The sequence below is a fragment of the Schistocerca nitens genome, chromosome 1 (genome assembly GCF_023898315.1).
Source record: "Schistocerca nitens isolate TAMUIC-IGC-003100 chromosome 1, iqSchNite1.1, whole genome shotgun sequence".
Taxonomy (NCBI): domain Eukaryota; kingdom Metazoa; phylum Arthropoda; class Insecta; order Orthoptera; family Acrididae; genus Schistocerca; species Schistocerca nitens.
The window spans coordinates 1,190,340,201-1,190,412,289 of NC_064614.1; the positions used below are offsets into that span (position 1 = coordinate 1,190,340,201).

The following is a 72,089-nucleotide window of genomic DNA, read 5'->3' on the forward strand; positions in this document are numbered from 1 at the left end:
ATATCACGGTCCATTCAACTAAAACTCGCTGAATGCGGTCCTTGACGTGGTCGTGCACTCTCGCGACCACATCCTTCCGTCGGACAGTGCATGTGTGTCGCCAGCAATCGGGCGAGTACTGGCTGTCCGGACCTCACTGCTGATCCGTCTCAACTCAACTCCCTGGACACACGACGACCCTTAAATACTAGAGGCCGTTCCAAAGATGGTACAACAGCACGCGCTATCGATAAGCGCTGGTGCTGCTACTCACGGACAGGCAAGGCGAGCAAACTTAGCGGCGCCAGTGAACACACTAAGTAAACGAGACGCCACTATCGCTATTAAAAGATGCCAAGCTATGAACGGCATCAATGCGAGCCGCACACGGCTCATAAACCTTACAGTATTGTAGCTGATTTGGCTGCTTTTACACCTTTACCTACATAATGCTGATAATGGTAGCAAGATAATCCTACCTAACGCAGTGACACTTTATTTAGTGGTACCAGACAAATTCTTTGCCCTAAAGCAAGGTATGCGTTCTACACTGATTTCCAGTCGTCCTCAAGAAATGGCAGGAATGTCTTCACACAGTAAAGACATTCCGAGTGGGAACGGTCGCTGGGTGCAGCAGAGGTAGTTCATTGCTGAGCTGATATTCTAAAGTAAGTTTATTAAGTTAAGTTGTTCAAGCAGTTACTCAGACACTTTTATGCAAATGGATTAACTAGGGAACAAACCTATAATCTTGGTCATCAGAGAAGGATTTACATGCGATATTATTCAAATAAACGCTTAGGAAAACGATAACTTTGTGTCCATTTCAGGCACAATGGCTTCAGTTCCAAGCACCTGAAGAAGGAAAGCGGTGCAGGAAATTAGGGTTTTCTGGTCGTGTCACTCTTCGTAATGTCTCAATGGCACTGTCGTAAAGCGGATCAACTGACACTAAACTTTTAAAAAATTGGTTAATGAATTTTTTGGACGTCTTGGTACATCAAAACCATTCAGTCTGATCATAAATACCCACTTGAGTCACGTGACACCAGACACTTTAGAAACAGCAACCAAGAACGAAATTGTCATTGCCACAATACCAGCAGGTACCAGCTATATTCTGTTACCACTGGGTATTTCAGTTCCTGAAACAGGCATAGCAAGAAAACGTGAAGTATTTTCAAGAAGGTAGCCCTTTCTAAAGACCTGGAGTATATGATTTTAATGCGCTACTCAACACTGATTTTCTAAAGACGGTTTCGAGGAGGAACATCATATATGCATTTAATAAAACCGGATTGATTTCTGAATACTGAAGAAGTTCCCGATGACTCACTCACCACAACTCCAAAGAGTTATAGCTCCTCCGTGAAAGACGCATTAGCTCTATGGATGATTAGAATGAATTGTTCATTTCAGAAACAAAGCTTACTCACACCAACTGTTGATAGTCTTTGATAGATGCCAATCTTACATTCACCTGAGAAGATAACGCCATCAGCTGGTGGCAAACAAAAAGAGAAAAATGGAAATAAAAGACGTGTGACATCGGAACCACCTTAACGACTGCCACAGCTGTTGAAAGACTAAAAGTACTTGGTTTCTGTGTTATTTCTGTCTGCGATGGTTCCATGAAAGTTGTCAGGTTTAGATTCACTTGATGCTACTGAATTTAAGTGGAATATTTGTGCATAAGTTAGCTACAATGGCAATGATGCAGAAAATGAGTGAAAAATATGTTAAGTGAACTTTAAAAATGGAAACGGAATTTCTTACGGAATTAAGCACGTTATCACGAAGCTAATTATTTAGTGTTACACAAATTGAGTATGATATAACGAAATTAGGTAGCATGCACAATTCGTTCCCTGTATCTTATAAATTCGACAGTTCCGCGTTTCTTGAATGATCTAGACTCATGCTCGTAAATTAAGGATAATTGCAGAATGTGGTACCACAAAGCATGGCGCTACACAAAACTGGCGCTAATAGCACAGGCACATAGGGAACACACATGACACAAATCTTTAAGTCCACAGTATTGGTGATAAGTTGAGAAAACCGTCCCGAAACACATGTGCTACAAAACGCCCCTGTTTCCTGCGCATGTACCCTGACATCAATACGGGATATGATCACAATGCACACGTACACAGGCCGCACAACGGGTTGGCATACTCTGGATCAGGTGGTCGAGCAGCCGCTGGGCTATAGCCTCCCATTCTTGCACCAGTGCCTGTCGGATCTCCTGAAGTGTCCTAGGGGTCTGAAGACGTGCAGCGGTACCTCGACCGAGAGCATCCCAGACGTGCTCGATGGGATTTAGGTCTGGAGAAGATGCAGGCCACTCCATTCGCCTGATATCTTCTGTTTCAAGGTACTCCTCCACGATGGCAGCTCGGTGGGGCCGTGCGTTATCATCCATCAGGAGGAAGCTGGGACCCACTGCACCCCTGAAAAGGCGGACATACTGTTCCAGTTCATCTGTCAAAGACGTGCAGGGGTGTACGTGCACCAATCATAATCCCACCTCACACCATCACACCACGACCTCCATACAGGACGTTAAGGGGTTGGTATCTAGTTCCTGGTTCACACCAGATGAAATCCCAGCGAGAATCACTGTTCAGACTATACCTGGACTCGACCGTGAACATAACCTGGGATCACTGTTCCAATGAACATGTACTGTGTTCTTGACACCTGGCTTTACGGGATCTCCTGTGACCACGGGTCAGTGGAATATACCTTGCAGGTCTCCGGGAGAATAAACCATGGCGTTTCAGTCGTCTGCAGACTGTTCCAGTGGCTGCGGTAAGGTCCCGAGCAAGGCTACCTGCAGTACTCCGTGGCCGTCTGCGGGCACTGGTGGTGAGATATCGTTCTCATTGTCGTGTTGTACACTCTGGACGTCCCATGCTGTAGCGCCTGGACACGTTTCCTTTCTGCTGGAATCGTTGCCATAATCTTGAGATCACACTTTGTGCCACACGGAGGGCCCGTGCTACGACCTGCTGTGTTTGACCAGCCTCCAATCATCCTTGTATTCTACGCCTCATTACGTCATCAATATGTGTTCTTGGAGCCATTTTCAACACACAGTCACCATTAGCACATCAGAAAACGTCTGCACACTTTCCGCTGCACTCTGACATGCATGTATACACCTCTGCATATGTGGACTGCTGCCAGCGCCACCGTGCGACGACCGCAGGTAAATGCACCGCATGGTCATACCCCAAAGTGATTTATACCCGCAAACCGCCCGCCAGAGCATTGTTTCACCATGTAGCAGCATTATCCTTAAATTATGAGTATGAGTGTACATCATGTGTTACTAGAATAATGTATTGGGCTCTTATGCGCAAAAAATGTACTTTTTAGATCAAGTAATTGGTTTTATTTCTCATTTACAATACTTAATATCACGAAGTTAGATAGGCTCCCCTATAGATTGTTGTGTTCCACAACAGTCTCCCACCAGACAATGTAACAATCACATGAGTCTAGCGTAGATATATTACATAATTTCACACGTTACTTATAGCACCGTACTCTGCTCCAGAGAACCGCAACTCTATGTTAGACCCATGGTGCATCATCTGTTTGTATCATTAGACGTGAAATCAGTTTATGAAATGGAACAACAATTCCTCCAGTATCTCCTGAATTATCCTCAAAACTCGAAACTAATAAGTGCACACCTCCGATAAAAGAAAACCTAATGCATGTGCCGTCGATAGAGACAGGCTCACCCACGGCACAGACGATAGACGTCACAGCTTTAGCACCTGTTTCACAGGTGGCTGCCACTACGTCACGTGATTCCAGAGTCGGCCGCTGAGCAGCTAAAAGGGGCAGTCAAATGAAAACGATACAGATGGAAAAAATTAAGTAAATTGTTCAGTATTTCAAAAGTAACCGCGGTAATTGCTAATACATATATCCTACTGCGAGACAAGACGGTCAGTGTCTTCACGGAAAAATGTTTGCTGTTGCTTGCGCATCCTCGATTGTACCCTGACGCGCGCTTCTTCGTCCGAAGCAAATCGATAGTCACGAATGTCTTTCTTCGAGGCTCCACAAATATGTAAATTGCATTGTGAGAGATCGGGACTCTGTGGGGGATGTGTTACGGCTTCCCACCGAAGCGTAGTCGAAACAGCCTTGACAAAGTATGGGCCGGCTCATGATGGATAGGCAACATTCAAACAAGGCTGAACACCCATGTGCCCATTTTAACCATACAGTGATGTTTGGCGCGAGAAGGCTCTCAGAATATTCGCCTTCAGCGTTTTGGTGTTCCACAGCCTGTGACTGGTCGTTTTGTACAAGACGAACCTTACCTAAATTAATTTTGTTTCCAGACTTCGTCGACTTCTGCAGCGTTAGGGCTCAAGTAGCGTCTAACATTATTTGAAAAATTCGATTTGTTTTATGTTGTGCTACCGACCTCGGTGTCGAATTTGATTACAGGAAAAGATGTGGATGGGGCCTAACCAGTTACCGTTGGTTGCACAGTAAACACATACACTTTATTTAAGGAAATATTTTTTTAAAAACAATCATTTTTTTAAAAAACATGTCTGTAACACAAGCTACACTGACGGCTGAAGGCCTTATTAAGAGAGGATTCAATCTTATTTGTCGGCTGAAGGCCACAAGCAATAGTTGAGAACAATTAACGGCTGAGGGACTGAATCTCGAATGAGGAAGAGAATTACACGTTAAAAATACCAAAATAAATTTTTAACAATCATTTATAAAAAAAATGACTGCAACACAAGCTACACTGACGGCTGTAGGCCTTATTAAGAAGAATTCAAATAATTTGTCGGCTGAAGGCCACAAGCAATATGAATAATTTAAACAAAATATTATTTTTAAACAATTGACACTATCAGACCTAATAAAAAAAGGGAGATATCCACAGACAGTGATCCAAGGATCGACCTGAGGAAAGTCCTACAGCTGCGTAAGCGGTGAGACAGCAGCCAAGAGTTATGCTCACCTAACAGGATGGCAACTCAAACTAGGGACAGTTTAAACGCCGATAAATCCTCTTACCAAATCCACCTAACGTGTGATAACCAGTACAACGATGGAATAATTCAAGCGAGGACGAAGTGACAGACAGCACTGCGTCTTCAGAATCCGGTGTTTAAAACATCGAAAGGCAGAAGGAACCACTAGAACCAAGGTAGACAAAAGAAACCACAATCCACACCGCAGTCAAGGAGGCTGTCGAACTACACGTCATGCCGGACAGCATCGGCAAGACGAGGAAAAGTAGACTGCCGCAAAAATACGCTAACCTCCAGGGCAGGTAACTGGGGCATTAGCGGCCACTAGGCAGTAAAATACCGCTGGTTGCACTTCACCAAATAATAACACAAAATTCAAAAACTAATAATAGGCCGTAGAAGACGGCTAATAGATTCTGCCAACTCGACACGCTCCACTTGCTGCTGTTTGTCTCACGGCGACCCTCGAGCTGCAACGCATGAACAAATGGCCTGATCACAGAATAGTGGAGGTTTCACTACTGGATTAAAGTTCACTCAACTCAACGTGCTGGGTCCGGTGGACAATGTGGTTGTGGCCCTCGCAACTACAGCCCCTCGATCCGGCAATGCCTGCCTGCTGCCAGTGCTCCCAGCATGTCCTCACGTTGCCGGACCCCTCTGCTGCTCCGTCAAAACCAAACTCCCAACACACCCGACCCACGAAACACTTCACGTCCTTCCAAAGATAGTACAAGTACTAGATATCGATAAACGCTCCTGCTGCCCCTCGCGAACAGACAACACTAGCAAACAGAGTGGCGCCAGTAAACAGAAGAAGAAAACGGGACGCCACCATCCCTATTTCACAATGCCAACCTACCAACGGCACCAACGGGAGCCGCACACGGCTCAGAGTGGACAACGCACTGGTTTGTCATGCTGGGGGGTGCCCTGATTCGATTCCCTTCTGGGTTGGAGATTTTCTCCTCACAAGGGCTGGGTGTTTGTGTCATCTTCATCGTCATGTTATCTTCATTGACGCGCAAGTCGCCGAAGTGGCGTCACCTCAAAAGACTTGCACCAGGCGATCAGGTCTACCCGCCAGGATGCCCTAGCCACGCGACATATCATTTCAATAGTTCATGTATTTAATATTATCACATTTTTTACCAAAATATATATTCAGAGCTCTGAAGTAATTCGGTTTTAAAAGTTCAGCAACATGCGGGCCGGCCCACATGTTGCGAAAGTCGTTTCGAGTTCACAGCAGAGGTTTTGCTGGGAAGCCCTTGCATTTCCTCCATACAGACCCGACATTTCCCCATCCGACTTCCACACTTCTTAACCCTGAAGAAAGATATTTGTGGTCGTCTGTTTGTTTTGGGTGAAGAGGTGCACGCTTGGGTATAGTCATGGTTCCACGAACATTTTTCCATCAAGGCATTGACCATCTTGTACCCTTGTGAGGCCAATTGAGGAGCTACTTGACCGGTAAGTAGCGGTACCGGTCACGAAAACCGACAACGGCCGGGAGAGCGGTGTGCTGACCACGTGCCCTTTGTATCCGCTTCCGGTGTCACCCAGAACAAGTCCCGCCCACTCACCCCCGGTTTTCCCGGTCTTTGTTCGGCGCCTGGGCATCGTTTCAGTTGACCCACGTCGTTTACCGCGTTCGGCTGTACTTGGAGTGAATGTTAAATTAATATCTTGCTATGTCTGAAATTTTGCCAGACAGTTTAAAGAAATTTACAAAAAACGTGCACAATTGGCCTCAGCTGCGCCAGGTACTTCCACAGCAAACATAAGAGAAAACAATTTAGCACTGAATTCTTTAAATACGACAACTCAGTATTCAGATGAATAGCCTATGAAGAAACATACTTCTATGTGGAAAAAGCACCCAAAGCTACAACAGGAAAAACCTACCCTCAAAGAATAATTTGCTTGGAGAAAGAGGAACCACAGTATACTTGACACTTAAGTTTCAGAACTCAGACAGTATATGTGAAACAAGCACCAATGTTCACTATACTTCCAGCTGGCATCAAAATTACTTTGTTCTTGCTAGATCGATCCAAGCTGCTTTTGGGTGTTATTCACTGAATAGTTTTGCTGAAAAGTTTTAGGGGTGGTAGAAGAACTAGCACAGCATGAAGGACATTTTACAGCCGTGAAACACTGAAGCATTTATTTCCTCCATAACTGCTCTGGGACAAACATACACATCATCATTATTATTTTTAAAAAATGATTTGAATGACATTTACGAAATTAATAAATCTTTTTGTTATAAACAGACAGGACAAAGAATAACGACAGGTTTTTTTCCTGAGACGTTTGCAACAGCATATAGGACATTAATCACACAGAAACAGCCACAACTCTTTATAACCTCGTTTATAATGCGCAGGCATGGCGTAAGAAGAATTTACAAGTTAAAATTCATCCATTACCCATGCAAATACCAACGAAATATGGCATATAAGCAAATGTCTTACTGCTTTCATTAAGCATTTCTACTTTATGACATTCTTATATTCTTCAATTTTCGTGTGCTACTATGAGGGCCTACATAAACAAAACGACTTCCACTTATTTCTATATAACGTTGATTTTAGACAGCAGAGTTAGTCCGCTGCAGCCATTGCTTTACTGCCGACATGACAGATTCAAGACCATTGTCTTCGCACTGTATGCTTGCTCTGCTGTTTCCCTCAAATAAACGTATTATAAAAAGTGAATTAGTTAATGAAAATTTGTCCTTATTGCCCTTAAATAAGATCACGTTATTTTTTGTTTTCTATTATTGGCGATGCTTTCAATTCTCTATAAATACTTTTATTTCTGTAATAATGTACATGCATATTATATTACTATCCAGAAAAAATTTCTTATCATTACTGAATCTCATCACAGTGTAACGTGTTGGACTGTGACGATAACAACTTTGATGTAGCTTCCAGTTTGTGGAACCGGCGGCTGTTTAGGGGAGATCCTTACACTATAGATAGGCGTGGAGGGGCGTTAACCGGCGGGACTTGTTCCGGGTGAAATCCTAGTGCTAAGGACCCATCACCTTAGGGCTGAGGATGACACAGCAGTCGGTCAGTACTGTTGAGCCTAGAAGGCCTGTTCGAACTGTGATCTTTTTTATTTATTTTCTTATTGACCCTCATGTCCCACAGTGGGATAAATGTATGGCGATTGCTTTTGAAATAATAAGCAGTTTACTTACCTGTTCCATCTGTATCTTTTTCACTTGACTGTCCTTACAAAAAAGTCATATAACAGCCCACATGGCAGACGGTAGTTTCTCTTCATACAGCCACATCAAGCAGATGATCAGGAGCTATACTAAGCCACCGTCATCCCATCACCACTGCCGCTGGACTCTGAGTAGGTCACTGTTCAGCTCCGTTGCACTCGGGACTTGATTAGCAGTGCCCGACAACAGATGATAGGATCGGTAACATTTCCTTTGGATATTTGAGCTAATGCAGCCTCCATTCTGTCTAGCGGTTATAGTGTTCTGTTACGGCCATGGTAGTTCCAGGTTCGATCCTGGGTAGGAGCAGGGATCTTTCCTCATTCCAGTGTATCCAGGAAAGGCATAGGTTCACACAGTATGCTATGAAATGAGTACCGGTGTAATCTTGGGTAAAAGGCGGTTGGGGTGAGGGACTGGATACCCTCCCTCCCCCCTCCCCTTCTAGTGGCGTGGTGATGGAAGGCTGCACTCTACAATCTACCTGGAATCAGGCTAGTGGGCTAGTCTTGGACTGTGCGCCGGCCGCGGTGGTCTAGCGGTTCTAGGCGCGCAGTCCGGAACCGAGCGACTGCTACGGTCGCAGGTTCGAATCCTGCCTCGGGCATGGATGTGTGTGATGTCCTTAGGTTAGTGAGGTTTAAGTAGTTCTAAGTTCTAGGGGACTGATGACCACAGATGTTAAGTCCCATAGTACTCAGAGCCATTTGAACCATTTTTTGGACTGTGCGCTACAGTCTTTGCCTTCTTTCTCTGTGTTTTATGTGTTACCGTGGTTTATGGAGTGTAAGACACATTGATTGCATGCTATGACTAACTCTGGACTTCTGGAACTTTAAGTGTCCGTTTCTTCTACTTTGCTTACTTTCTCGTGAACTTTAATATTTCCCAGATACAAGAATCTGGCAATTGAACTGGCATTAATGTTTGATAACCAGTAAATAATGAAATTGTTAAAGGCCACATCACAACTAAAATAAGGGATTCTGAAGTTCCTCGCAATCAGTGGCTACTGTAATGGTGTAAGGAGTGGAAGAGGAAGATGGAAATCAACAAGACACGTTTTAAAAATGCTATAATTTATTTTACAATAAATTACAAATAAATATAGTGCTCTGAATCATCACATCATGACACATCGGAATGCCAGGAGGTGAGGTCAGATTACCAGGCGTAGGCGAGACCCAGACCGTTACTGTAGGTCATGTGGGCGACGGCGGGGGCGGCGGAGTAGGCGACTCCCAGCAGACCGACGGCGGGGGCGGCGGCCTTGACGACGGCGGGGGCGGCGTAGGCGGCGGGGGCGGCGTAGGCCACGGGGGCGGCAGCCCTGACGACGGCGGGGGCGGCGTAGGCGACGGGGGCGGCCACGTGGGCGACAGCGTCGTTGCTGACGCGCACGTCAGACTTGCTGACGCTGGAGTAGGGCGTGTCGATGGTCTTGGAGTAGGTGGACACCTGTCCCAGGTTGCCGAAGCTCCTCAGGATGTTGGAGTGCTGGGAGGTGATGGCCGCGGGGGCGACGGCGTGGGCGCCGTAGGCGGCGTAGGCGGGGGCGGCGTAGGCGGGGGCGGCGTAGGAGACGGCGGCGGGGGCGGCCAGGTAGCCAGCGCGGGCCACGGCCAGCACGGCGGCGAAGACGGCGAGCTGTATGGGACGGGAGTCACCGTTTGTCCAGGTACACAATAAAGTCAGCAAAATTGTTATTTGGTCAGCACCGCAGACTGGTGCTTTGAATTTATCTAAATGTATGCATATTGAGGTGGCTCTTGTTTAACTTGGTTTGGTGCCATTCCACGTCACAAGAAGCTGTGTGAATTTCGGATCAATGCAATAAAGAAATACAGCTTCCTCTTGACACAAGAAAATACAAGTAAATGGATAACCATTAATTTCGCAAAATTTTACTTCTGCATGACAAATTGATTCATTGCGTAATGTAGGCAAGCTGATTACCTTATGCATTTTATATGAATGAACTAACGGAATGGTTGTTTTATGTGACATGTCGGTGATCCTGAGACAGGCAGAGGGAGTGGAAAGCAAGCCGAGCCGTACCCCCTTACGATCTAAATCGCACCAACCCAGACGTTTACTTTTGACTGAACATGATAGTCCTATTAAGTACAATACTTTTATTAATAGTTTCCTTTCACAGTTTTTGAGTGTTTGAATTAACTATGTGGCAAGGTGTCACACTAGCTATTTTGGTCTTCTCAAAGCACCACTTAATGCAGTTCTGCGCTTCATCAGGTAAGATGGATGGCCAAAGGTATTTATTCTGATGTGGTTGTTCCGATATAGACAGGACAGGTTGCTGACGCAACTACGCAAATCTGAAGATGACCGAGAGAGAGATCGAAACTAGACATATTGATAAAAAGTGCAACTGAGACTGGAGAATAAACATATATAAAATTTCATAACATTTTAATTGCTTTAATATGTTTATATCCTGTAATGAATCCATTATCACCGCAATAACGGTTGAATTCGTATTTTTCATCATCCTTTTCTGTAAATGCTGGAGCCGAAGCGCGCCTCTTTCCCTTTTCCTATTGGGCCCAAATTACGCACAACCCACATCTTCGCAGAATATCACCAAAGTGGAAGATAGGTAAAGAAAAAATAAAATCTGAGAAATAACAGCCATACTAATGGATACACACGCGCAGTAAGATGTGGACATAGGAATAAGTATTAGTGTTTATAATGGTATTGTGGATTGTCAACAAAATCGCTATGTCTTATGTATGCAGCTACGTACATGTGACGATAGTCTTGTTGAAAGAGCGCAGTAATTACCGTATAAACTCTGTGACTGAGACTGTGGAAGCTAATGGATAATTTTAATACCACTCAGTAGTCGCGAATCTCTTCCCGATAAGTATGTTGTAAACGGAGAGAAACCGACACCGTGCACAGATAAATACGCTGCCAGCCATGTGACTCGCATATACAATACCCAACCCCAACACACAAAATGAAATTTATGAAATGTATCGACAGTCATTGTTAAAACATAGACCAGGGCAATCATACTGGATTGAAAGTATTCCAGATTTTAATTAGAATGTCTCATCGAATGATTTCTGTAAATTTATGCAGGAAGAGACGAAAAGACCTGTCCTCCATTTGCCTTCATAATTTCCATTTATCAGTGTGTACACCCACTTTTGCGACCGATATCCAGGAAGTGTCTTGGACTGCGGCTGTGATTTTATGAAATGTGGAAGCACAAATATGGCTTTGTCTTCATAAGAGAATGATGATAATGGTATTCTTGTAATGGAAACTGCAGTAATTGAGTGTAGAAGTCCACTCCGCAGTCCTGTAAGATGGGGGTGGGTATAACGTAATCTGAAGTACCTTATTCCCTTTGATGTTTACGGGACGAATCAGATGATGGCGAAGCAAGTATCGAAACGAATTTAGCGGTGGAAGAAATGAGGTTCCATTATAAGTAATACAAACACGAACGTCAGGGAGCCGTTGACAAGGAAATCACTAGAGACAGAACATGAACTGAGATAGAGATCAATGGGAAAACGATTGGATATGTCCGTATGCCGGGAAGCGTTTCAGAATGTGTCTCAGCTGACTTTGAAAAACAATGAAAGCACCTAATTCTCCAGAAAATAGATGTAAGCCATAGGATAGATGGGTAACATACAATATGCGTTTCAGAATGTGTCTCAGCTGACTTTGAAAAACAATGAAAGCACCTAATTCTCCAGAAAATAGATGTAAGCCATAGGATAGATGGGTAACATACAATATGTGTAAGAACCAAGTAGGAATGGAAGAGCAAGAAGAGAATGTTCGAATGAGACAGGGATGCATTCTTTCTCCTTTTCTGTTCAATTTGTACATCGAAAATAGAATAACAAAAATAAAAGATAGAAAAGAGAGGAATTAAAATTCAGGTCGAAAGGATATCAACGATGAGCAATGAAAGCGAGGAAGAATTACGGGATGTAAAGGCTACAATTCCTTTAAATTTACTAATTGTTGCACGGGATACGAATGCAACATACAAAGTTTATCGCTGACGCCAACACTGCCTTTCGGAAAGCACAACAAACAAAGACGTCAAACGTGCCACTTCTGTTTGGGGCCACTCTGTGAGTAGGACGTAATTTTAGGGTCTTTCTACTTCATTAATTTCAAGGTGGAACTGTAGCACACAGTAATAGTCAGGACTTATTTTAGTAGTGTGATAAAATTTGATTCTTCATTAATAAACAGTCTATGAGTTAAAATTGTGGTTCACCGACTGGGCCTAGTCAATTTCCCGTCCCAAAGTAGATCAACAAACGGAAGTACTGTATTCAGCAAACAGCTGTAGTCAGAGCACGGAATATGGAGTGAGAGTAAACAGAAAAATGAAGAAAGTAATGTGGAGTAGCAGAAATGAGATCAGCGATAAACTTACGATCAGAATTGGGGACCACGAAACTGATGTAGGGGTCCTGCCATCTTCGAAGTAAAAACACGAACATACGAGGGACGAAATGAGGACATAAAAAGCTGACTAGCACAGACAATGAGGGCATTTATAGCGAAAAGAAGACTACTAGTATGAAACAACGATTTAATTTGGGGAAGACTTTTCTGAGAATGTACATCTGGAGCACAGGACTGTATGAAAGTGACTGTGACAAAACCAGAAAAGCAGATTATAGAAGCTTTTGACATGTGTAGAAGGATGATGAAAATTAGGTTGACCGACAGATAAATGAGGAGGAAAGAAATGTATGGAAAACACTGACAAGAAGAAGAGACAGGATGATATGGCATGTGCTAAGAGCTTAGGACAGATTTCCGTGGTAGTCGAGGGAGCTGGAGAGTCAAAACTGTAGGGGAAGACAGATACTGAAATACCAGTCACTGAGGCCGATTAATTTCTACTCTGGGATGAGGAGGATAGTACAGGATGGTAAGTGAATTTTTGACAAAAATAAATGATAGAAACACGCTGGGTGGTTTCACGAGGTGTCTCTTCAGTCGATATCTAGCGTGAGATGTTCCGTGCAGGGATAAATCTTCATAGTAAGTGCCCGACAGCAACTCCCATAATCTTTAGTGAGAAAACAGCCAGATTGTTCGCGGAGTGGTCCACTTCGGTGGCGTACGTGACACTGCAGTCATGTATTTCACTCATGCGTCGACTGAATGACTTCAGTAGGATGACGAGGCCCTATTGTAAATGCACTGGTCCAAAGTCATCAGGTGGGATGCTTCGAAAAGAGTGCAAAGCGCAAGTATCAGCTGCTCGATACACCAGACACAACGAGCAGCGCAGCTTCCCCAAACAAAGTTGCCGCAAGCAGCAGAGGTGCGGCGCGAGCCCACTGGTGGTGCTATGGCGCTCTTTCTTACCTTGTACATGGTGTGAGTGGTGGTCAGAGCGAATCTGGAGAGGAGCGCGCCCGCCATGCGTTTATATACGTCTGGCCGCGCCTGGCTGTTTCGTCACCTGCCGTGCGCAAGGTCCGGCCGCGGCTCACCTCGTGGGCACGCACGTGGCTCCGCCGCGCCCCACCTCCCAGCACCGCCCCGAGCACTTGCTGCCCCTAAACTAGACCCAATACACGCCAAGACACTGATACCTCGCAAACTATGGGCGTGATCCGTAGTCTTTCCCGTTCTCGGCTTTCTGGCGTACTGTCAATGTACATATGCTACCTTCCAGTCATTATCAACATTTAAATTGAATTCCGAGTGTGGTGTCACCGCCAGACACCACACTTGCTAGGTGGTAGCTTTAAATCGGTCGCGGTCCATTAGTACATGTCGGACCCGCGTGTCGCCACTGTCAGTGATCGCAGACCGAGCGCCACCACACGGCAGGTCTCGAGAGACTTACGAGCACTCGACCCAGTTGTACGGACGACGTAGCTAGCGATGCACACGGACGAAGCCTCGCTCATTTGCAGAGCAGATAGTTAGAATAGCCTTCAGCTAAGTCAATGGCTACGACCTAGCAAGGCGCCATTAGCCTTACATAGCTTGTATCTAAAGAGTCTCACTTGTCTCGTCAAGAGCGATGTACAACAAGGATGGATTAAAGTTAAGTATTCCAGAAGCTACGTACTTTTCTTTATAGCATTCATTACGTATCCTGTTTCAGACCTCTCTCTAGCCTGCGTGAGTTTAGCACGTGCCTTTCGGCTACTTCCGAGTGGCGTGGGTGTCTTGTTACGCCACAACACCCAGAGTACCAGTCTGTCCTAGAATTTACGGTGTTCCAAAGATACATAAGGAAAGTTATCCTTTGAGGCCAATTGTGAATGGGATCAATTCGCCTACTTACAATTTGGCAAAGTATCTAGCCTGCATATTAAGACGTATAGTTCGTAAGACGGACTCTTATGTGAAGAACTCGACGCACTTTATAGGACGCCAAAAGGGAGAAACAATTTTACCTACCGACATCATGGTCAGCTGTGACGTGAAGTCACTATTTACGAACGTGCTAGTAGATGAAATTATCCGCATCCTTTAGGAACAATTCCCGCCAGACTTATGCGACTTGGTTGAGTTTTGCCTGACTTAAACGTAATTCAAATGGCAAGGAAAGTACTACGAGCAGACAGCGAAACAATGCGCGTCTCCCCTATCTCCGCTGGAAGCCGACATATTCATGGAAGCCTTTGAAGCAACGGCCCTCAGTTCAGCTCCTTTACGTCCACGTTGCTGGTTCAGATACGTGGACGACACGTTCGCGATATGACCTCATGGTGAAACGGAGCTGCAAAAGTTTCACGAGTATTTGAACAATGTGCACGGGAAAATACAGTTCAGGCTCGAAGTAGAAAAAAATGGTGCAATTCCATTTCTGTACGTCGAAGTATACAGGAGAACGGAGAGCACACTGGGGCACAGAGTATATAGCAAGCCTACACATACAGACAGGTATCTGCACGCCCAATCCTACCACCACCCAGCGCAGGAGAACTCTGCCATCCGTTCTTTGGCAATCCGTGCGCAGCGCCTGAGCGATGCTCAAAGCATAACACCTGAGCTTAAAAGGCTACGCACAACGTTTCTAGCCAATGGCTACAGCCATAAATCGATCCACACAGCCTTGTCGACGAACACAAGCAAGAAAGATGAGCAAGAAGTAGACAAACTGCAGCCAACAGTGCGCTTACCTTATTTGAAAAACGTCACTGACCGAATAGGCAAGCACTTTGGCCGCGGTGGGGTGCAGCCTGTCTTCTACTGTGGTCGTAGGATCCAGGACGTGCTCGGCTCCACTAGGGACAAGGGTGATGCATTACACACTGCAGACGTTTACAAGGTGGAATGCGAATGTGGAGAAGGCATACGTCGGCGAGACTGGTAGGCCAATAGCAACGCGCATTTGGGAACACGAGCGCTATATTCGTCTAGGGCAACACAACAAATCCGCAGTGGCAGAACATCACCAAGACTGCGGAAAAGAAATAAAATTCAGCGAAGCCTGTGTGTTAGCCAAGCAGCGAGCTATGATGAAACGCAAAATCAGAGAGGCCATCGAAATACTTAAACACCCTAACAACATGAACAGGGAGGATGGCTTCCACCATCTTGGCTGCCAGCAATCAGAGCCCAACAGACCGCACTGTCAACACGAGGCAAGAGCACCACCGGCGAGTAACTGCCGCCGCGCGGCCGACGTCCAGCTGTTGGTAAACAGCAGCCAACTTCTCATTCGACGGTGACCACCAATCATGCCGCAAAACACAAGAACCAATAGACAACAGACGTTACGTTCTCCCTCCACCGCAATAACCTATTAAAATAAAGTTCCCTCTCCTTCTCCCTTAACTGACCAATGAAACTAACTACTATTTTAAAATTATGATGTAATGGCATGAGCAGTGAATAGTAACAACAAAATCTAAAGGACACTGCATAGCTAGAACGCTCCATTATACCCAGAAAAAGGCCGCTGCAACCGTGGCCGAAACGTTGGTTTATCTCCAGCAGCAGTAGGTTTTACATTATGACGCGGTACCATACCCAGAAAACTTTTATGTCGATTTAAATAGAAGTGCAGAGTCTAGTAATTTCCGACGTACGTCTCCACTGCACACTGACCAACGTTCATTTTTTTAATAGTCACCTACGATCATACACGAGGGGCATTCAATAACTAATGCAACACAGTTTCATGTGAAAAAATCGTGGAATTTCTTGTGGGACATCGTGGAATATTCCCTCTTCATCCCCTATAGTTTCGAGGCGGCGCTATAGTAGACTTCAAAATTACGTCCTTAACGGAGGTGGGTTCCAAGAAGAGAACTGTCATTGCGATTCTTTTGGTGCAAAACTAGAGCAACGCAGATATTCATAGGCATGCACAGAATGTCTATGGAGGTCTGGAAGTGAAGAAAAGAACGGTGAGTCGTTGGGCAAGGCGTCTGCCATAATCGCAAGAAGATGGCGGAAACCTGTCCGACCTCCGGTGTGCCGTCCGACCTCACACAGCCGTGACTCCTCGAATGTGGGAGCGTGTGGACACTCTCAGTCGAGGTGATCGACGGATCACAAACACCTCGCTGCACAACTGGACGTCTCTGTTGGTAGTGCCGAGACACTCGTCCATCAGCTGGGTTACTCAAAGGTGTGTGGCCGATGGTTTCCTCGACGCCTAACAGAAGGCCACAAAAAGCTTCCATCCGTTTGTCCCAATGAAGGATGCACCCCTCGGGAGGCAGTACATCGGTGACGGGGAGGTTATTGCTGCTGCAAGACGTTTGCTCCGGCGTCGATCAGTAGAGTAGTACCATGCGAGCATACGCACCCTCCCAGTAATGTGGCTTGCGTTGAAAAATAAGATTTTGCAGCCAAAAGAGTGGGGAATAATGTGGTGTATTGGACTCCTGAATATAACCAACTTGCGTTCAGAGAAAGGATGTGTTACATTACTTATTGAAAGCCGCTGGTAATACCGAATAATTTAAACGAATACCTGTGTTGAACCACGACAAATTTATGTCTGCACTGGTCAAATACGGCGTGCTGCTTACTTCAACGGAATGTGTTCAGAAAACTCTGAACTCGTACAAAAAAAGAAACTCTTTGCTCATTCCTCAGACGCGTGTATGCTGAATGCCCGCATTATTTACGTGGTTTGTACCGTAAAGGATACTTCAGTCACCGACTTTCAGCTCAGTCTGTTTGCGAGTTTTTAGACACACACCACCAAGAAACGAAAGCATCAGACGGAGGAAAATCCACTTCGGCTTCGAGAAAGGCACTTTCCGAGCACCGTGGAGTCGTCATCTAAGCAACACAAACCTATGGGGTGATGCATCATGTACAGCAAGAACAAAAACCTAAAGAATCGTCTTACTGTTGTAAAAAATTTGATGTTGGATCTTTTGTTACGCGTTATTTCGAAATACATCACACAAAAAAGTTCTGTAATGTGCCTTTCCGTAATGCTGTTTACTTTTAGAAATTTCAACTATTAATATTCGAAGTAAAATTTATTTCAAGAACTTGTTGGTGAGAGTAAACACAAAAGAGGTTGTGATGAGGACTCAGCACAAAAGGGGCTTCACTACGCGTCGCCGTATCACTCAGCGGCGAAGCCGTTCACATCCAAATGGGACTGCAGTTGCAACTGTGACAAAAAAAAAATGGCTCTGAGCACTATGGGACTCAACTGCTGTGGTCATAAGTCCCCTAGAACTTAGAACTACTTAAACCTAACCAACCTAAGGACAGCACACAACACCCAGCCATCACGAGGCAGAGAAAATCCCTGACCCCGCCGGGAATCGAACCCGGGAACCCGGGCGTGGGAAGCGAGAACGCTACCGCACGACCACGAGATGCGGGCCTGTGACAAAGTTTTACGAATTAAGTGACAGACAAAACACACCGCAAATAATTATCATCATAATATTTATCTTCATCATCATTATCAATCATCTGACATCTGCCGATGGATAACGGCCTCCTCTGTAATTTTCCATGCATTAAAAACCATACACATTCATAGTGCCCCTGCGTTTTTCTTCTGTCATCTGCCCACCGTCCCTGAGGTCGTCGTCACGGTATATTTTTATTGTATTTTATGGTTTTATAGACAACATCAGCCTGTATTATTGGTTTTCGAGTGGTGTAGTGAAATGTCCATTGAAACTAAACACGACTTGTGTGTGTGTTTTTTGTTGTGTAGTAATATGTTGGTAAAGAGCCGTGACAGATTTCTTGTTGCATGTTGTTGAGTCCGTTGAAATTCCCCGTGTTTATGTACAGGTACGTTCGCCAATCTCTCCAGCGTGTTTCCAACTCCATGTCGACGTAGTGTAGCTGAAACTTTCCATAGTGAGTAGAATGATTAGAAAGAGTGATATTTACGTTCGAGTTTCACCTAATATTTATCAGACATGAGCACTCGTTTATTTCTTCCTTGAATACGGCTTTCACCCTTTCCATCGAGTTGTAGTTCGTAATATTCACAATTATAAGTGAATTAAAATATGAATCATTAACATTACATTTAAGAACAGATATAGTAAAAATCAGAGAAAGCGAAAGTTCGCTTATGTTACGCAAGGAGAAACGTCTTTGGTTCCCACACAGAGAACAGTATCTGACACAGTTATTTCCGTAATAAAATGTGATATTACATCGGTCCTTCCTTCCACATAGAAATCTAGCGAAGGATTTCCGTGATACATTCACCGTGTACTCGCCGACATCTCTATTTCTCTGAGGGTTATTGTTACGTTGTCCACAGCAGTCCCTGATCAGTTTGTTTTCCTCTCTTTCGTAGTAAGAAAGGTGTGAGGTAATGGGAGAGTTGTGGCGCCTTCAAAATATTCTAAGTTCGGAGTTGGCGTGGTCACGCTGGGGCCTGTCCATCGGCCGCGTGGCTGGAAATTCCATGGTGACGCTGTGTCGATGAAGGACGCATGCTGGGAGTGCCAAAGATGGCGGACTTCGTGAAACCTTAATGGCAGCCATTCACGGTTAGTATAGAAGTTAATAGTAGCCACATGAATCATGACACCTCAAAAAGAAACATGTACCTTAGCAATATTTGCGCGACGATTCTGATAGTGTAGTCAGATTTTCAATATCTTTATTAGGTTAAAGTTTAGTATCTGACGATAAATTATACAAATAACACCCAGCAACGAATTTCCAAAATCTAAATTGTTCATCCGATTTTGTCGATCGATATTTGTTTAGAAATCTATTAGTGTAAACCTAAATTGGCATAAATTACAGGCATGTAACTTGAATAGTACATGAGTTATTGGAGGTCAAAGTGGCCGATTACTATCGATCGCATCAGGACGTAAGTACTCCACAGTTACACGAAAGAACGGTAGCAGCATGCTTATAAATATATTTATTCATGTATATCTTTGTTTATATCTGATATACACTACTCATGAAGAAATTGGTAAATTATTTACTGTGTTTTAGGAAGCACAGATACATTAGGCTACTGGTCTACCTATTGATCTATTCCTTTGATATATGTTTATTTAATTTGTTTATGTCCAGCCGTAAGAATATTTATTTAATTTCAAGTTATTTAAATGTAAATCCAGTATTTTGAATGTGTTTCAAAATGTTAATGAGTGTGCATTGGTTTGGAGACATGACGGGAGCACTATCGCCAATCACAGTGCTGATTACTAAGGGAGGCGACTACTGAAGTGAATGGAGAGGCAGTTCTGGACGGTGTGGCGCGAGGGCCAGAACGGGAGAGGACATGAGAGAGTGCTGGACAGTACAGTGCGACGAACCCATCGTTGCGGAGATAGAAATATTTCGTAGTGCCGACTTGTGCACTTATGAGATTTCCGTGGCTTCTGCAGTGAAGACGTAGTAGCTTGCCCGCGAAAGGTAAAGGTCCCGAGTTCGAGTCTCGATCCGGCACACAGTTTTAATCTGCCAGGAAGTTTCTTAACTCTGTCGTTTCGTTTAGAAACTCATTTTGCGACTTACGGCCATGGATGAATATTTCCATTACTTCCAAGATGTCCATTCTACAGCTTTCTTGCAAAGTATGAAGTACTTTGTGGTCGTTATCTATTGCAACACTGTGTCTTGTTTCATTTATATGTTTTGCTACAACTGAATTATTAGCTTTATCCGGTCTGAAACAGTCAATGCGTTCTTTAATACGGGTTTTAAAGTTTCTTACTGTTTGGCCAATATAGAATTTGTTGCAAGGACCATGTAGCTTCAAATTATGTTCTGTAATAAACCTCGTGGAGAAAGCTTTTGACGAGGCAGCTTATTCCGTGCTAGGTAGTGGTTGATTTTATTAGCTCTATTGAACAGGTTGTTTTTAAACTATCTATTCAGGCTGCAGAGGAGGCTAGGTGAAGGCATATCATGTGTTGACTGGGGCACGTCCACCCAAAAGTAATATCTCAGCAGCAGAGAGGGTTACTTTACTTTCGTTTGGAGTTATTTTACACGCGGACAAGGGAAATGCTATAACTGTTCTGGACGAGTAGCATTACGTTCAATAGATGCAGTGTTCACTGATTCAGCCTATTACAGGATCGGTGCTGATGCCGCAACAACTGTAGAGAGGAAGACTAATAGGCTCCTGAAGAAATGTATGTGTATGAGTGTGTGTTGGGGCTTACGGGCGCTCAACGTCGAGGTCATCAGCGCCCTGACACACATTAAAAGAAACGAATGTGGACCAATTTAGTAAAATGGAAGCATACACACAAAGAAAGCGGGTAAAGATGCAGAATGTTGTATAAGAAAACAAAACGTAAGGAAAACGAGAAAGGAGCGTCAAGGGTGCCACAGGAATTTGTCACTGGGTGGCCCGTTACGTAAAATATGGGCGAGCCAGTCATCCTGAGAACGAATTAAGACCCTCTACCTAAAATCTTGGTAAAAATATTAGACAAGTCACAGAAATTTAAAACTTTAACTACATTCGTTTGCGTATTTCAGAAAAGAGATGGCAGATCCGCCGGTAAGTCAGCCGCGGCCCGCTGGTCAGAAAATAAAACGCAATTCAATAAAACGTGGCGCACAGTGACCTGGACGCCACAAGCACCACACATTGGAGGGTCCTCTCGCCGGAGCAGGAAGCCATGCTTCATAGGGCTGTGGCCTATCCGAAGCCAAGGGAGGAGAACCTCGTCCCGTCTACGGGGCTGGAAGGGCGTACACCACACACGCGTTGTGGGCTTCACTAAACGGAGCTTATTGTCAATCATTTCCAGCCACTCATGCTCCCACCGACTCATGACTCGTGAGCTCAATAGTGAGGTGAGTACGTGCAGGGGGATACAACACTGAAATACTTGCTGACCGAGACACGCCTCCTTGGGTGCGAGATCTGCCCTTTCGTTCCCAGCAATGCCGACGTGTTCCTTGACGCAGGAGAGCATCAAGAGTCTTAATACTTATTGTGCTGTTTTCCATAGATTATACGGTCTTCTGAAGACTCACGAACGAGGCTTTCCTTTTCGTCCGATTGCCAGTAACACTGGCAAAACACCATGCCACATTGTTGAGCTCTCTAGTCGGTCGGTTTGAGCATCACAAAGAACTCTGAGGATTTCTTACGTCGATTAGAGGGAATGCGTTCGAATAACTCTGATATTCTAGTAAGTACTGATGTGGTCTCTCTCTTCACCAGCGTTAATTAATACCAGGTTTGGTGCTGAATTAACGAACCTATTTTCGCATGTGTTGACTTCCACTTCCTTTCAGTGACTTCTACTACGAGCAGGGAGATTTAATTGCGATGGGAAGTCCGTTATTATTTGTATTACTACTTTGTTTATGGAAGACTTCGAGGAATGTGACTTGGAGTCGGCGGCTCTGAAACCTGCGTGTTTTTTCGGGTATGTAGTATACATTTTTTGTTTGACCTCATGACAGCGAGAATTTGAACGACTTTTTAGAACACGTGAAATCAATCCACCCGATCATTCGTTACACAGTGGAGGTGGAAAAGGATGGGTGCCTTCCCGTCCTTGATATGTTGCTCAGGAGGAAGGTGGGTGGTACGTTGGGACGTGCTATTTATAGGAAGCCTGCTCACGCTGACTTATCTCTAGAGGCTCAGCGTGAAGGCGTACTTCGTGCCTTGGTTCACGGGGCCCAACTCATTTCAGACCCTGAGAGTCTATCAGCTGAGTTACTCCACCTTGAGGTCACCTTCCGTCAGAATGCGTATAGTGAAAGACAGATCAGACACGCGTTGCGCTATCGACCAATCGTGCACGGGTGATAATAATACCAATTTGACACCAAGGGCAGGCCGTTGTGGCCGAGTGGTTCTAGGCGCTTCAGTCCGTAACCGCGCTGCTCCTACGGTCGCAGGTTCGAATCCTGCCTCGGTCATGGATGTGTTTGATGTCTTTAGGTTAGTTAGTTTAAGTAGTTCTAAGTCTAGGGGACTGATGACCTCAGATGTTAAGTCCCATAGCGCTCAGAGCCATTTGAACCATTTGACACCAAAGAGCCGGCCGGTGTGGCCGTGCGGTTCTAAGCGCTTCAGTTTGGAACCGCACGACCACTACGGTCGCAGGTTCGAATCCTGCCTCGGGCATGGATGTGTGTGATGCCCTTAGGTTATTTAAGTAGTTCTAAGTTCTAGGGGACTGATGACCACAGATGTTAAGTCCCATAATGCTCAGAGCCATTTGAACCATTTTGACACCAAAGTGTACGGCCTTACCGTCTTACGCAGGGAGAATCTCGAACAGGATTGGTCGTATTTTGCAGAAATATGATGTGAAATGTGTTTTCCGACGTCCGCCTAAGATTAGGGTCCTTTCAGATTATGTTAAGGATGAGTCTGGGTTGCGTAAGGCAAGAGTCTACCGTATTTCTAGCAGTTGTGGCATGCCATATGTTGGTCAGACTATCAGAACTGCGGAGGACCTTTGTACTGAGGAACAGCGTCACACACTTTTACAACAGTCAAGCAAATCGGATATTGCAGAACATTGTCTTGACACCGATCATCCTATGGAGTGTAACAACGCGGAAATTCTGGCGTGCGCTTCCGGCTATTGGGAGCTGAGATTAAATCAGAAAGTAACCTTGAAAATATAAGTGGAGGTTTTTTCTTAAACTTCTGCGTTGAATCCTGCCCTCTCCTTTCTCAAAAACCTGAGGAACAGAGTTAATGCTATCTCACCCATTGTTCAGTAATTTTCACTGTCGATAACTTCCGACGTTGCTCATCTTTGGTTGTTTGGTGGCGCTAGTGTCTGCAGTATGTGTGCGCGTGTGTGTTTTATCTTTCCGGAATTGCCTTGCAAATCGATGTTTACTTTCTGCAGTTTTGCCTTGAAAATGACAAGATGGTCACCTGCGTTTGTCGACGGCGTTACTCAGCTGCAATCCTGTAAGTTATCTGTATAGTGATCATTAGGTGATCACGAAGTAAACTATGTCTCCAGCGCGTTTGGAGGTACATTTAAGAGAAATTTGTTGTATCGATATTTGTATCGATCGTCATCCAAATCTGTAGCTGTTTCATAGGCAACACCGTGTCTCATGAGAACAGTTGGTGTTTTCTTTTTATTTTGAATGCTGCAATAGGCTCATTGGTATTTTTATGATGAAATGGATGTTACTGTTAAGGTTTCCCAGAAAGTTCGAGATGATATAGGAAGTGAGTAATACTGAGCCCAACACAGAAGCAGTTTTTATTGCCTTATCTACGAATAGTGTGACGTGAACGCCTGAAGTGGATGAATTTTTCTGCAATGTGTAAGAAATGTGGTAAATGCAGTGGTAATTATTTTTAATTTTTATTTTTCAAAAAGGCCGAGAATATTTTATATTGTGGGACACTGTGCTATTCGAAAAGTCGCAGCTCCATACATCTACTGAAATGTTCTCATAATGCCGAGTACAAATACAATTACATCTGTTCTGCTAACGACAGTTACCACCAGTACGATTGAACATAATCCCACTATGTCTCAGGCAATCACTGAGGCAGACTTGTAGTAAAACTACCATCAACCTGAAGAATGGTATCACGATCACAGTTCCTTTCTTGGCATAGTCCTACTGGATGAAAAATTCCCCCGCCTTTCTCCAAACATTGTCCAGCAACATACAGTTTAATGTAGACTGGTAAACAAAGTGCGACTTGGTATTTTTCACGTTAAAAAACATTCCATGGGTCGAAAACTTCTGTGGCCAGCTTGGGACTGAAGCCATTTCAGAAATAAGAGCTTGAAAAGACATAGCGAAATAGTGTTTGCTGTTCAAGGTCTGTTTATAAGGAAAGGAAAAGGGCAGTTAGTCAGCAAAGAATGGGACACAGTAAGTAAGAATATTATAATTTATTTCACAATAAATTACAAATAAATATAGTGCTCTGAATCATCACATCGGAATGCTAGGAGGTGAGGTCAGATTACCAGGCGTAGGCGAGACCAAGACCGTTGCTGTAGGTCATGTGGGCGACGGCGGGGGCGGCGGAGTAGGCGACTCCCAGCAGACCGACGGCGGGGGCGGCGGCCTTGACGACGGCGGGGGCGGCGTAGGCGGCGGGGGCGGCGTAGGCCACGGGGGCGGCAGCCTTGACGACGGCGGGGGCGGCGTAGGCGACGGGGGCGGCCACGTGGGCGACGGCGTCGTTGCTGACGCGCACGTCAGACTTGCTGACGCTGGAGTAGGGCGTGTCGATGGTCTTGGAGTAGGTGGACACCTGTCCCAGGTTGCCGAAGCTCCTCAGGATGTTGGAGTGCTGGGAGGTGATGGCCGCGGGGGCGACGGCGTGGGCGCCGTAGGCGGCGTAGGCGGGGGCGGCATAGGCGGGGGCGGCGTAGGAGACGGCGGCGGGGGCGGCGAGGAAGCCGGCGCGGGCCACGGCCAGCACGGCGGCGAAGACTGCGAGCTGTAACGTACGGGACGGTCAGTGGTGGCGTCGTACTTCGTATATGCACGGGGCATACTGTGACCATCTCACTTTGCATGGAATTAATCGGACCCATTTCGGATGAGGACGACGAATTTCTTTACGTAAGTTTAAAGCACCGATATACAATGATAACCCCTCAACAATATTTCTGCCTGCGGAGGTGCCATTAGAATAATTTCGGAGCAGTAGGGTAACATTTCTAATTTTTCAAAAATATGTTTTTCATGGGTTGTTCTCCATTTTGGTTCCAGTCCGTGTAAAAATCAGATGTGTGAAATGTCAGATAAATAGCATACCGGATACGGATTCCCTTGTGCCTTCAAAACTGGAAAAGCCAGCAAAAGTGGAAACCATTAGCTTCGGAGTATATTACACTTGTGAATCGTAGACTGATTGATTACATGATCTGGTGAGGTTGATCACTACACTCTGTTTAACTGAATAAATGCACATTTAACATACAGCATCAGTGGCTTAACATGTCATTAACCTCAAAGAGAGAGAGTGTGTGCGTGTGAGAGAGAGAGAGAGAGAGAGAGAGAGAGAGAGAGAGAGAAAGAGAGCACATAGCAAACCAAGCCATAACTTGTTAACACCCCAGTCATCGTTCACTGTCGAAGTAAATTAGCAGTCCTAGCAGTGCAGGATTATTTACGTCTCCAGCGATTCAAAATCCGACTGCATGAAAACTGCAAGATATACAGAAAACAGCCACGTTTCAGTAGGTATCTGTAGACGCGAAGTAATTCAATGTGACCGTATGGAGTGATAACATCACTGCTGTTCGCCCATAAACCACAAGCGACAATATGGAGTGGATAATATGTCTACATATTCTAGCACTCCTACTGATGCGCACTGCAACTACGGCACGGCACGTATTATGAATCGAAAGTGAAGAGTTTCTCTAATCACTGATACGCTATGTGATCAAAAGTATCCGGACACCCGGCTGAAAATTACTTACAAGTTCGTGGCGCCCGCCATCGGTAATGCTGGAATTCAGTATGGTGTTGGCCCAGCCTTAGCCCTGATGACAGCTTCCATTCTCGCAGGCATACGTTCAATTAAGTGCTGGCAGATTTCTTGGGGAATGGCAGCCCATTCTTCACGGAGTGCTGAACTGAGGAGAGGTATCGATGTCGGTCGGTGAGGCCTGGCACGAAGTCGGCGTTCCAAAACATCCCGGAGGTGTTCTATGGGATTCAGGTCAGCACTCTGTGCAGGCCAGTCCATTACAGTGATGTTATTGTCGTGTATCCACTTCGCCTCCCCCCACCCCCACCCCCCCACCCCCAATTGCTCTTCAACAGTACGAAGCAAGAAGGTGCTTAAAACATCAATATAGGCCTGTGTTGTAATATTTCCACGCAAAACAACAAGGGGTGCAAGCCCCCACCATGAAAAACTCGACCACACCATAACACCACCGCCTCCGGATTTAACTGTTGAAACTGCACACGCTGGCAGATGACGTTCACCGAGCAAACGCCATACCCACACCCTACCATCGGATCGCCACATTATGTGCCGTGATTCGTCACTCCACACACCTTTTTTTCCACTGTTCAATCTTCCAATCTTTACGCTCCTTACACCACTCGAGGAGTCGTTGGGCATTTACTGGCGTCATGTGTGGCTTATGAGCAGCCGCTCTACCATTAAATCCAAGTTTTTTTTTACCTTCTGCGTGTCATAGCACTTGAATTGGATCCTGATGCAGTTTGGAATTCATGTGTGATGGTCTGCCTATTACACATTACGACGCTCTTCAACTGTCGGTCGTCTCTGTCAGTCAAAAAAATGGTTCAAATGGCTCTGAGCACTATGGGACGCAACTGCTGTGGTCATAAGTCCCCTAGAACTTAGAACTACTTAAACCTAACTAACCTAAGAACATCACACACATCCATGCCCGAGGCAGGATTCGAACCTGCGACCGTAGCAGTCGCACGGTTCCGGACTGCGCGCCTAGAACCGCGAGACCACCGCGACCGGCTCTCTGTCAGTCAACAGGCGAGGTCAACCTACACGCTTTTGTGCTGTACGTGTCCCCCTCACGTTTCCACTTCACTATTACATCGAAAAGAATGGACCTAGGGATGTTTAGGGGTGTGGAAACCTCGCGTACAGACGTATGACACAAGTGACACCCACTCACCTGACCACATTCGAAGTCCGTGAGTTCCGCAGAGCGCCCCATTCTGCTCTCTCATCATGTCTATAAACTACTGAGGTCGCTGATATGGAGTACCCGGCAGTAATTGGCAGCACAGTGCACATAATTTGAAAAACGTATATTTTTGCGGGTGTCCGGATACTTTTGATCGGATAGTGTACGTGACATTCCTTTTTGTAAGTCTGTAAGTTCCCGCACAGACGTTTCCTGAAATCCCGCACGAACTTACGAACAACACTGTAGAACGCTATCGTTTTTAGTTCGTCTGTGAAAACAACGTTAAAGATGCTCTTTTACAGTTCGCGGGTTTGTAAACTAACTCTGTGTCAAAATGCCACACTACCACTGCTGCTCTTTGTGAAATGCCATCTCGTACAACATCTCTCCATACTCCAAGACTCGAATCCCGCCTCGCGCATGGATGTGTGTGATGTCCTTAGGTTAGTTAGGTTTAAGTAGTGCTAAGTTCTAGTGGACTGGTGACCTCAGATGTTAAGTCCCATAGTGCTCAGAGCCATTTGAACCATACTGCAAGGACTGCCCAGCGCACAATGTGGTTGATGAAAGATATTTATTGTTTGAAAATCTTGATAACCGTAATTAGTTTGATTGTTATAACAACAAATGAATAGTATTTGTATTTTCCTTTATCTTTTCAACCAGCACAGAAGTGGTTTGAGATGTGGTGTTATAGAAGAATGCTGCAACTTAACTGAACTTGTAAAATAAGACAAGATACATCTGAAGATGTTCTTGTTAGAACAGTCTACTAATCACTATTAAAATATGAACATATGGGAAAATACTGACAATATTCACGGAGTGCTAAGACGTGTGTTAAAACATGGGGCAACAGTTTCCGCCGTGCTAGAGGGAGCTGTAGAGTGTAAAAGTAGATCCAAGGAATAATCGAGGTCAAAGCGTGTAAGTTGTACTCTGGGACAAGTAGGCCGGCCGGATTGGCCGAGCGGTTCTAGGCGCTACAGTCTGGAACCGCGCGGCCGCTACGGTCGCAGGTTCGAATCCTGCCTCGGGCATGGATGTGTGTGATGTCCTTAGGTTGGTTAGGTTTAAGTAGTTCTAAGTTCTAGGGGACTGATGACCTCGGAAGTTAATTCCCATAGTTCTCAGAGCCATTTGAACCATGTTTTTGAGACAAGTAAGCTGGCACAGGAGAGCAAAACGTCGCCGACCGCCGACCAGTCACAAGATACACGAGCCTAAAAAAGCGTATCAAAAGTAAGCTTTGTAATAGAAACGGAAAACGTCTGTACAAAATCAGTGGAAGATCAGGACACGAAAGTAAAGTAGCTGCATACCGTCAGCGACGCAACATATTTGGCAGTAAGCTAGGACCAAATGCACGACACAGTGTTTCAAAGTAAGTTACACAGGACTGATATGTGATCTCCCATTAAATGAAAGAAGCTTAGCAGTTGGTGAAAGCAACGCTGTTTAACGATTTCAGACGGTTCGCAATAAAATTGTAATAGTAAGTAATGCAAAAATCAGAAAAGGAAAAAACACACCCGTGCAAGAAGTTCGTCGCCAATAACACCCACGAAAACATAGTGCATTCTTCCAACGAATTTTGTTAAAGGCACGGAACAAAACTATCAAAATACATTATATTGTGCACACTGCCATCTTATGACACTATCTGAAGATTTCATACCAAGCTTTAATATCTGTAAATAGTGTATAGAAACCTAAAGAGAAGAAAGAATTTTTGGACCTCAGTTGACCAGTTTAATGTAGTGACAGTATATACACATCGTCAGCGTACCGAAGCACAAATAGAAGAGAAGGAAAATCAAAACATAACAGTGAACAAATTACTTCGATTATTGGGAAGGTATAAGGGATTAACAGTGAGTAGCACCTGGAGAAACCAGAGAAATGACCTACCAGTGGACAACTGTGGGTGGCGGTTTCTGCAAAAAAGCTTGCAGCAAGCAGGGAAAGAAATAATTAATCTCAACTGTCGATGAACGTCAGAGTTAAAAGACGGGTCAATTTGAGAAATGGCAGTATCTATGTTGAATAGTTAGGTATTAGAGGCGTATGTGGTCACGCAAGACAATGATACTTCAAAATGTTGTTGGCTTCCTACAACTCGATGGACATTGTGTCACTGTGATCCTCCGAGCACAACCCTAGTAAACAGACGTGAAGGTGCTCCCTTTCTATGTTCTGAGCCGGCAGGAGTGTAATCTGGCATGTCTCAGTTCAGTTAGCATTTATGAGTCGAAGTAAATCGAAATTTTTAAAATTAGAATGGAGAGCACCTGAAACTATCCAAAGATACTTAGAGGCAACGTCCTCAAGGTACGAATTTGAGGATCCAGTCTTCAGAAAAATCATTAGTGCACCAATTAAAACGGATGAATGCAGAAACGAATTGCTGCAACTGTATCTAAGGAATCATTTCGGAATTTGTCTGGGAGATTTTGGAACATAACAGACGAATTGAGACTGGATAGTGATATCGATATAAACGAGGGATTTCAAACGTGTGCCTCTTTAGTTGGTGTACGCTGAGGTGATCAACGTCATGCGACAGCGATATGAACATGTACTGATGGCGGTAGTATCACTCATGCACGCTATAAAGGGGTAGTGCTTTAGCGGAGATGTTCAAAAATAGCTCTGAGCACTGTGCGATCTGAGATCATCAGTCCCCTAGACTTAGAACTACTTCCTAACTAACGTAAGTACATCATACACGTCCATGCCCAAGGCAGGATTCGAACCTACGATCGCAGCAGCAGCGCGGTTCCGGACTGAAGCGCCTAGAACCCCTCGGTCACAGCGGCCGGCGGCGGAGCTGTCGCTTGTATTGAGCTGATTTATGCGAAAAAGTTTCAGGCATGATTATGACCGCAAGACTCTGAAAGCGGAGTAATAGTTGCAGCTAGACACATGTGACTTTGTATTTCGGAAATCGTTAAGGAATTCATATTCCGAGATCCACAGTGTCAAGAGTGGGCCGAGAATATCAAATTTCAGGCATTACCTCTCACAAGGACAACGTGGCCGACGGCCTTCATTTAACTCCCAAGAACAGCGGCGTTTGCGTAGAGTTGTCAGTGCTAATAGACAAGCAACACTGCGGGAAATAACAGCAGAAATCAGTGTGTGGCGTACGACGAACATGTCCGTTAGGACAGTGAAGCGAAATCTGGCGTTAATTAGCTATGGCAGCAGGCGACCGACGTGAATGTCTTTCCTAACAGCACGACATCGCCGGCCGCGGTGGTCTAGCGGTTCTAGGCGCTCAGTCCGGAACCGCGCGACTGCTACGGTCGCAAGTTCGAATCCTGCCTCGGGCATGGATGTGTGTGATGTCCTTAGGTTAGTTAGGTTTAAGTAGTTCTAAGTTCTAGGGGACTGATGACCACAGATGTTAAGTCCCACAGTGCTCAGAGCCATTTTTTTGAGCACGACATAGCCTGCGCCGTCTCTCCAACCATGTCGGTTGGACTCTAAGAGACTGAAAAACTGGACTGGTAAGATGAGTGCCGATTTCAGTCTTTAGGAGCTGATACTAGCCCCCACTAAACCATACAAGTTGTCAATAAGCCACTGTACAAGCTGGTAGTGGCTCCATAACGGTGTGAGCTGTATTTACATGAAATGAACCGGGTCTGCTGGTCAAACTGAGCCGATCGTTGACTGGAAATGGTTATGTGCTGCTACTTGGCGACCATTCTGCAACCATTCGTGTATGTCATGTTCCCAATCAACCATAGAATGTTCATGGATGACAACGTGACAGGTCACAACTGTTCGTGACTGGTCTGAAGAAAATTCTGCACAATACGTGCGAATGCTTTGGCCACGTAGGGGACGTATTCAGTAGGTGAGTTGTTGCATAAAATCATGCACCGGCAACAGTTTCAGAGTTATGGATGGCTATAGAGGCAGCCTGGTCCGTATTTCTGCAGGGGACTTCCAACGATTTGTTGAATCCGTGCCACATCGAACTGCTACACTACACCAGGCAAAAGGAGGTTAAGAGGTACCCCATGACTTTGTCAATCGGTGCATGTTGCGGAGAATACCTTAGGGACACTCCTAGACAGTTTGAACCGTCCTGTTGTAGTCCCCCCCCCCCCCCCTCCCCTCAAAACGTCAAGTGGAAAAATGGTCAGCAGGTTAGTGGACTTCGGTAAAATGCTTGACACAGAAATTGGGGTTTTCACTTAGATATATGTCGCTCGACTTCTATGGTTCAAATGGCTCTGAGCACTATGGGACTCAACATCTTAGGTCATAAGTCCCCTAGAACTTAGAACTACTTAAACCTAACTAACCTAAGGACATCACACACACCCATGCCCGAGGCAGGATTCGAACCTGCGACCGTAGCAGCCCCGCGGTTCCGGACTGCAGCGCCAGAACCGCACGGCCACCGCGGCCGGCTGACTTCTATGGGTGCCAGCTATTGCTGTAAATACGCTGGTCCAGAAACATTAAGCGAGACGCGACGGACGGAGCACAAAGCACAATTGTTAGCTGCTCGATCCATGCGATAGAAGATTTAGCGCAGGTTTCCATCCAAAGCAGTCAACAGAGGCCAAAACGAGGTTCAGCGCGAGCCAGTGGTGGTGCCACGGCGCTCTGTGTACGGCAGCAGTGTGGTGCGCTTACCTTGTACATGGTGTGAGTGGTGGTCAGAGCGAATCTGGAGAGGAGCGCGCCCGCCATGCTTTATATACTGTGCGTCTGGCCGCGCCTCGCTGTTTCGTCACCTGCTGCTCGCGGGGTCCGGCCGCTACTAGCCTCGTGTGCACGCACGAGCCTCAGCCGCGCCGTATCTCCCGATGAGTTCTCGCTGCCCCTAAACTACACTACTGGCCATTAACATTGCTACACCACGAAGATGACGTGCTACAGACGCGAAATTTAAGCGACAAGGAAGAAGATGCTGTTATATGCAAATGATTAGCATTTCAGAGCATTCACACAAGGTTGGCTCCGGTGGCGACACATACAACGTGCTGACATGAGGAAAGTTTACAACTGATTTCTCATACACAAACAGCAGTTGACCGGCGTTGCCTGGTGAAACGTTGTTGTGATAACTCGTGTAAGGAGTAAAAAGGCGTACCATCACGTTTCCGACTTTGATAAAGGTCGGATTGTAGCCTACCGCCATTGCCGTTTATCGTATCGCGACATTGCTGCTCGCGTTGGTCGATATCCAATGACCGTTGGCAGAATATGGAATCGGTGAGTTCAGGAGGATAATACGGAACGCCGTGCTGGATCCCAACGGCCTCGTATTACTAGCAGACAAGATGACAGGCATCTTATCCGCGTGGCTGTAACGGATCGTGCAGCCACGTCTCGATCCCTGAGTCAACAGATGGGAAAGTTTCCAGGACAACAACCATCTGCACGAACAGTTCGACGACGTTTGCAGCAGCATGGACTATCAGCTCGGATACCGTGGCTGCGGTTACCCTTGACGCTGCATCACAGACAGGAGCGCCTGCGATGGTGTACTCAACGACGAACCTGGATGCACGAATGGCAAAACGTCATTTTTTCGGATTAATCCAGGTTCTGTTTACAGCATCGTGATGGTCGCATCCGTGTTTGGCGACATCGCGGTGAACGCACATTGGAAGCGTGTATTCGTTATCGCCATACTGGCGTGTCACCCGGCGTGATGGTATGGGGTGCCATTGGTTACACGTCTCGGCCATCTGTTGTTCGCATTGGCGGCACTTTGAACAGTAGACGTTATATTTCAGATGTGTTACGACCCGGGGCTCTACCTTAATTAGATCCCTGTGAAACCCTACATTTCAGCAGGATAATGCACTACCGCATGTTGCAGGTCCTGTACGGGCCTTTCTCGATACGGAAAATGTTCGACTGCTGCCCTGACCAGCACATTCTCACCAATTAAAAAGGGCTGGTCAATGGTGGCCTACCAACAGGCTCGTCACAATACGCCAGTCACTACTCTTGATGATCTGTGGTATCATGTTGAAGCTGCATGGCCATCTGTTCCTGTACACGCCATTCAAGCTCTGTTTGACTCAATGCCCAGGCGTATCAAGACCGTTATTACGGCCAGCGGTGGTTGTTCTGGGTACTGATGTCTCAGGATCTATGCACCCAAATTGCGTGAAAATGTAATCACATGTCAGTTCTAGTATAATATATTTGTCCAATGAATACCCGTTTATCATCTGCATTTCGTGTTGGTGTTGCAATTTTAATGGCCAATAGTGTATATCCTGCACAGCACAACACGGTCCTGTTTCCGAAACATTGATCGGAAACAGTCTCCAGTCCTTCCAGTCTGATTATGTTGTTTCAATTGAGACAAACTGTACCGACGGCATTTGAGAGATATATACCAAATAAACTAATAAAAGAAGGTGCTCATGGCCCATGGTTCACAAAATAGGTCAGAACACTGTTTCAGGAGCAACGAAAAAAGCATGCCAAATTTGAAAGAACGCAGAACACTATTCCAGAAGCAACGAAAAAAGTTCGCCAAATTTCAAATAACACAAATCCCCCGAGATTGGCAAAATTTTACAGAAGCTCGAAACTTAGCGCCTGCTTCAATGAGCGATGCTTTTAAAAGTTTTCACATGAAATCCTGTCTCTAAATCTGCCAAAAAATCCAAAGGATTTCTGATCGAATTTAAAGTACACCAACGAAAATACACAAACAATACCCTTACTGCGCTATAACGATGCTGACGTTACAAATGACAGTGCCACAAAAAAAGAATTACTAAACTCAGTTTTCCGGAATTGCTTCAGCAGAAAAGATGAAGAAAATATTCCTGAATTCGAATCAATAACAACTGCCAACATGAGTAACTTACGTATGTTTTTGGATAGGGTCCACCTTTAGCAAATAAATAAATAAATAAGTAAGTAAAAAATAAAAAATAAAAAAGAAAGAAACTGTGTTTTGCCGAAGGCGGAACCTATCCAAAAATATACGTATTGTTAAAGAAAACATGGAAGTAAAGAGCTTCAAATACAAGCTGATTATGAGTAACTTACTTTAGAAGTATATAACCTCGCTTTAATGAAGCAGCTTAAATCACTTAATAAAGGTAAGGCCTCCGGTACACATTGTATACCAGTCACTTTCTTTTCAAAGTGTGTTGACACAATACACCCATACTCAGCAATCATATGTAACCGCAAGCTCGGCGAAAGGTCGGTATCTAAATACTGGAAAGTTGCACAAGTCACTTCAATACCGAAGAAAGGGCATAGGAGTAACCCGCTGAATTAGAGACCTACATCGCTAACGTCGATTTACACCAGGATTTTGCAACATATACAGTGTTCGAACGTTATGGGTTACGTCGAAGAGAACGATTTATTGTCAAAAAACTGAAAAGGACTCTAAAAATATCGTTCTTCTGGAACTCAACTAGCGCTTTATTCTCACGAAGTAATGAGTGCTATCGACAAGGGACGTCAAATTGATTCCATATTTTTAGATTTTCTGAAGGCATTTGACACATTTTCTCACAAGAGATTTCTAACCAAATTGGATGCCTCTGGAGCATCATCCTAGTTGTGCGACTGGATTCATGATTTCCTGTCAGGAACGTCACGGTTCGTAGTAACCGACGGAAAGTCATCGAGTAGAAGAGAATAACATCAGGAGTTAACCAAGGAATTTTTATAGGCCTTCTGACATTTCTTGTCTACGTAACCGATTTAGGAGAAGTCATGACCAGCCCTCTTAGACCACTTGCAGATGATGCTGTCATTTACCGTCATCAGACGACCAAAACAAATTGCAGAATGATTTAGATAAGATACCTGTACGGTGTGAAAAAGGCAATTGACTCTACATAACGAAAATGACAAGTGATCCGTATAAGTACTAAAAGGAACTCGCTTAATTTCGGACTTGGACCGGACGTTCCCACGTTCGTGCCTACACAGGCCCGACATAGGCCAGACGTGTTAGACATAGCCCTCATAAAGGGCATCACATGCACACTCAACCTAACGGTTGAAAACGATCTGGACTCAGACAACATGCCTGTAATACTGCACATGGAAGAGACACTGCAGGACATCGTACCACGCAGGATGCTTAACTACAAGCGTGCGAATTGGACACTGTTCAAGGAAACGCTTGATAGTCGCATTCCTGACACCCACGAAATTAACAACACACAGCAAATCGATGAGGCTGTGGAGGCTCTCACAACTGCCGTCCAAGACGCAATGACTGGCGCCATTCCATTTACAACACCAAGACAACACTTGACGGCCCTGCCCCAGGAAATCCTGGGCCTTATCTCAATGAGGAACCGCCTCAGGAGATACTGGCAGCGTACCAGGCGCCCGTTCTATAAACTGCACGTCAACAGACTCCAGGGCATAATACGGAATAAAATTCAAACATTCAGACACGAACAATGGGGACAGAAACTCGCTGGGCTGGATACCACACGTCCTGGCGTGTGGCAGCTGGCCAGACACTTCACCAGGGAGAAACATTACATCCCCACGTTACAAGGACCAGACGGCCCAGCCTACTCCGCGACGCAGAAGGCAGAGCTTATGGCCACAACACTTGCAGCGTCTTTCATGCCGAATCTGGTTCCTTCAGACCCAGCATTCACACTTGAAACGGACCAGGAGGTTACACGACTTGTAGCCCAGCCCTCGCGCAACGAAATAAGACGTACTAGCACAAATGAAGTCACATGGGCTATCAAGCACACCAACGCTAGAAAAGCCCCTGGGCCTGATGGCATTCAAAACCGTGTCCTCCAGGAGTTCACGGATAAAGCCGTAGAATACCTCGCACACTTAACGAATGCCATCCTGACACACCAACACTTCCCTGACTTTTGGAAGGCGGCCAAGGTCCTGATGTTCAGGAAGCCAGGGAAAGACCACTCCCTCCCACAAAATTACCGACCCATCAGTCTGCTGTGCTCGCTCAGCAAGATTGTTGAGAAGGTAATACTAAAACGTATCACTAGGCATTGCATCGCCAACGACACCCTAAGACCGGAGCAATTCGGCTTTAGGAATCACCACTCGTCAACACAACAACTCCTCCGCGTAGTCGAACATATAACACACGGCTACAACATGAACAAAGCCACAGGGGCCGTGTTCCTAGACATCGAAAAGGCTTTCGATCGTCTCTGGCAGAACGGACTCATACGCAAACTAAGCGAAGCTGGTTTCCCGGACGGACTCGTACGTCTCATACACTCATATCTCACGAACAGATGTTTCAACACTAACGTGCAGGATAAACAATCAACACAACACGGTATCCAAGCTGGAGTACCCCAAGGAAGCATCCTAGGGCCCATCTTGTTTAACCTGTACATTAATGACTTCCCAGCGACACGAAACACGACGTTAGCCGTCTACGCGGATGACACAGCCATCCTCGCGCAAGACTGGAAACCGTCGAACATCAACTCACGAATACAGACAGCACTCAGAACAGCTGAGCCTTGGCTGGAGCGATGGCGTATTAAAGTAAACGTCGACAAGTGCGAAGCAGTTCTGTTCACACGCAGACCGAAACTACTGTGCAAACACCAACACTGTAGACCGATAACACTACATACACGCCCAATACGTTTCCGAGAGAAAGTCAGATACCTTGGTGTCTGGCTGGACCGGAAACTTACATGGGGGGACCACATCGAATACGTTACCAACCGAGCGCACGCGAGGCTCAAACACCTACACCCAATGCTCAACAGGAAAAGCACACTGGATAGGAGGGTGTCGAGGTCCTTATACACGACACTGATTAGACCTCTGATGACGTACGCAGCTCCCGTCTGGGGATATGCAGCTCCCACACGACTGCGCCGCCTGCAGATCATACAGAACAAGGTGCTACGAATCATTAGCAATGCTCCACGCTACACACGCACCGTGGATCTTCACCATGAATACCGCCTTGATACCCTCAAGGAAGTATTCAAAAAACACGCCACACGACTATACAGGAACTCGAGACACTCGAACAACCCTTTCATCCTCACTCTGGGAAACTACGATCACAACCACAGGTGGAAACACAAGCGGCCAAAGACACTGCTAGCTAGGGCATAACCACCTATGGTAAACTAACATAAGCAAACAGCGACAAACGTCGGTAAGCCCCTGCATATCAGCAACACTGACTGGCAACCACCAGCTGCTATTAGAGCCGACCAACAGGCCACAGCAGGGACACCGACGAGCTCGCCCACAGACGCACGAACAATCTGCCAACACTCCCTCACACTGTGCCTCCGGTATATGACCATCGGACACAAGACCGATAACAAAACTAACTGTTGCAGGTTGCAGGACGCTGAACGAGGACTCTGTACCAGCACCCAGCGCCAGCCGCCGAGCAGCACAAACGCACAACATCAAGGTATCGACATGCATGATACCCACTACTAACAAAGCCTATCCTTGTACAACCTATCGCAGGCAGCAAGACAACCGCTACTGCTCTTGCCGCCCGACCTAGCTTTCGCAGAGGTTTTTTTCCCTTGGCTCTTGCCTTGGCACTTTTTTTCCTCTGCCCTTCAAACCGCTACCCTTCGTCAGATTTCGACCAATCTATCTCCAGATGAGCGCGTATTAATGGTTAATCCTAACCAGACGTACGCAAACATCGCAGCACCCACATCCTGCGACACCTCACTTTAGTGAATACTAACCCTCATGCAGAGATGGCAGTAGACCTTTTGTGTTGGCCATCATGCCGGTGTGGGCGTGGAGGGGCTCCACCTCTTTTTTTAAAAAAAAGCTTAATTTCGGTTATAGGATAAAATATAAAGGCTGTAAATTCAATAATTTGAATTGTAAATATCACATACATTATGTTGTACGTGAAACAAACCAAAGACTGCGATTTATTGGCAGAACACTTAGAAAATGCAACAGGCCTATTAAAGAGACTGCTTACAGTACGCTTGTCTGGCCTCTTCTGGGGTGTTGCTGTGCGGTGTGCGATCCGCATCAGATAGAATTGATGGACGTCATCGAAAAAGGTCAACGAAGGGCAGCTCGTCTCGTATTACCCCTAAATAAGGAAGAGAGGGCCACGGATATGATACGTGAATCTGGGTGGTAATCATTAAAGCGAAGGCAATTTTCATTGCGGCAGGATCTCCTCATGAAATTTCTATCAACTTCGTCCTCAGAGTTTGAAAATATTTTGTTGGCGCCCATTTACATAGGTAGGAATGTTCATCATGAAACAATAAGACAGGGACTGATGACCGTGCGCGGATGTGCGGGAAGAAAGTCTGTGAGTTTCTGGAAGATACAGATGCCGACTCCAGGGCCGTGGTCAGCTGCGGTATGTTTTTCGCTTCAGGATCCATGATGCGCTCGAGGGAGTCCCACAGATTCTCGATTGGGTTTAAATCCAGTAAGTTTTGTGGCCAGGGGAGTACGGTAAATGCCTTCTGGTGATCTACGAACCACACACGAACGCAGTGAGCCATATGACACGTAGCACTGTCCCACTGGTAGATGCCATCGTGCCGAGGAAAAAGCAGACTTCGTGAAGGGATGGACATCGTCCCCAAGGACTGATAATTGTGATTAATCCTGGCTACTTTCGCCAAGTATCACGTGCATATAGGAGGCGCGTTCAATAAGCAATACGACACTTTTTGGTTTTATTCAGGATTTCAATTCATCATATTATTCCCCACTCTTCTGGCTACAAAACCCTATTTTTTAACATAATCTCCGGTCAATGCTACGGTCTTACCACACGTCACTTGGAGGATCTGTACGCCCGAGTGGTACCACCCTCCTGATCGACGTCACAGCCAACGTCTTGATGCATCACTTACCTCCGCATCATCCGTGTACTACTTCCCCGACGGCCGAAGTGGCCGCGCGGTTCTGGCGCTGCTGTCTGGAACGGCGAGACCGCTACAGTCGCAGGTTCGAATCCTGCCTCGGGCATGGATGTGTGTGATGTCCTTAGGTTAGTTAGGTTTAACTAGTTCTAAGTTCTAGGGGACTAATGACCTCAGCAGTTGAGTCCCATAGTGCTCAGAGCCATTTGAACCATTTTTACTACTTCCGCGGCGTGCAACCTTTTTTGGAGCAAACAGATGGAAACAGTTGGAAGGTGCGAGATCCGAGCTGTAAGATAGATGAGAACGAACAGTCCACTGAGTACCCCAACTGGTGGATGAGTGTGTCAGCGCTACGAAGGGAGACGTCCAGTTGTGCAGCGAGGTGTTCTTCGCTCGCCTCGATTGGTAGTGCGCGTACATTCCAACATTGCAGGAGTCACAGCTGGCGTGACCGGCCGGATAGTGATAGATCGCCCAGGTTTTCGCGGCTTTGTTGCGATAATGTTGCGATAATGGCAGACGCCTTGCTCAACGACTCACCGTGCTTTTGTTCACTGCCAGGTCTCCATAGACATTCTGCAAGCGCCTATGAATGTCTTCCAAGAGCTGGTTTTCCACCAAAAGAATTTCAGTGACAGCTCTCTGCTTGTAACGCACGTTACATGTGCCATTTTGAAGGCTACGTAATGCGCTACCATCTATCGGAACATCACGAAACTATAGGGTCCGACATTAGAGTGTTCCACGACGTTTTTCAACCAAAACTGGCCAAGAAAAAATGTGTTGCATTAGTTATTGAAGGCTCCTCGTACAAGGTTTTACTTTAATACGTGCCATTACTGAACGAGTAAAATAAGCTCAGTACCACCACAGAAACCTTTGAAAGGGCTCCACCGAAACGCCTCGTTAGTCGCGGGTGATGACACTAGCTGCGAAGAGAGGGTAGTTATGCCGTCTAGCTTCAAAAGTTCCACCTACCTATGGTGCGTATTTAGACGATACAGAATTGGATAATATAGTCTAACCGATTCACATATATAATACATTGTAGTGAAACAAGGTGTGAGGTTATGAAACGAACTGTAATAAGAAAATGTAATTAATTTAAATGTGGCAATTTGTAAAAGTATAAAATGAATAGCATGAAATATAGAAGAGTAGCTTTAGACATAGAAATAGTTGGTTCCTGGTGAGGGTGCCATAACTCGATGTTATTCCGAGCGCTGCCCCTCACACCAGCACCAATAATACATGTAATGTAGTATCATTGTGTCAAGGTGGCAGTAAATAATTAAGACGTAGAATATGGGTACATAACCGAATATTAGTATTTAGGATGAAGCCGAATGCGGTAAGGCTCGAGGAATGTTCCGAGGCTTCCCTCTCATGGCCTTGTTGGTGAAGAGATTTTTGGCAAATATTTTTCTATTTTCCTTAATTACAACATGTATTCTTTATATTAAAATAACTATAGATTTTTTTGTATTGTTCAAAATAACATGTTCGTCATTTTCTTTTTTATTTTCTAATTATTAAAATGCTGCTCTGAATTAATAATAACTGCCAGATACTGCATATGGTCCGCCTCCACGGCGTGGGGCATGGGCAACGGCACATCAGTCGCTCAAGTAGATGTAGTGTGTGTAGCTTTGTGCGGGTCTGTACGTTCATCATTCTGTGGGTTGTCCCCTGTACTTGGCACTGAGTGACTGATGTGTCGGCTAAGAGACCAACTGCATATTTAGAGCCCGCTATATTGTAAAGGTGGCGGGCTTATATGGCAAGCAGCAAGTGAAAAAAAAAAAAAACTACTGCAAAAACCGATAACCACAGAGTAAGACCTTTTAGACGAAAAATGTTCAGTTCTGGGTACTGTTTTCAGCGTAACTAATTTTTACCACGTGCAGACTGAAATTCTGGAGCTAGTTTTCTGCATTTTCAAGCAGACTCCAGGCAACGTAAGGCTGATCATTCTTTAAGCCATTATCGGTTCGCCTAAAAATCAGTTGACTCGAAAAACATGGCACGTACCGGTCCTTAAAGAAAGTGCCCGTACGTTCTCAATTGTTTGCTGGCTACATTCCAGTTGTTGTCTTCCCCTACAGTTTTTCTCTTTACAGTTTCCACCACGAAACTCACTCCTTGATGTCTTAGCACATGACCCGTCTATGTGTCCCTTGTTCTTGTCAGTGTTTACCACATGTTATTTCTTCCTTTCCTGCGCTCACCTCTTCATCTCAGAGTAGCACGTACACCAAATGACCAGGAGTATTTGTTGGATATATTTCAAGCACTATCTCTCGTACATTTGTTGCCCTTTACAATTGCCTCTTCAACAACGAAAGCTATTCCGTGATGTGGTAACAGAAGTCCTATTAAGCTATCCTTTCTTCTTGTCTTTGTTTACCACATTTTCTTCTCCTCACCGATTTTGTGGAGAGCCTCCTCATTTCTGATCAGTCCAGTCAGTTTTCAACATTTGTTTACATCAGCACATCTCAAGCACTTCCATTCTCTTCCTTTCCGGTTTTCTCATAGCCGACGATAGACTACAATACATTGCAGTGTTCCAAACGACATTCGAAGAAATCTCTTCCGTAAATGAAAGCCAATTTGAATAGTAGTGGATTTCTTTTGGCCCAGAATGTCCTCTTTGCCTGAGCTACTCTGATTTTTATGACCTTCTTTGTTCATTCGTCAATCTGGCTAGCCATACCAGGAACTCTGCCGCTTACATTTGATATTTTCTTTTCTCTCATTTTCATTAATTCCTCTTCAGGGCTTTCCTTGAAATATCAGTGGCTGGCAGACGACTATGAGTAATCAAGAATTTCACTTGGTTTATAGCGCAACCTCTAATCGTTTTCGATCAGTTCCTTCAACTATCTGACGAAACAGTTTCTTTTCATTTATCCTCTATGGAAGTGGCATGTGAGGTTTTCTTTCATTCATTGTACATTGTTTGCTAGCTGTTGTTAAGAAACAGGTTGTTTCTGTGATTGTTGCTTATAGGCAAGATAAAATGAAACAACACTGAACAACTGTAGACTGCACCAGAAACTTCGTGAGAGTCTCTGACGTGGACCTAATGTCGAGTTCTTAGACATGTTTTATGCATGCTTATTACTATTTTCTGGAGAGCAAAAAATCTCCTCTGTGGTATCATCATGCTGTAAATATCGGCGTCGTGGTAGATACCAAGTTCCTTGACTTTCACAAGGCATTCCACATAATTCTGCCCTGCTGGCTAATAAACAAAATACGAGTGCCTGGAAAATCGGACCATCTGTGTGATCGGTATGAACAGTTTCTGGAAAACAGAAGACAGTGTGACATTCTCAACGAAGTGAACGGAACTTCGGGTGTGCTACAGGGCCGTTACTTTTCACAATGTACACCACATACCATACGGATATTTCTCAAAATATGGAAAGTAAAGAGGCTGCAGTAGTAGAGATTTGTTTCACAGCATCAAAGATGAAAAAGTGCCCGTAGCTCTTAAAGTATGCATTTCAGAGCCCGTGTTTACTAGACTTTTTTGCTTGGTCGTTCCTATCATATTCCTGAATACTGACCACCTCCTGAGACATCCTCAGTACGAATTATCTAGTGCCGGCCGCGGTGGTCTCGCGGTTCTAGGCGCGCAGTCCGGAACCATGCGACTGCTACGGTCGCAGGTTCGAATCCTGCCTCGGGCATGGATGTGTGTGATGTCCTTAGGTTAGTTAGGTTTAAGTAGTTCTAGGGGACTGATAACCACAGCAGTTGAGTCCCATAGTGCTCAGAGCCATTTGAACCATTTTTTGAATTATCTAGTGCACAACATTAGATGTTCCATGAGGCTTTTCACCAGTGATGCTGATGTGTACAGGGAAGTCACAATGCTAAACACTGTAGCGGAATGCAGAAGCCCAGCAGAGGTCTGACACTCGTCAACAAACGTAACACATTGCGCATACATAGGCAGAACGACCCCATTACTCAAGATTACTCGATACCAAAACAACACTGGAAGCATAAAACATAAGAGTACGCGCACGGAGCGATTTAAAGTGGAATGACAACTTAAAACTAATCGTCGAAAAGGCACATGCCAGATAGATTCACTGGAAGAATCCTCAGGAAGTATAGTTCCCCCACAAATCGAGTAGCTTACAGAACCTTAGTTCGACCAGTACTGGAGTTCTGATCGTCAGTCCGTGATTCGTACCATATGGGGTTGAATCAGGAAACAGACAAAACCCAAAGAAGAGCGGAACGTTTCGTCACAAGTTCATTTCTTTTCATCGGTCTTCTGACTGGTTTGATGTGGCACGCCTGTTCAACGTTTTTATCTCAGAGAATCAACTGCAACCTGTGTTCTCAATTATTTGCCGGATGTATCCCAGCCTGTGTCTTCCTTCACAATTTTTACCCTCTACAGCTCCCTCTAGCACCATGGAATATATTCTCTGATGTCGTAACACATGTCCTATTATCCTGTCCCTTCTTCTTGTCATTGTTTTCCACATGTTCCACACCTCGTCGATTCCGCAGACTCAGTCCACCTGATTCACAACAAAAGCTGCTACTCTCTTCTGTTGTGGTTTTCCCACAGTCTATATCTCACTACCATACGATGCCCAGAAATTTCTTCCTGAAATTAAGACCTATGTTTGACACTAGCAGACTTCTCTTCACCGGGAACTCCATTTTTACCAGTGCTAGTGTGTTTTTATGTCCTCCTAGCTCCTAACATAATGGGATATTTTTCTCCCTAGCTGCCTAGTCAACTTCGTCTACTTCAGAAGCCCCAATTCTGATGTTAAGTTTCTCGCTGGTCTCATTTCTTCTACGTCTCATTAATTCACCTTTCTTCAATTTACTCTCAATCCATATTCTGTACTTTATTAGACTGCACGTTCCACTCAACACACGCTGTAATTCTTCTTCAGTTTCACTGAGGGTAGCAACATCATCAGCGAAATTTATCACTGATATCCTTTCACCGTGAATTTTAATTTCATTTCTGAACCTTTCTTTTATTTCCGTCATTGCTTCTACGATATATAGATTGAACGGTAGGGGCTAAAGACTACATCCCTGTCTTACCCCCTTTTTAATCCAAGCACTTCGTTCCTGGTCTTTCAGACATTGTTCTCTCTTGGTTCTTGCACATACTGCATATTACCCATCTTTCCCTAGAGCTTACCCATATTTTTCTCATATTTTTGAATATTTTCCATCATTTTACATTGTCGAACGCTATTCCCAGATCTACAAATCAATGAACGTGTCTTGATTTTTCTTCATCCTTGCTTCCATTATCAACCTCAACGTCAGAACTGTCTCTCCGGTGCCTTCACCTTTCCTAAAGCCAAACTGATCGTCATCTTTTACCAAGAGCGAAAACGTCACAGAGATACACAGCCAAAACCAGCCCCAGAGTTGCAAGAGAGTCAACGAACATAGTTTCCTCATTTGAGAATAACATGGTTATTTTCGATCGACATCCTTCTGCAATACCAGTTTGTACTCTGTCTTAAATGACATTGTCGTTGACATGACACTAAAGTGTAATCACTCTTTCTCTCTGTTTAAAACATTTCTCAGTGTATCACTTTCCTTTTGGAGTTACGTTAGGACGGTATTCGCCATTCCGGGGATGGCTTTCTTTTTGTGAATTATTTGAGGTAAAATATGATTCAGACATGGCTAATTTGCGATGGGTTTGAGCATTCCAAAAGTATTGTAGCTTAATTTTTTGTCCATGATATAGGCCTTATGATGATTTATAGTTATGCTGAAGTCTGCTGTTCGAAGGCAATAAATTTTGCTTCATTTGAAATATTCCCTTAGCATACTGTACTGAGTAAACTTTTCGCAGTACAACGACTGTCCGATGTGGTCCAACTGCACAGGATAATTGGTTCAAATGACTCTGAGCACTATGGGACTTAACATCGGAGGTCATCAGTCCCCTAGACTTCGAACTACTTAAACCTAACTAGGATTCGAACCTGCGACCGTAGTAGCAGCGCGGTTCCGGACTGAAGCGCTTAGAACCGCTCAGCCACAGCGGCCGGCCACAGGATAATTCTACGGTATATTCTACTACCAGTGGAAAAATGCTGTTATCGGATAAAAAGAGCGCGAATATATTCCTGTTTATTTAAAATATTCTGATTGTAAAGCAGGGCGCCAGCTGCCTCATTCTACCTTCCTCAGGAATTTAAAAAAAAATCGCATAAACTCGGGCAAGTGCAAATATTCGTGGTTTTTTTCTTTATCGTCGAAGTTCCACAATCTCTCCTAACTGTAACTCACTCACACCAATTACTCCATCGCTGTAAGTCGCTCATATCCATCCACTCACAGTTGCCCATTCTCACTCATTCAGCCAAACTTTCTTTCTGGTGCCATGTCCACGCTGACGCGCGGTCGGCATTGTTAGGAACGGATTTGGCAAGGTTACTGGAAAGGGGTGGCCGGATGCCCTTCCTGCCACCACCCCGTACCCCGCCCCTCGGGATGTAATTAGTGTAGCCCTGCTGTTTCGTCGAGTGTAATTAATGGAATGGTGCGAGCATGTTCAGATGTCTGCGAGTTGTGTAACTGAGGCGGAACGTGGGGACCAGCCCGGTATTCACCTAGCGGGATGTGGAAAACCGCCTAAAAACCACAACCAGGCTGGCCGGCACATCGACCAATACGGTAATTCGCCACGCGGATTCGATCTGGGGCCGGTGCGCCTACCCGAGTCCAGGAAGCAGCGCATTAGTGCTCTCAGCTAACCTGGCGGGTCTACTCATTGAGTCCTACTCTTTGTCATTATTTCTTCGTGTCGCCTGTGTCTCAGCCACAACGCCCCTCGTTTTGTCCTACTACCACAGTCTCCTCTCACTGTCACTGTCTCCATTTTGCTCTCTCTTACTGTTAATACTTCATTCCTTCCTTCCTATAGTTGATGTCTTTTCTCACTGGCACTATCTCCTCTTCCTCGTTGTCATTGTCATATACTCTGGCTCTCATTATCACTGGCTCTCACCCACTTTCTGTTTCACTTTATTTCCCCACCCCTACCCCTCATCTCCCTGGCATTGTCTCCATCACTCTTTTCCTAACACTGCTCTGTCACTGTTAACTATGTTCCACTGCCACTGTCTCCCTCTCTTTCTCTCACACTTCACTCCATCTGCAACACAACGACTGCCTATTATCTTCCAGTATTTATTACTTTTCCATCCCTTTGCCACTGTCACTATCTTCTTCTCTCTCAGTATAAAAAAGGCGTGGATATGTTCCAAGCCAAGGTTTATGGGAAAATTTTTAAAGTTGCTGAGAAAGCAGATGAGGCAGCTAGTAGCTCACTTTCTAGGTAGAGTCTTTTCAATGGGAGCATATTCGCCTATTTTGTGCTTCGATATGTATACTTTTCGGTTGTTTCCCTCAAAATGGTTCAAATGGCTCTGAGCACTATGGGACTTAACTTCTGAGGTCATCAGTCTCCTAGAACTTAGAAGTACTTAAACCTAACTAACCTAAGGACATCACACACATCCATGCCCGAGGCAGGATTCGAACCTGCGACCGCAGCGGTCTCGCGGTTCCAGACTGTAGCACCTAGAACCGCACGGCCACTGCGGCAGGCCGGGTGTTTCCCTCCTTTACGCGGCTACAGTAGGGCACCTCACTCATATGAAAAGAAACGTATTGGTCAGTAAAATTTAGATTACTTACGTCAAATGATAATAACGAAAAACTAATTTTACACCTCAGAGCCGATTTGACGTGCAAAAAACTTTTGCGTATGCTTCAGTACCAAAACATGGATTTCCCAGATGATAACACAGCGCAGACAGTTTACAGCATATTTCTCCCGTGCTACGTTTTCGCCTCACACCGGATTTTAGCTGCTTAGTTTGCGTGTACAAGTAGGGTATCTCGGAAACGGATAAAAATATGATAAAATATTGTAAATTCTTTTTTGACATCAGGGTCGTAGAATACATCAAGAAAATTACAGATATTTTATGTGCATAGCCACATAGCTGTTTCGGAATCCGCAGCTGGATTTTGGTACCCAAAAAGCAAGTTTTTGGGGTATTTGTCGATAATGTATAAAGATTTTTGAAAACTGGGAGATGGCTCTTCTAGATAAATTCCTAGAAAATATATTGTTAAAATCTGAGCAATTTCCTGTTGTTATTTATTATTTAGATGTTGTGTCATACCGAATTTTACTTGTGGAAGTAGGATAACTTCGAACTTTTGTATCTTCGAAACTGATAAAAATATCAGAAAATTTTCAAGCCTCTTCGAGATCTGATTGTTAGCAATATATCTTAAACTTTCACTCATTTACTGTGCATACCCGTGTTGGAAATCCTTGGCTGGGTTTTGATCCGTTGGTGATAAAGAAAAAAAGAAGAGAGAGAACTTTTTTGTCGGGTTTACCGAGTAACCACCCATGAAGTAATGGTGCCGCGATAAGTCCCTTAAAACGCACCGTAGACCATATCAAACGCAAGAAGAACCAACCGATTTGCTCCAGTTTTCTACTTTGCCCTTGTATTGTAGGATAGTGACACTAAGATGACCACAAGGGCTATCCAAAACACTTGTTGCCACCTACATAAAAAGTTCTCGGTTCACTTGCCGCTTCGAATTCGGATACAATTCCAAGCTTTCCGTGATACCCTCCACTACCGTCGTCAGGAATTAAAACCGAATGTCATGAACTGGCAAGGTTCCCTCTTTTTATACGGCATCAGATTGACTGGATTACGCCATGATTGTGCATACAGAGATGACGTAGTCTCTTGAATGTACCACTTCAGTATTACAGTCATGCCACATTTCTTATGGGGACATTTTTTTTTAAGATGGCTTATAAATATATCAGTGGGATTACGCTTTAGCAGTCATTTCAAATGCAGGTACGTCGTATTCAATATTTGCACTACTGCTAGCTGTGCATACTGTATATTGATAACTGTAGCATTTTGCATTCTTTGTCTTTAGTAATATTGTAACATCTCTTGGCAATGGTCTGAGAATGAACGCTAATGTTCGAAAGTAGTCACCTCCAAGAAATTGTACGCAACTGTGACAGAAACTTGGATAAATAGGAAATAAACGTTTTAGTCGCACCTGACGGTGGTACGACATGATTTTCGATATAACCGTTCTCAAGTTTTACGAATCCTTCTGCAAGGTCACCATCAACTTAGCATTTTGGCTTAATAAATTACAGCTTTGTGAACTAATTGGCATTATGGAAGTTCCCATGGTCCTCCCAGTTTGCTGCAAAGTATAGAAATATTTATTTCTTCACACGTATTACTGGCACAGTGGATCACATTTTCCCGTTCTTCAGGTTATTTTCCTCGACGTATGTGTAACCACAATACGGGTGTGAGGTGACCGTGATTTCGCCAGGGGCTCTCATTCTGTGAACTAACCGCGTTACTTCCTGCGGCGCGCCGTGGCGTGCCCTCCTTTCCAGAAGGCCGAGTCCTTGGGTGTTGTCCAGGTCGGTATATCTGTAACAGCATCGTGTGTAAACGCAACACTGGTCTCAGCAGGCGTGGTCACCTGTCGCTAATTGGCACACACACCGTCGCTACAGCTTTGAGGCAGACTTTTGAACCTTACAGTGATGTTAAACGTGTAATCACCCGTAAGATTCTTTGGACATACGCCTTGCGGTGGTACTGCAAAAAATTTGACGAGTAAGAAGGGGGCATTCGACCAAAAAGAAAGGTGTTCGAATCCTGATTCTTCCAGAAAATTCCAAAGCTCAGACGTTGGCCAAAAAAACAGTCCTTTATCAGCAGGTGGTGTAAGATTATCCTGCAGTAAAGCTGTCGGTAACTTCATTAAGAAACAATAAACTGGTAGCCAAGATCGCAGGAATTCTTTTTATTCCATGATTACCTGTTTCGGCGGAACTTAAGCCGCCATCATCGGATCTTAGGACACATACAGGTTACAACATGAAGGCAAGCAATGGTGATATTAATAGTTGCCTATAACACGCAGGACTTACAAAATTATCGCAAGTAACACATAGGCGTCCAAGAGAGATGACATCACATACAAGCGCAAGCTAGGTACTACCGCAACTCCGGCTCTGTTCTTACACTACAGGCCGCGTCGAGGCATGGCACTAGCAGAAGAGGCGCCAATGAATGTCACATCTCGCGTCATAGCAGGCTCTTCGTGTCTGGTAACACTACGTCATTAGGGCTTGTACATAATTCTAGAGATTACTGTATCACGTAAACATATACAAAACTTATGAAAGCTGCAGACCTACACAATTGTACATCTGCCTGGTCACATATACGACATATCGAATAGCAAATGCAAATTTCATGAAAACTGCGGAATTACAAAATTGTACCTCTGTCTGGTCCTATACGTAATAAGATACGAACATACACAGATATTTTATGGGATCTGCAGGGTTATACACTGCACATCAACCTGATGATATATAAAATCTACCGGGAGGATATACAAATTTTAAGAACATTACAGGGTTACACAGTGCATACCCGTCTGGTCACATATAAAAATAAGAATAAAACACACCTTGCGTATGAGCGCAGATTTTTCCCGTCATACCAAATGCACATCTACCTGGTTACATACAAAACATACCGAAAAGAAATACAAATTTTCTGGCACTGCCGAGTTACACAAGTGCACATCTGTCTGGTCACATATAAAACCTACGAAAAGTCATATACAAATTTAAGAACACTGCAGGGTTACACAAGTGCATATCCGTCTGGTCTTATATTGTATGTGATGGGGACACTTAACATTGATGTCATCTCTCTCGGACGCCTATGTGCTACTTACGACAGTTTTTTAATGTCTGCGTGTTATAGGCAACTATTAATATCACCATTGTTTCCCTTGATGTTGTAACCTTTACGTGTACTAAGATCCCATGACGGCGGCTATAGTTTCTCCGAAACCGGTAATCATGGAATGAAAAGAATTCCTGCGACCTTGGCTACCAGTTCATTGTTTTACAAGCATCTAGATCGCTCCCACATGAGCACAATGAGCTCCCTACAAAATAGTCACTAAGAAAGTCACGTAAAACATGTAACGCATAGTCCTTAAGTAGAAGGATGGCAACGACAATCTACCTCCATCAGGAAATAACACGGTGAGTTCCACGAAGCCAAAACGAGTAAAAATATGTAATAGGTTATATTTTGACAAGCAGTTATCTACCGGACCGCACACTTTGCAAACCTCCCAGGAGCTGTTGATAGCTGCAACTAATTTCTTAATTTAGAGCCGGCCGCGGTGGTCTCGCGGTTCTAGGCGCTTAGTCCGGAACCGGGCGACTGCTGCGGTCGCAGGTTCGAATCCTGCCTCGGGCATGGATGTGTGTGATGTCCTTAGGTTAGTTAGGTTTAAGTAGTTCTAAGTTCTAGGGGACTGATGACCAGAGATGTTAAGTCCCATAGTGCTCAGAGCCATTTGAACCATTTTCTTTTTTTTTTTTTTGTTAATTTAGACCAGTAGGTAGTTCTCAACTTAGCGCTTCCTAGATGCATTGGAATGGTGTCCAACTCCCCACCCCTTCCCTTTCCAGCTGCTATCACCACCATAAACCTGTATACAAATCCCAGTTGGTACTTAGTATTGCCTTAATCGCAGCTGGAAAAATCGTAAGGTTTTATATACTTAGGTAAAATAAGTATGCTTCTGATTATGCACCAAAATACTTTTCAAATAAGTTTACTGAGATTTATCAACATATACTGTTTCGTATGTCGTAATACTCATCATATTTTATGTGATTTCTAATAGTTTCAGCAGATTTCCATTATTTTTTGAAGTTACCAAAGTGGTAAGTAAGTTTTGGGTACAATAGTTATTAGTTTTTTAGGAAAGAAGTTTTTGGAAAAGAGTGTTTAATTACCATTTTACGGAAATGTGGGATGTAGGAAGAAAATGGAACCTAAACATTAATATTCCATGTTCAGAAGAGTGACAGAAAATGCAACAACAATGGAATTTAAATATATGTAACAATAATAATATTAATAACAGTAATTGTAGTAACTGTGACAATGATAATAATATACACTTAAAAAAATTGTACAAATCTCTGTCATTTGTTGTAGGTGAGCAGATGCCAACTTTGCGATAACTGCTGCCGTCGTCGTCAGCTTATATCGTCTCTCTCTCTCTCTCTCTCTCCATTTTTGGTCGGTTTGTTACATTTGGAATTGTGGATGGAAATATTTATAAGTCGTGACGTAGAATATATTTCGCACACTCCTAGTAGCGGCTAAAATACACGCTACCAATCATCAATGTTGCTTCGTAGGCAAATTATTTCTGAGTAAAGGTACTACGTTGGATTGTAAAAAATTATTTAATTTGCCAGCAGATATGGCTAGCTCAAAAATACACGTGGTTAGTTTAAAACTTTAGCAGCTAGTGCCCGATAAATAAATATTGTTGCAGAGAGACACACGACATAACCGCCTACGTAGCTGAATGTTACGTAACTTCTTTGTTAGACACTGAAATTTTATGCTGTTAGTTATGATTTGAATAATATTTACGGCAGAATTTTTTATCAGTCAGTGATTTACCCATAACGAAGACTGAGCCTCGTATTATTATTTATTATCTTGGCGTTCGTCGTGCATATTTAATGGAAAAATTTGTGCAAAAAGCATTTCCTTTTCATGACAGCAAAAATATTGAAAGTATTTTTTTCCTCTTATCTTGTGGGTGAAGCCCGAAAATCATGTGATCAATTATATTTCACATATGGTTGCCAATGCACCATTACGACAAAAGAATGGCAGAAGGCCAATGATAAAACTTGAATTCTAGCGGTAATTAATTATTTTCATTTAATTATGCTCATATGGAAGGAGAAGTATTAAAGGAGATTAGTACAAATACTTTTTATACATACGTATATTCTGAAACAACTTACGTAAATTAACAAAATCGTGCAAAAGCGTCTAGTAGGTTAGAGGGCTGACACCAGAGTCTTTATCACACAATTATATAGAAATTCCTTGACATGATATACTCATAGTCTTCGTCATTCATAGTATTTGTTACACAGAAATATTTTTATGATTAATTTTTTATATTCAAAACGCGTAAAGGTGGAGAGTTTTCTCGTTCAAAAATGATATTCCATCATTGATATCACATAAACACGCATAGTTTTGTTCGTTATTGACGGAGTTCACATGCAGTTATCGTAACAGAAGACGGTACAGCTGGAATCTCAGGCATCCCTTTCACATATCTGCAATTTGTTTCTCGCTTTTGTCACGAGCGCCGAAGCGCTTCTTGATTAAGTAGATACGTGGAAATCCTGAAATTACCTACTTATCTTCCGCTCAGGAAAGAAGAGTAATTCTCATCCGTCAACCAGAAACTTTCGTAGTCATATTGCTGGAACCGATCTCATGCTTTGCAGTAATATTCCAAATCAATTAATTCTTCAGGCGTTGTATGGTGAAATTCCCCTCCGTGTGTTAAAAATTAACTGTGTAGCCACGTTAGCATTGAAGCGGTACCTACGTCACGAAATCTAGTTTGCGTATCTTCTATGATTTTGTTGAAGTGTGAGTAAAAAAGCATTAAAATCTGCATCTGTACGTTTACCTTCTCTGTCTTCGTATGGACTTCCTTGAAGATTTGGGAAATAACAGAGTTCAAGTTATTGATGTGAAAGTCTAGTTGGGCAATGCAGAAGACGTTGTACCCCTCGGCTTTGTGTTGACCGTTTAATTTGTCTAATACGTCCAGAATATAGTGAATGCAAGATATCGTAGTTTGGTTGCGTCACAAAGGCTTAAGTCAAGTGACTGAAGACGCTCGGCTGTTGCATGAGAAACGATGAAACGTCGCAAACACTTTCCTCTTGATAAGCACCTCACGTCGTACTGCGAGAGAAAACGTTAGAACCCGTCGATATTTTATTTTGTTAAATAGTGGAAGCTATAAGTTGTTGTATCAGAAATTATATCAAAATGGAGTATTTCGAGATCTAAAATTTTTGCAATTGCGAAACGCAGTGTTAGAACTCCTTTTTGTTTTATGCCCCGACGACGTTCATATTGTTACCGAAATCGATTGTTAGAGTAAGTACAACTGTCTAGTGAATGATAATCTTTCTGACTTGGCTGGATCGTTGGTTGGTTGATTTGGGGGTAGGGGACCAAACACCGAAGTCATCACTCCCAGCGGGTTAAGGAATGATGGGGAAGAAAGTCGGCCGCGCCCTTTGAAAGGAACCATCCCCGCATTTGCCTGAAGCGATTTAGGTGAATCAGAGAAAACCTAAATCAGGATGACCGACCGCGGGTTTGAACCGTCCTCCTCCCTAATGCGGGTCCAGTGTGCTAACCACTGCGACACCTCGCTCAAACCTGACACGAGTCCGTTCGGAGTCATGCGCCACGCTCCAAGAAGAATGTGTTGCGTACATTCGAGGAATTCCACTGTCGGAGCCCTGCCTGAGTCCGTCCGTTTATACCATCAGCTGTCTAAAGTATTGACGGCAGTGAAAATTTGTGCCGCTCCGGGACTCGGATCCAGTTTTTCCGCTTTACGCAAGAGGTCGCCTTAACCGTTTAACTATCAGTTAAGATGTATCATGTAATAAGATTGCTATGCATTAATGTGATAGTACCAGAGGGAAACAGACAAAACATTGTTTATTATTATGTGGCGTAGTGCGCTTAAATATGGTTCTTAAGATTTAATTTAATGAGAGAGAAGTCGACATTGTGTAAAATAAATCGACGCCATTTGCGAAATATAAAAAAAAATTTCGAATATCCATCTCTATATATAATAGAGAATTGCTAATTCATGTGCGAGAAGAATTTCATTGACACTAAGGTCAATAAAACTTCGTTCATTTCAAAAAGGTACGTGTTATTTCCACAAACGACGTATACTCAAGTATGATCTATTAATGAATACCAGCTCGAGAACAATTCCGACGGGAGCGTTCAGTTCTAATTAAATAATTTGATGCTTTCTTCGAAAAAGAAGTGATTTCACTTTTTTTTGTTTTTGTTTTTTGACACCAGTGTTTCTAAGAACTGAAGGCAAATCTGATTGCTATGCAACAGAGCCCCGACGAATATTTCTCCGCAACTTTGATAAACACTTTCAGCTTCAATACAGCATCTGCTGTAGATCGCCATAACAAAGGAACCGTATAATGTGAAAGCAGTTTCACCCATCGCCCTGTGTCCCACCGACGGTGTATGTATTCACTACAACAGAACACACACACAGACAATCATTCATACATATAAAGTCACAACACAAGGTGGTGTGGGAAACATCTCAATATAAAAGGCTCAGTATAGGCAAAATACAAATAACAGTAAGTGAAGATAGCTGACAGGTTTTATACCGTGCACGACTCACCCAGATCCAAACTTCCCTTATCGCTGTTCCTGTGTTAGAATCTGTACTCGTACCCACGTTATGAAATCCCCCTGCAGGGAGGACATTTTAATTGAAAGTCGCTGACCAGTATCGGTGGATGAATACGGTACTGCAGTATCTGTGTTGTTAAGAAGAATGGTGCAGTGTTACTTCGAACATTCATGCATCGCTCTTCTTAACATCGCAGGCAGTTCAATATCGTATGGTAATGTAGTTGTTAATAGGAATATGATTTTAATAAATGCAACTGGATTCAGCTGTAACGCAGGATGAGTAGCCCTAAAGTTGCAGTTAATGTTGTTGTTGTGAACTGGTTTGACGCATCTCTCCGTGCTACTCTCCCTGTGCAAGCCTCTTCATCTCTGAGTAACTACTGTAACCTATATCCTTCCGAATCTGCTTTCTGTATTTATCTTTTTATCTCCCTCTACTATTTTTATCCCCCCCCCCCCCCCCGCTTTCCCCAGTACTAATTCGTGATCCCTCGATGTCTCTGAATGTATCCTTCCGACCGATTCCTTCTTCAAGTCATCTTATGCCACAACTTTTTTTTCTCCCCTATTCAATTCAGTACTTCCTTTTTAGTTACGTGATCGACCCATCTAATCTTCAGCATTCTTCTGTAGCACCTCATTTAAAAAGCTTCTATTCCCTTCTTGTCTAAACTGTTTATCGTCCATGTTTCACTTCCATACATGGCTACACTCCATACAAATACTTTCGGAAAAGACTTCCTGACATTTAAATCTACACTTGATATTAACAATTTTCTCTTCTTCAGAAACACCTTTCTTGCCGTTGCCAGTCTACATTTTATATCTCCTCTACCTCGGCAATCATCAGTTATTTTGTTGCCCAAATAGTAAAACTCATCTACTACTTAAGTGTCTCATTCCCTAACCTAATTCCGTCAGCATCACCAAATTTATACTTTCCGTTATCCTCGTTTTCCTTTGGTTGATTTTTATATCCTCCTTTCAAGACACGATCCATTCCGTTCAATTACTCTTCGAAGTCCTTTGCAGACTCTGAAAGAACAACAATGTCATCGGCAAACTTCAGAGTTTTTACTTCTTCTTCCTGGACTTTAATTCCTACTCCAAATACTTCAGTTATCGCCACGAAAACATAACTCTTCAATGCGACATGCTTTTCCCAGTAATGGATTATGTACTTGGTGGAGATCTTGATCGTAAAGTCTGCATTTCCGCTGTTCCCACTCGAAAATCACCTCGCCCTCATTCTGAAATGCCTGCCACATAATGATTTCTTCATCCAATGAAAATAGAAGAAGTTGCTGGGAGCCACGTCAGGAAAATTTGATAGCCAAATACGCGGCGTGCGTGACTGTGATCTATACAGAATGAGTTGGGCTGATATTGTGGAGTAAAAACACGGCTTCCTGCAACGATTCGTCTTCACAGTTTCCTCGTTAGGAGATTTAGGTAGTATGCTCCTGTGATGTTCTGTCCCTTGAGAGCGTACGTAATCTGTCAGTATCACGCTCTAACAGTGCCAAGATAACACTCAGCACCACTTTTTCTCATGATGGTTTTTCGACATCATGTCTCTATTGCTTACTTTGCTCATTTATCTCTGGGTCGTAGTAATACACCCATGGCGTTTAGGCGTCTAAAGACGTCCTCTGGACTGGCCTGATGCAAGTGCAATATTTCCGTTGATACCACAGTTCGGCGGGCTTTTTGAATGGGTGTGTCATACGATGATAATTTCTAAGGTTTCTATGTAGTTTATCTATATATGAAACACAGAAGATTCTTTATCCAAAACTTTCTGCTCGTGTAACGTGTCCTTGAGATATCACTTTCAACTGCTGAGCAACACTGACAGCTGGCTAGTCCTGTATTGCAATTGGCATCACAGTCGTGAAACAAGTCTCAGTTGAATGCTGAATTTGAAGTACTAAAAATGAATCTAACCGAATGCCAGTAGGAACTAATTGTGTCCTCAGAGAAATCTGTTTAAGTGAAGCACAATATTGAATTACGTTATGAAAGTTATACAGTATAAAATTAAGTGCAATGTCTGATTTGAAATATCCACGAAATACGATACTGCTCAACTTGGATTAAGATTACCTTCACTATTCATTGTAAATTAATATGCTTACTTAGCACAACACCTGAAAATTCTGACTACGTACTGTTAGCTCACAAGAATGCGAACTGGGATGTATCCTGTAATAAAAGTAACTTACTTCTTTCTCAGCATGCTGTTTTGTGCCTGGTGCACTGACGCTCTCGAGAGGAAATAAAATCGGTTGTTGGGGCAGCAGTTAAAGAAAAATAATCTACTAACTACTGAAGGGCTACAGATTTCCTTCCATTAATAGTTCTGACAAATAAACATTTCATTCTTAGACGTGCATTGGTTACCTTGAAATCGCCTCCATCCATACAGTCAAGAAAATATCTTTACACACAAGTTTTCGTCTCCACAATAAAGTATTCCAGATCCTTCTTCCCTGATTGACAAGTAACAGATCTAGATCTCCTTCTCTACAACTCAGCTCCTCGCTACTACGCCTCTAATAAAAAAAAAAAAAGCCCTAGCGCTGCACAATTGGCTGACGAGCAAGCACACCATTAGCATAACATTAGACAGTGATCTTATCCACTACTTGTGCAGCGTGCTCATGAATCTCTGTTCCAGTACAGAAAGGCGACATATTTTCTGTGGCAGAAAACATATTAAAAGTTTGCAAATTTTACTTCCGTCAACCCAGAAACGATAGTTGCAGCGCTGCTTCCCTTCAAATGCAGAAAGCGCATCACCACACAATACTTCAAATTATCAGTGGGCTGCTCCATTTTGTTTTCGCTGTTATAGAGGCGTACTGTGCTACTGTGGCTTGCGGGTTCCAGTATAAATCATTACTGCAGACATGTATCTGCACGCAAAAAATCAATTACGAAACTTAATTTTTGCGAGATAATACTTAAAACTTCATAACTACCCGTTTATTATCATCCCAGTATTTAGGAAAATAAATTCAAGTACTTTTTTTTCTGTTACTGACAAAGAACAGTAATCAGATGAAACTCGAAGCGCCCTCATCCACCGCCCTCAGCGGTCTCCTCCCACTGCAACACCCTCCACCCCCTCTGCCGCCCCATGCCTTTTCATTCTACCGCACCCTCGAGAAGTGAAAACGCCTTCCAGGGGGCGATAAGGTCCAAGTTGAGAACCACTGCAGTTTAAAGGACTGAACGTCATGTGCTACACATCCAGGTTTGAAGTGCTGAATCACCATAATGTAGATAAAGTAATTAGGAGACAGCTTGTACAGTTGATAACTATTTGCTGTCAGTTATTTCAAACGCATGACTATGCGTACTCTAACGCGTTATAAAAACAGAAAAATCCCATCGCTGAATACCAATAAGGAGATCCAGATCGACTTAGACCGAGTGTTCACAATTCTTTTCGATACACTGCATGGGGACTTAATTAAAAAGAATAATGAATAAATGCTATAACTTTAGTAGCTGTGTGTCCGGTTACGAAGTCTCGTAACCGGTTGGCCCTGGCTAGTATTAGCACGTAATCTGACTGCATAAAATAAAGATAAAGAATGACAAGAAATTTCCATTAACACAATTGATTAATTACGTCCCCTGCAACTATAAAAGCTACGAAACAACGAAGCACAAGTGTAACTGTTCTGTGTGTGGTATTGTGACTCAACGTACATGTATCTGGCTCGGTTCTTCCTCAATACGACAAGATATTTTAAACGCCATTTACAATGAACTAATTGAAAAACCAGAAATACTATAATTGCACATAGAAACCAGAAATACAGGTCTAATACATGAACACGAGCCAGATGCTTTGTTGACTGAACCTGTGACCAAGAGGCATTGTCATTAAAGAAACATGTAATACTTTTTTTTACCTCAATATACAGGGTGTTACAAAAAGGTACGGCCAAACTTTCCGGAAACATTCCTCACACACAAAGAAAGAAAAAATGTTATGTGGACATGTGTCTGGAAACGCTTACTTTCCATGTTAGAGCTCATTTTATTACTTCTCTTCAAATCACATTAATCATGGAATGGAAACACACAGCAACAGAACGTACCAGCGTGACTTCACACACTTTGTTACAGGAAATGTTCAAAACGTCCTCCGTTAGCGAGGATACATGCATCCACCCTCCGTCGCATGGAATCCCTGATGCGCTGATGCAGACCTGGAGAATGGCGTATTGTATCACAGCCATCCACAATACGAGCACGAAGAGTCTCCACATTTTTTTACCGCGGTTGCGTAGACAAGAACTTTCAAATGCCCCTATAAATGAAAGTCAACAGGGTTGAGGTCAGGAGAGCGTGGAGGCCATGGAATTGGTCCGCCTCTACCAATCCATCGGTCACCGAATCTGTTGTTGAGAAGCGTACGAACACTTCGACTGAAATGTGCAGGAGCTCCATCGTGCATGAACCACATGTTGTGTCGTGCTTGTAAAGGCACATGTTCTAGCAGCACAGGTAGAGTATCCCGTATGAAATCATGATAACGTGCTCCATTGAGCGTAGGTGGAAGAAACAAAAATGAGCTCTAACATGGAAATTAAGCGTTTCCGGACACATGTCCACATAACATCTGTTCTTTATTTGTGTGTGAGGAAAGTTTCCTGAAAGTTTGGCGTACCTTTTTGTAACACCTGAAACGTCCCCTTTGAACAATTACACATGACTGTGCTTAAACTGACACACAATATTTTTTTTAGCGCAACGCAATCTGACCTTCAATAGTCCCTACAAGAGAATGGCCCTGACTAAATCAACCTATACGTTTCACAAATCACTTACCTCACAAAAATCTTCGTTACTCGAACTACTGCAATACAGCGAGCGCCACTACTGCCAGCTAAATAAAAGATTCAAACTACTGAAGTCACTAACTACTGACAGGCATAGTTAGCAAATGAAAGATTTTAATAGAGAACAAACAATGTATTTACCTTAATAGTCATAATATATATGGCAGTTCATGACTTCCATTCTTACAAATGTACTCAAAACTCCGCCATCTCTCTCCCCACATCCACCACTGCTGGCGGCTCACCTCCAACTGCGCAACGCTACGCGCTGTTAACATCCAGCTGCCCAACACTACAATGGCAGACAACAATGCAAACTAGCCACAGACTGCACACAGCACAGCCAGTAATTTTCATACAGAGCGCTACGTGGCGTTACCAATAAGAAAACCTAAACATCCTACTTACACACCCTGTATATTGACAAAAAATACACTGTGATAATTGCAACATCTTCCATCTATACATTACACCAACCGAACAGCATCTACTCTCTCGCTCAACAGAACAACTGCCCTCGACATCCTCTGAACCACTACTGCACCAGTGGAGGCGGCGGAATAATAATCTTTGGCGCAATCTCTGGCGCTGTGACTCAGTGTAGCCACCTTTCAACACACCCATGACTACGCTGATCAAAAGGTGTCGCATGCCATCCCTACTTTCTTTTACAAGTTATTAATTATCTTCGTATCTTCAAAGTGCAAAAATTTTAATCCCTATTTACTCCACTTCTGTTATCTTGTTTGTAATATACTACCGATTCATAACACATTATCCATTTTAATAAGGTTTGAAGCTCCTCTTCTCGTTCTTCCTTGTTATAGATTTAAAAACTGGATTATTTCGGAAATCAACCTTATGCAAACACAACTAGTTTATTTTTATATTTCCCCAGAGATGTTTCGACACCAATGGAAGCCATTCTAAAGATTATAACAGAACAGAACTACTTCACTTTCCATAAAGAGTTCCATTTGCAAAAAGATGACCTACCAATGGGCTCACCCATCAGTGGTCTACTTGCAAACATATTTCTAAACCACATTGAAAACAAAATATTCAATGAAATCATACATCCAAAACAGTACAAGATTATATACTGGTACCAATATGTAGATGCATCATTTGTTTGATTGATGAAACACTTACCCGAATAAAACAATTACACAGTGACATAAATACAGTTCACCCAAATACAAAATTCACCATTGAGACAGAAGAGGAAATGAAGCCTAATTTCTTAGACATTACCACACACAGAATCAACAACAAACATAATTTTGGAATTTTCAGGAAACCTGCAGCCACTAGTACAACCATTCACATCAACTCCAATGACCCACAAGCACACAAACTGTCAAGTTTCAGAATCATGCTACACAGGCTCAACAGAACTCCACTGGACAAGCTCAACTACACACAGGAACTAAATACAATACACAACCAGAGAGAATAGGTACAACACACAAATGATAAACAAAGTGAACAACAAACGTAAAAAACAAATTAAAAGAGAACAAACCATCAACAAATAACGAGCCGCAACAGAGAACCAAGAACACAAGCTCCAGACAAACACAGGATAACAAGAACGCCCTACAAAGAGTACAGCATGGCACACACTAACATACAGCAACAAAAACGTTCACAGGGTGGGAAACATACTGAAGAAACAAGGGCTACAAATATCATTTCGCACAAAAAACACAATGCAGAAGAATCTAAGACCTAAGATCACCTATGCAGACAAACTCTCCAAAGGTGGAATATATCAGGTAACCTGCAGTTCATGCCAGTGGGTCTACATAGGCCAAACATGCACAAATTTCAAAACAAGGTACTCCAAACACCTCAGAGCCCTAAGAAGTGATAGCACACACTCCACTTTTGCGGGCCATCTAATACAAGAAAACAACCACCCAAAAAACATGGAGACTAATCTTAAGATCCTCAGTGAAAGCAACAGTCTCTACAAAAAACTCACAATAGAGGAAACTACCACATATAAAAAGTAATAATACAGGGAAACAGAGTCCTGAATGAAAATACAACACTGTGCAACAAAACACTGTTTGGAACACTCAATTAACTATACAAAGGTGACTCCCTACAAAAAACTTAACAGGAAAAAAATCTGTTTTCATGGTTCTCTCCCCACCCCTCTTCCCATCTCTCTCTCCCACTATCTATCTCTCTCTCTCTCTCTCTCTCTCTCTCTCTCTCTCTCTCTCTCTCTCACACACACACACACACACACACACATATTCAAAATCTGCGCCATAACACACACAAGACGAAATATGAACAAGTGAGCAGCGACAATAACATGACACATCTCACTGAGTGTATTGCCAGAAGTGTCTGCTCAGATCACATTTCGCCACATTCTGTGTAAATGCTTGTGAGGTGAAGTAGTGAGCGGAAATTTATGAAGAAGTTAGTGAAAGTAATGCACTGAACAGTAGCTGATTGAGACACCAACCAGGGACACGAAACAGAACGGAAAATGTAAGTACGGAAACGTGCATAACCTCTAACCTCCAAACAACTCTCCACAAATACGCAATAATTTTCTTCATGGCTAGTTTGCAGATGACATGCTGTCAAAAAAAACGACTAAAATGGGCACTACAATCGATGTTTAATAATAAAGATCAATTAGCCATGTAATTTGAAGGTGAGTGTTCAAACAAAACGAATCAAATTGCAAATACTGTATTTCTTAGGTCTCCAGTAATTAAATTATTACAAATGTGATATTGTCCTTTACAGAAAAAAAAATTCACCGACGGAAGATGACACATTGGTGTTGAAACTTGTCTGGGGAAATATAAAAATAAACTAGTTGTGTTTGCATAAGGCTGATTTCAGAGATAGCACATTATCTATGTGACTAATGGAAGCATATTGTGTTTTACCTGTTTCATGTATATACTGCAAATCACATCAACTGTGTATAGAGTGGAACATTTCACGCATCTCCGGAAAAGCAACCCAACGTACATTATACACACCTGGAATACGTGTCTTAAGTTGTGTTGTCTGTCTTAAGACGCATGATGTGGTGTCACCGCCAGACACCACACTTGCTAGGTGGTAGCTTAAATCGGCCGCGGTCCATTAGTACATGTCGGACCCGCGTGTCGCCAGTGTCAGGATCGCAGACCGAGCGCCACCACAAGGCAGGTCTCGATAGACTGACTAGCACTCGCCCCAGTTGTACGACGACGTTGCTAGCGACTACACTGACGAAGCCTTTCTCTCAGTTGTCGAGAGACAGTTAGAATAGCCTTCAGCTAAGTTAATGGCTACGACCTAGCAAGGCGCCATTTGTACCATTGCATGTATCTCAAGATAGTCTCACTTGTATCATCAAGAATGCTGTATACCAAAGGACGATATAAAAGTTAAGTGTTCTAGTAGCTACGTTCTTTTCTTTATCACATTCATTACGAATCCTGTTCCAGACTTCGCGCCAGTCGGCGTGAGTTGACGCGTGCCCTTTCGGCTACTTCACTGTGGACTGGCTGCCTTAACAGTCCACTGCACATGAAATATTTTCCAGACCAGTTTTAGAAGGCTTTTACAGTATTCTGCGGAAATTAGTTCATAAATTTAGGGTACTGACGGGATCGTGTATAATATTGGAGTTCGCCCCCCAGCTTCACTTCAGTCCTGCCGATGTTGTATTGAGTCACCTAAACTGGTTGCATTAAATGAAACAACATCAAAACGAAGGCTGTAGGTGTTTCATTTCATTACGTAAGTGAACAGCTGAAGTCCAACAACCATCAACGTCAAGGATAAACATACAAAAAGTTTTATGGGGGAGGTGGAAAAGTTTTTGTCTGAGGGCGCTGCTGCAGCGTATAAGCAACGTAACACGTCTCCGATGCGGATGTATAAGCACGATAGTAAAGGCAAGGGATTAGCGTATTGGCATCTCACCGAGCGAGGTGGCGCAGGGCTTAGCACACTGGACTCGCATTCTGGAGGACGACGGCTCAAGCCTGCGTCCGTCGATCCAGATTTAGGTTTCCCGTGATTTTCCTAAGTGGCTCAAGGCGAATAGCGGGATCATTCCTTTGAAAACGCACGGCCAGTTTCGTTCCCCAGCCTTGAATCAGTCCGAGCTTGTGTTCCATCTCTAATGACCTCGATGTCGACGGGACGTTAAACCCTAATCTTCCTTCCTTCCATTCGCGTCTCTCCGACGTGCGTCGGTGAATGAGGAAACGTGAACTATGGCGACGTTATTACCAAATGCGTCCAGACGGGACCAATGTGCTGACAAACACCGGTAGACATCCATCGGAAAACGAAGAATGTGTATGGGCCGGCATATTATTCGGAAATCACCGTCATGGCATCGTGTACCAAAATGTGCTGCTACTTGATGATAACGGACTTCCCCGTATCGCAAACGTCGTAACGCAGAATTTACGTCAACTCAGGTGGGACACCCTCGAGCACCGACCATCTCCCCATGCGATTATCATATATTTGTCCCTTAAAAAAGAGTTTGAAAGGACGGACGAGGATGTGCAGAATGCAGTTACAGACTTCTTCACATGGCAGGACACGGTGTATGCGAAAGAGGTGATTGCCTCAGTGCTCACCGCGATTTTCCCTCTTTGGCATGCCGATTCTGGACTGTACGGCATCCGAACGGGAACTTTTTGATCGCCCCTGAAATTCCGTCCACTATGTTCTTGATGTAAACGAACCTTCCTTTAACACGATATAATGATGTTGTTAGTATCTGCTGTAGGCAATAGTTAACTTTAATTATTTTGACGTGTACTGTTTCTTATACACTACTGGCCATTAAAATTGCTATAGCACGAAGATGACGTGCTATAGACGCGAAATTTAACCGACAGGAAGAAGATGCTGTGATATGCAAATAATTAGCTTTTCTGAGCATTCACACAAGGTTGGCGCCGGTGGCGACACATACAACGTGCTGACATGGGGATATTTTCCGACCGATTTCTCATACACAAACAGCAGATGACCGGCGTTGCTTGGTGAAACGTTGTTGTGATGCCTCGTGTAAGGAGGAGAAATGCGTACCATCACGTTTCCGACTTGGTAAAGGTCGGATTGTAGCCTATCGCGATTGCGGTTTATCGTATCGCGACATTGCTGCTCGCGTTGGTCGAGATCCAATGACTGTTAGCAAAATATGGATTCGATGGGTTCAGGAGGGTCATTCGGAACGCCGTGCTGGATCCCAACGGCCTCGTATCACTAGCAGTCGAGATGACAGGCATCTTATCCACATGGCTGTAACGGATCGTGCAGCCACGTCTCGATCCCTGAGTCAACAGATGGGGACGTTTGCAAGACAACAACCATCTGCAAGAACAGTTCCGCGACGTTTGCAGCAGCATCGGCTATCAGCTCGGAGACCATCGCTGCGGTTACCCTTGACGCTGCATCACAGGCAGTTGCGCCTCCGATGGTGCACGAATGGCAAAACGTCATTTTTTCGGATGAATCCAGGTTCTTTTTACAGCATCATGATGGTCGCATCCGTGTTTGGCGACATCGTGGTGAACGCACATTGGAAGCGTGTATTCGTCATCGCCATACTGGCGTATCACCCGGCGTGATGGTATGGGGTGCCATTGGTTACACGTCTCGGTCACCTCTTGTTCGCATTGACGGCACTTTCAACAGTGGACGTTACATTTCAGATGTGTTACGACCCGTGGCTCTAAACTTCATTCGAACCCTGCAGTACATTTCAGCAGGATAATGCACGACCGCATGTTGCAGGTCCTGTACGGGCCTTTCTGGATACGGAAAATGTTCGACTGCTGCCCTGACCAGCACATTCTCCAGATCTCTCACCAACTGAAAACGTCTGGTCAATGGTGGCCCAGCAACTGGATCGTTACAATACGCCAGTCACTACTCTTGATGAACTGTGGTATCGTGTTGAAGCTGCATGGGTAGCTGTACCTGTACACGCCATCCAAACTCTGACTCAAAGCCCAGGCATATCAAGGCCGTTATTACAGCCAGATGTAGTTGTTCTGGGTACTGATTTCTCAGGATCTATGCACCCAAACTGCGTGAAAATGTAATCACATGTCACTTCTAGTATAATATATTTGTCCAATGAATACCCGTTTTTCATCCGCATTTCTTCTTGAAGTTGCAATTTTAATGGTCAGTAGTGTACATTTTTATTTTCACGTGGGTGACATGGAGATGGCCGCTTGACTGAAGCTGTCGATAACTAAACGCACATTACGGCGGCTTTTGGTGGCTTCAGTCTTTAAGTGCACTAAAGTTATGTAGCACTGTTAACAGAAAATATTTTGAACATTAATGAGCACATTTTCAAAATCTTTCAATACTAACATCCACTGACACCTTAGCCAGAAAATCAGACCGTGCTCATGTGAGAGCAATGTAATAACATTAACGCATTTTTGTTACGTAATGTATTAGAATATTACTGATGCAATTTCGATATATATACCACTGAGGCATTTTGTATTGGCGGCTCTACGACTGAAATTTTTCTTGAATGTGGAGAGTGAAGATCTTTTCGGATATATAGAGAGTTGTCCCTTTACAACAGCCAGTTTATTTCCTCTTTCCTCAAACAAAGTAATATTTGTAAAGTAAGAAATTCCTACTTCCGCTGCAGAATCTTCACAGATAGGACAATATTAAATGTGGCCTTGGGTAAGAAAGATTTAGAGAACATACAGAACTTGTCTGGGAACGTGTATTGGTAGAGACGCAACAACTGAGCACTGGAACTGAGATGCTTGTGATACCCTGAAAACAATTTGTTTTTCTGTCTCCTAGATTTTCGTATATCTGAAACTAGTAAGAGACAGCCGTTAGCAGCTTCCGGTCATAATGAAAATGTTGACTGTCTAGGAATTTCCTCAGATGAAAGCGAAAAAATCAGTGGGAGTTGAGATCATTATTATAAGAATAAGGTACCAATACCTCCTTCCAGTGTTAAGCCTGTAGACAATGTACTGTATGATGTGGCGTATGTGAACGACCATTGTTGTGGGCCATCCCAGTCACGCTGTGGTATTTAATGGTCAGCTGTATTTTTTGCGATTAGAGTGTCCTGCTGACGAGTTCCATAATTACAGAGTGAAGAGGTCCTCAGCACGCAGTTTAACCTCTCCACAAAGTCGCCATTTGTGAAAGACAGCGCCGGCCGATGTGGCCGAGCGGTTCTAGGCGCTTCAGTCTGGAGCCGCGCGACTGCTACGGTCGCAGGTTCGAATCCTGCCTCGGGCATGGATGTGTGTGATGTCCTTAGGTTAGTTAGGTTTAAGTAGTTCTAAGTTCTAGGGGACTGATGACCTCAGATGTTAAGTCCCACAGTGCTCAGAGCCATTTGAACCATTTTTTTTTTTTTTTTTTTTGTGAAAGACAGCAATCTTCACTAGGCTGAAAAAATTACCTGTATGTCCAAGATGTCTAGTACTTATGCTGGACTGGACACCGAATTTACATTGGCGTAACGCTACATGTATTGGAAAATTGTATCCTAGACCAACCCTGGCGTCATAGATCCACTTTTTGTAAAGACTACGAAATTTCAAAGGTAATCGAAATCTAATAACTATTCAGTGATGACAGCAGTGTACACATTATTTGAAGTCAAGTTAATGCTGCCATTTTCAGCCGCAGCAAGGTGTAACGAAACAGTAGTAATACCAATATAGCGACTATATTTCAAGTTACGTATATCAAATTTTTCGAGTAATTTAGACAAATGCGCCTTCAACGTCAATCTAAGTCACATATTTGTATTCCAGCTCCATCGATGAATGGATTATTCTAACTGCAAGTATGTCTGTGGAAATTTCATTTCCTATGCAATTCAGAATGAGAATTATTGCCGGCCGAAGTGGCCGTGCGGTTAAAGGTGCTGCAGTCTGGAACCGCAAGACCGCTACGGTCGCAGGTTCGAATCCTGCCTCGGGCATGGATGTTTGTGATGTCCTTAGGTTAGTTAGGTTTAACTAGTTCTAAGTTCTAGGGGACTAATGACCTCAGCAGTTGAGTCCCATAGTGCTCAGAGCCATTTGAACCATTTGAGAATTATTATTGTAGTGTATTTTAGCAATCTAGATTACTTCAGGAGGTGGACGATTAAGTACGACAACCCACTAACAAATAATTAGTAATTTATTAAAACTTGACCATGGCAGAGACTTAACTTTGGGAACAATTATTTTCCTCACAGATGACGTGTATTTGACACTGTCGCTGACGTAAAATTTAGCATTTCGTTCGTTGCAGAATAATAGTTTCACATCAGAGTGCAGTTTTCTGTAACTTGACATAAAGTTCTAAATAACTGTTCTATTTGCACGCAGCCGGATCTGTCCTAACACGATACTGCCGCCGTAAGGGGTGATTGCAAATCATCACTGATTACGTACAGCATGGGCTCAGCGACACTGCACGCGGAAATAAATAACTTTCCGGCTGCGGAAACACATTGGGGCCCAATTCATTGATGCGTCTGGCAACGTCTGTCTGTACTTGTGGCGTCGTCGTGAGGTACCAACTTTTGCTTGAGACTCGTTCTGCAGACGGCACCACTGTTATGTTGTGTAGAACATTTATCACCCCATAATCTCTACTATGTTTGGAACTACCCAAACAAGAACAGTTGCAAGTATCCTTATAAGAAAGTCACTCTTGGCACAAAGAGATGATCAAAACAAAGAATAGGAATAGCAGACGAGAACAGGGAAGTGTATTGGAGCCCATGCACTGTGCTGATAACCTCAGCAGCAAACGGAAGTTTGACGAGCTCTTTCTCCAGTAAGAATGTAACACGATACACCGGCTTAACCTCAACCAAATTACGGGAAGCGTTGAATTGGTATGGAGGAGAAACAAGTTCCAGATTGCTTTTCGTCCCGAAGGCTGTGTGGAAGGAAGCTCTCGAAGTTTCATTTATTTTCTTACACTGAAGGGCCAAAGAAAGTGGTACAGGTATGCGTATTCAAATACAGAGACATCTAAAACAAGCAGAATACGGGGCTGCGGTCATCAACGCCTATATAAGGCAACAAGTCCCTGGCACAGTTCTTAGATCGGTTACTGCTGCTGCAATGGCATGTTATCAAGATTTAAGTGAATCTGAACGTGGTTTTATAGTCGGCGCACGAGCAAAGGGACACAGCATCTCCGAGGTAGCGATGAAGTGAGAATTTTCCCGTACGAACATTTCAGAGAGTACCGTGAATATCAGGAATCCGGTAAAACATAGAAACTCCGATATCGCTGCGACAGGAAAAAGATCCTGCAAGAACAGAACCAACGACGACTGAAGAGAAACTTTCAACGTGACAGAAGTGCAACCCTTCCGGAAATTGCTGCAGTTGGTGCGAACTATTTAACGAAACATCATCGGTATGGGCTCTGAGAGCCGAAGGCCCTCTCGTGTACCCTTGATGGCTGCACGACACAAAGCTTTGCGCCTCGCCTGGACCCGTCATCGCCGACATTGGGCTGTAGATGACTGGAAACATTTGCCTGGTCGGACGACTCTGGTTTCAAATTGCATCGCGCGGATTGACGTGTAAGGGTATAGAGACAACCTCATGAATCCATGGACCCTGCACATCAGCAGCCTGTGTAATGGTGTAGGGCGCAGTTGGAGTGATATGGGACCACTGATAGGTCTAGATACGACTCTGACTGGTGATATATACGCAAGCATCCTGTGTGATCACCTGCATCCATTTATGTCCTTTGTGCATTTCGACGGACTTCGACAATTCCAGCAAGATAATGCGACACCCCTTACCTCCAGAACTGCTACAGAGTGGCTCCAGGGACACTCTTCTGAGTTTAAACACTTCCGCTGGCCACCAAACTCCCCAGACATGAACATTATTGAGCCTATCTGTGAGGCCTTGCAACGTGCTGTTCAGGAGATATCTCCACCCCCTCGTACTATTACGGATTGATGGACAGCCCTGCAGGATTCATGGTGTCAGTTCCCTCCAGCACTATTTCAGACATTAATTGAGTCCATACCAAGTCGTGTTGCGTCACTTCTGCGTGCTTGTGGGGGCCCTAGAAGAAATTTGGCAGGTGTATCAGTTTATTTGACTCTACAGTGTACTTTATTTTGTGCTACGCAGAAAAGGGCATCGACAACGCCAGTCTCGGTATATACAGCTAAAAGCTTTAGTGTTTTATAATTTTCTCTAATGTAAGAACAACAACAACAACATGTTTTAGCCAGCTTCCTTTAGTCAAGTTGCGCCACAATGTTCTTTTCTCCCCATTTCTATTCAGTACCTTCTCATTTACTTACGTGATCTGCCTACCTAATCTTCACCAATCTTCTGTAGCACCAGATTTCAAAAGCTTCTGTTTTGTTGTCTGAACTGTTTATCGCTGAAGATTCACTTCCGTATAAAGCTACATTCCAGACAAATACACTCATAAAAAAGCTCCCCACTCTTAAATTTATATTCAGTGTTAACAAATTTCTCTCCTTCAGAAACGCTTTTCTTGCTATTGACAGTCTACATTTTATATCCTCCTTGCTTCTGCCATCATCGCTTATTTTACTGCCCAAATAGCAAAACTCGTGTAATTTTTTAGTGTCTCATTTCTTAATAAAATTTCTTCAGCATCACCTGATTTAATTCGACTACATTCCGTAATTCTTGTTTGTGTTCATCTTGTATCCTCCTTTCAAGACACTTTCCGTTCCATTCAACGACTCATCCAAACCCTTTCTGCTTCTGACAGAATTATAAAGTCAGCGGCAGACCTCAAGGCTTTTATTTCTTCTCCCTGAAGTTCATTTTATTTTCGAAATTTCTGCTTCGTTTCTTCCACTGTCTGACCAAAGCATAGTTTGAACAATACGAAGTTTGACTACAACGAGTCAGAAATTATTACTAGCATAAGCAAGTGTTAAGCGGCATTATGTAATTCCGTACGAATTCAGTGTTAAGTAATCTGTACGACGTACGAGTAGTTCAGTGCACTCGGGTGTGTTCATAGCTCATTACTAACAAATCATAACGACTGGTACTGCAATACCCTGGCAACACAATTCATCTACATCTACATCTACATCTACATTCATACTCCGCAAGCCACCCAACGGTGTGTGGCGGAGGGCACTTTACGTGCCACTGTCATTACCTCCCTTTCCTGTTCCAGTCGCGTATGGTTCGCGGGAAGAACGACTGTCTGAAAGCCTCCGTGCGCGCTCTAATCTCTCTAATTTTACATTCGTGATCTCCTCGGGAGGTATAAGTAGGGGGAAGCAATATACTCGATACCTCATCCAGAAACGCACCCTCTCGAAACCTGGCGAGCAAGCTACACCGCGATGCAGAGCGCCTCTCTTGCAGAGTCTGCCACTTGAGTTTATTAAATATCTCCGTAACGCTATAACGGTTACCAAATAACCCTGTGACGAAACGCGCCGCTCTTCTTTGGATCTTCTCTATCTCCTCCGTCAACCCGATCTGGTACGGATCCCACACTGATGAGCAATACTCAAGTATAGGTCGAACGAGTGTTTTGTAAGCCACCTCCTTTGTTGCTGGACTACATTTTCTAAGCACTCTACCAATGAATCTCAACCTGGTACCCGCCTTACCAACAATTAATTTTATATGATCATTCCACTTCAAATCGTTCCGCACGCATACTCCCAGATATTTTACAGAAGTAACTGCTACCAGTGTTTGTTCCGCTATCATATAATCATACAATAAAGGATCCTTCTTTCTATGTATTCGCAATACATTACATTTGTCTATGTTAAGGGACAGTTTCCACTCCCTGCACCAAGTGCCTATCCGCTGCAGATCTTCCTGCATTTCGCTACAATTTTCTAATGCTGCAACTTCTCTGTATACTACAGCATCATCCGCGAAAAGCCGCATGGAACTTCCGACACTATCTACTAGGTCATTTATATACACTCCTGGAAATTGAAATAAGAACACCGTGAATTCATTGTCCCAGGAAGGGGAAACTTTATTGACACATTCCTGGGGTCAGATACATCACATGATCACACTGACAGAACCACAGGCACATAGACACAGGCAACAGAGGATGCACAATGTCGGCACTAGTACAGTGTACATCCACCTTTCGCAGCAATGCAGGCTGCTATTCTCCCATGGAGACGATCGTAGAGATGCTGGATGTAGTCCTGTGGAACGGCTTGCCATGCCATTTCCACCTGGCGCCTCAGTTGGACCAGCGTTCGTGCTGGACGTGCAGACCGCGTGAGACGACGCTTCATCCAGTCCCAAACATGCTCAATGGGGGACAGATCCGGAGATCTTGCTGGCCAGGGTAGTTGACTTACACCTTCTAGAGCACGTTGGGTGGCACGGGATACATGCGGACGTGCATTGTCCTGTTGGAACAGCAAGTTCCCTTGCCGGTCTAGGAATGGTAGAACGATGGGTTCGATGACGGTTTGGATGTACCGTGCACTATTCAGTGTCCCCTCGACGATCACCAGTGGTGTACGGCCAGTGTAGGAGATCGCTCCCCACACCATGATGCCGGGTGTTGGCCCTGTGTGCCTCGGTC

The 72,089-nt window shown here is 44.0% G+C and overlaps 1 protein-coding gene across 2 annotated transcripts; it reads right to left on the bottom strand.

Moving 5' to 3' along the window:
- Window positions 1–9,312: 9,312 nt before the first annotated feature.
- On the bottom strand, window positions 9,313–31,989 carry LOC126239462 (cuticle protein 67-like). 2 transcript variants are annotated; one of them, XM_049947863.1, is made up of 2 exons: window positions 31,974–31,989; window positions 9,313–9,897 (listed from the first exon to the last, which is right to left on the bottom strand). In XM_049947863.1, the coding sequence occupies exons 1-2, from the start codon at window positions 31,980–31,982 to the stop codon at window positions 9,415–9,417; spliced, it is 492 nt and encodes a 163-aa protein (XP_049803820.1). In that variant the 5' UTR covers window positions 31,983–31,989; the 3' UTR covers window positions 9,313–9,414. The 2 variants fall into 2 exon arrangements, with proteins under 2 accessions (XP_049803820.1, XP_049803819.1); XM_049947862.1 differs by lacking the exon at window positions 31,974–31,989 and adding an exon at window positions 13,633–13,648.
- Window positions 31,990–72,089: the final 40,100 nt, after the last annotated feature.